Below are 72,089 nucleotides of genomic sequence, written 5' to 3'. Positions count from 1 at the left end.
CGAAAGGCAAGAGCGAAGAGGAAACACCTCTAAGTCCCAAACACCACAAGGGAGGGAAAATGTCTGCAAATGGTGCGGCGGCCCATGGCACAGGGGAGAGTCCTGCCCCACGTGGGGAACAACATGCCGGAAATGTAACCGCCTCAACCACTACGCAGCAGTCTGTCTAAACCCGCCAAGCAGAAACGACAGGGAGCAAACACTGTGACAGACACAAGAGCGCCGGAAGAAGTTCGCCCCCAGAGAAACACCTCCTAAGTCAAACAGGAAAGGAAAAGCGAGAGCCGTAGACCATACCCAAAGATCCCCGGACACAAGCGAAAGCGACGACAGTGACGACAGCGAATCCCCCGACAGAAGGGACAAAGACAAACAGAAAAGAGTGAGCAAACGAATACATTGTGTACACCTCATCTCAGCCATTGAACCACGTTGTTCCCGACAATGAAAGAGACCATCATGCACAATCATCTCTGATGGAGAACCCCTGCGGGTAGTCAGTGACACCAGTGCAACTATAAATGTAATGCCAACAACAGTATTCAGTAAACTTCGCCCAAAACCTAAACTCCATGAGAGAAAAGTTCGACTGTACGCCTACGGATGCAAGAAACCTTTGCCTGTGCAAGGGTCTTTCAAATCAGACTTCTCACACAATGACACCAGATGCCGGAAACGTGTGTACGTCGTTGACGCTGGCTGCGAGACACTACTAAGCTGCAAAACAGCAGAAAAACTGAATCTAATATAGTTCGCCTTCAGCGTCCAACACAATGAGCTCGACGACCTCCTAGAACAACATCAGAAGATATTCCAAGGCATCGGATGCCTGAAAGGCCGAACAATCAAGTTCCACATAGACCCCACCATCGAGCCGAAAGCTGTACGTCACCGACGGATACCGTTCCACATGAGAGAAGCAGTGGAAAAGGAGCTAGCCAAGCTGGAAGAAGCGGGAATAATTGAGAAAACATCAGGCCCAACCCCGTGGGTGTCCCCCATGGTAGTCGCTCAAAAACCTAAACAACCCAACGTGGTACGGATTTGTATTGACATGAGGCTCCCCAATGCAGCCATCGGGAGAGAACGCCACATAACCCCAACAATTGATGAACTCATTGTCGACTTAATAGGGGCAGCAATATTTATCAAACTCAACCTTATATCTGGCTATCACCAACTCAGACTAGCCAAGGAGTCGAGATACATCACTACATTCTCCTCCCATCTCGGTCTGAGGCGATACAAACGGCTAAACTTTGGGATTTCGTCAGCCGCGGAAGTATTCCAACATGAAATCCGCAAAGTCCTCACGGGTCTAGAGGGAACAACGAACATCAGTGATGACATTCTCGTATATGCATCCAATGAAAAGGAACACCACAAACGCCTAGCAGCAGTTCTATGCAGACTAGAGGAGGCCGGTTTGACACTAAACGCAGAAAAGTGCGAATTCGCAAAGGAAGAACTATGCTTCTTCGGATACATATTCAACGCAAAAGAAGTATCGCCAGACCCCTCCAAAGTAAACAATATCAAGAACACTAAAGCCCCACAATCTGCCACCGAGGTGAGTAGCTTCATGGGGATGGCGACGTACTGTGCGAGATTCATACCAGACCTCGCTAGCATTGCGAGCCCCCTCCAGGAACTAACAAGGAAAGATCAGAAGTGGGAGTGGACACCCATCCACCAACAAACCTTCCAACAAATCAAAAACACCCTATCAACCTCCACAACCATGGCATTCTTCGACATAGAAAGACACACCAAACTCTTAGTTGATGCCAGTCCGGTCGGCCTAGGGGCAGTACTAACCCAAACGGACAGCGAAGGAAACGTGTACCCCATCGCGTTTGCCAGTCGGGCGCTCACCAAACCCGAGCAGAACTATGCCCACATAGAGAAAGAGGCCCTCGCCATCCTGTGGGGATGCAGACACTTCAAGGTGTATCTATTGGGCAAGCAAGCCAAAGTATTCTCGGACCACAAGCCTCTGATCCCAATATTCCGAGGCTCAGCACCTCATCCCCCAGCACGCATCGGAAAATGGATGCTACAGCTACAACCCTACAATATAGAGGTGGACTACCGACCAGGAACAGACAATCCAGCCGACTACCTGTCCCGTCACCCACGGTCCGCCACAGATCAGGGACAACGCCACCCGACAGAGACAGATGAACACGTATGACAGGTAATCGCCTGCGCCCGACCACGGGCCCTGACCTTGCAAGAAGTAGCAAGCGAGACGGAGGCCGACACCATCCTAACACACACCACCACTGCTATCCAGTCAGGTAACTGGAAAAACCTCCTCACCTCCATAGCCCAACGCACCACATCCGCTCAAACTAAACTTCGAGCACTATTCGGGGTCCCCCACGAGCTCTCAATCGTCCCAGAAGGAGTGCTCCTCAAAGGCCACAGAATTGTGCTACCCACATCACTAGAGGAGAGAGCCCTCAAGCTAGCCCACAGCGGACATCAGGGCATCGAGAAGACAACGGCATACCTAAAATCCAGGATGTGGATGCCCAACATACAATAACGGGTAGTGGAGCTGGTGGAGTCCTGTGCAGCCTGCCAAGCCTCCCGGAGGGCTGAGCACCCAGAACCCATCATCAGCGCCCCAAGAAGCAAACAGCGATGGGAAGCCATCAGCATGAACCACTGCACAATGAAGATTCCCCCTGCTAATAGCGCAGGGAGCTCTTGATTCTATTAAAGACAAGGAGGCGAGCATTATGCTTCATCTTCTTATTTATTTGCTCTCCAGCAGTTTCAACACAACAAATAAAATGTCCATCTATACGATGGCACAAACACATTTATTTTTTTTTTTTTTCTTTTTCAAAAACTTAATTTCCCATCAGCCTAGGCCCTGAACCCAGTGTCCTGGTCATGTGACCTAGTCCTTCCTCTTCCTGTAAACCTCCTCTTCTTTGACTGTATTCCAACCAACATTGTAAACATCTCCTGAACTGGCAACTTGATCCGGGAGGTCTTTGAACTGTAGAACTGTGAAACGAAATCTCGCCTCCAACTTGCGATCACGATCGATGCTTCCCGATCAGCTCACGTGCTTACTCAGCCGTTCTTCTGATCTTCTCCTAAGACGGGAAAACAACAGTACGAATTAGGGCGGCGGATACACACCCTATTTCTGAGGAAAAAATGCACTTGTTATTTACTCCGTACATATCTTTTATTCTTCCCTCGTGTATCTCGGGTGGGAAATTAATGCTCGCCTCCTTGTCTTTAATAGAATCAAGAGCTCCCTGCGCTATTAGCAGGGGGAATCTTCATTCTATGTCAAGACGGAGGCGAGCATTATGCTTGTTCAAAGCTTCTTACCATAGCTTCTGCCAGTGCATTAATTGGCTTAAAATAAAACGTTCTGAACGTGCTATCACTCGCCCAATCGGCTGCTTTCAAAATATCCTGCAATGTCGCTCCCTGACGGAGTGCTTTGGATGCCCCCGCTCCTCTTACAGAGTGTGCTCCAAACTTTGCCATGTCTATCCCTGCTAGACTCATGACTTCTCTAACCCACCTTGCTATGGTGGCTGTCGCTACGCCTTTATGCGGTTTCCTGCGCGCTATCAACAATTGCGTTGTCCCTGCTGATCTCCGCTCAGCTGTTCTATTTACATATTCTCTTATGCATGCGGCTACGCACCATTTAGGATGATCTTGCATATATGGATACGTTATTGACGAGGAGTCTGTCTTTGTCCTCCTGGCCAGATGAAAAGTCACTCCGTCTGGCCCGTATATCAATCTGTCTACCTCTAAAGCTCTGACGTCTGCCACTCTCCTGCAGGAGATCATGCATAGAAGCATCGCTAATTTCTCCGACAGTCTTCCCAGTGTTAGGTACCTATTACTGGGCCAGTCGGCTAATAGTCTAAGCACTACTGTAACGTCCCATAGCGATTTATACCTCGGTTGCGGAGGCTTTCTATATTTTATCCCCTTCAGGAGTCTAATTACTGCCACGTTCTCACCCACTGGTACTCCTTCAATAGGCATATGGCCTGTCGATATTGCGGATCGATATACCCCTATCGTACGGTAGGCTTTACCGTCCTGCAGGAGTTCTGCCAGGAAATTCACGATCTCTACTAGAGGGGCCGAAATGGGATGAAAACCTCTCGCCTTGCACCATCTTGACCACTTGTACCAAGCTGCATCGTAGCTCCTTCTAGTTGATGGAGCCCATGACTCTGCGATGAGGCTCGCCGCCTGAGACGAAATTCCCGGGAGATTCCAACGTCTCCTGCTATCTTGCACGCCATTAGCGGCATCGTCCCCTTCACTCTCAGAGGGTGATACGACCCAGCTGGGTCCGTGAGGAGATCTTCCTCTTGCGGCAACACTCGGGGATAGTCCGACAACAGTTCCATTAACGCCGGAAACCAGACTTGGGACTTCCATATCGGTACTACTATGATCAGGTTGGCTTCCTCCTTGCGTACTTTTGTTAGAACTCTGCTTATCATTATAAATGGGGGGAAAGCATATAGCGTTTGCCCTCTCCAATCTTGCAGAAAAGCATCTGTCCCTGCTGCTACCGGGTCCGGCCTCCAGCTGAAAAACCTGCCCATTTGAGCGTTCAGTCTGGACGCGAATAGATCTACGTGAAACGGTCCCCAGAGCTTCTCTATTCGCTGGAATGTCGCTCTGTGCAGCATCCAGTCGCTGGTGTCTGTGAGATGTCTGGAGTTCCAGTCTGCCACCACGTTCTGGGCCCCTGGTAGATATTCTGCCGTCACTGTTGTTCCCGACTCCAGACAAGAGTGCCAGAAGTCCTTGGCTATCTCTGCTAGCAATCTGGACTTCGTCCCACCTAAGTGATTTATGTATTTGACTGCTGAGATGTTGTCCATCTTCAGAAGTATACAAGAGTTCACTCTGTCCCTGGTGAAGGCTCTGATAGCAAAAGAGCCGGCCAGGAGCTCCAGGCAGTTTATGTGAAGCTTGAGCTCCTCCGAGCTCCATCTGCCTCCCGTTTGCAGTTCTCCGCATCGGGCACCCCAGCCTGCTCTGCTGGCGTCCGATTCTATTACCATGTCCGGGCGGTCGCCAAAAATGGCTCTGCCGTTCCATGCCTCCATGTTCTGGAGCCACCACGCCGTTCGGGCTTCTTGGTCTAGCTGGACTAGCTGGTGATAGCCGAGCCCTTGCTGTAGGTGTCTTATTTTCAACCTCTGGAGCGCTCGGTAATGAAGAGGCCCTGGGAATATCGCTTGGATTGACGCCGCCAGCAGGCCCACAATTCTTGCGATTGTTCGCAGCGATGTGGTCGGTCTGGCGAGGCAGGTCCTTATCTCCCTTCGAATATCTCTGATCTTCCTGTTCGGCAGCTCCAGGGTCGCCGACCTGGTATCTATAATGAAACCTAGGAATTCTATCCTCCTGGCTGGCACGGTTTCTGATTTCTCTTGGTTCACTAAGAATCCCAAAGAGGTTAATAGATTCGCTACCCATCTGGTCTGATATCGCAGCGCTTCTTCGTTGCTTGCCATTATTAGGATATCGTCTAGGTAGATGATGATCCGAATGCCCTTCTCTCTGATTGCTGCTGCTACTGGTCTCATCATTTTCGTAAAAGCCCAGGGAGCGGACGCTAGTCCGAACGGCATCGTGGCGAACTGCCATAATCGCCCGTCCCAGTTGAAGGCCAGGAAGGGTCGGTATTCTTGATCTACTGGGATCGTGAGATACGCGTCCTTCAGGTCTATCCTCGTGAGCCAGTCGCCCTGTCTGAGCGTGTCTCGCAGTTGGTGGGTCCCTTCCATCTTGAAGTGGTTGTAAATTACCCACTCGTTCAAGTCCTTCAGATTTATTACTGGCCTCACTTTCTCTTTCCTGTGGACCAGGAACATATTGCTTATAAATTTCAGAGCTACGCAAGGCTCGATGGCCCGTTTCTCCGCTAAACTCTGAAGTTCTGTTCGCAACAGGGCTGCTTCTGTTCGCGCTGTCACTATCAACCTGAGGGTTCTGTATTGGACTGGGGTCTGGGTGAATTGTATGTGTAGGCCTCTGACTGACTGAAGCACCCAAGCGTCGCAGGAAAGCGCGCGCCAGTTCTCCCAGTACATCGCTGTCCTCCCCCCTACTGCAGGGTAAGCGGATACTCTCACCTGTGGGAACGTATTGACCTCTTCCCTGTCCTCTGCCTCGTCTTCCTCTGGGGAAACGGCCTCTGGGTTGGAAGAAGGTGTCTGGCTTCTTATCTTCCCAATATTGCGCTCTGTTCGATTGAGGCCTTCTGGCTGACTGATAACGACCGGACGCTCGGCCTCTGTAGCGACCGGTCCCTCCAAAAAACCCTTCCGGGGAAGATCTTTCGAATGGAGGCTTGCGCCTTCTCCAATGAGGTGTAGGTCCCTACGAACCTCCCCATCTCCTTTCCGAAGGTTTCGCCGAACAGCAGTCCTTGCGCGGCCTCTCCTGCTTCGTAGGAGGACAGGTCTCCTAGCTTTTGATCTATCTTCAGAAGCAGTCCCCTCCTACGCTCTGAGGATATGGCGCAGTTCGCGTTACCCAATAGGCATACGGCTCTTTGGGCCCAGTTCGCTAATACATCCGGGTCAATTTCTTCGCCTGTGTCTTTCGCTCTCTCTGCCAGGTCCATGATCTTGGCTAATGGGCCTGCTAGATCCAGGACTTTCTCCTGGCAACTCCTCCAGGAGCGGTCGATCCCTTTCCTAGGGTCTCTATTCGATTTTGCCACAAACGCTAGCATTTTAGGGTCTAATTCTGGCGCTTCTGCTACCTTCCCTGGGAGTTCCGGTCTGGGGCATTCCGCCCTCATTCTTTGCCTCACTTCCTTGTCTAAGGCATTGCGCAGCCTCTGCGTCATGTATCGTGCCACTCTCGGGGAGGGCACCCATTCCGAAGATCTCGGGTTCCTAATCTCCTCGGGTTGGAACATGTCTGAGGTTTCCACTTCTAGGTGATTCAGTTTTCTCAGTCTCTTTTTCGGAGGCGGCAGGCTCCCTTCGTCTCCGTCTTTATCTTCCTCCTCCTGCGAGGATGTCGGAGATTCTGCGAATTCCTCTTCTCGAGGGGCCTCCTCTCCTGTGTCTCCCATATTCTCTTCCCCTGGGTAGGGGGTCATGAGGCTCGGCACCTCCGACTTGGCCATAAAGGCTTCTCTGAGCCTATTGAAAGCGTCGGATGCCTCCGGGGCCTTTGGATTCGCCCCTTCAGGTTGGCCCGGGGGGTCAGAAGAGTTCGCGCTCTTCCGGGCCTTCGTACACCCCTGAGGGCTCTCTGGCGTGGCCCTGGTGGACGTGCTTGTCGATGGTACGGTGCTTCTGTCCTTTTGGCTTAGGACAGTCTCGATAGTTAGCAGGCGGTCCTGCAGGGGTCTGACTCCTAGAGCCACTGCCTCTATGAGTGAATTACCCAGCACGTCCTTGAAGCTCTGAGCCAGGTCTTCCGAGTACGTGGCTTCTTGCTCCTCCTCACTCCACTCAAAATCAGCCATGATACGTGCTGGTAGGTGCCTGATAGTACCTGAAAAGGTGTAGGGGCACGTCCACTTCTCACTCTTTATCTAGAGGCTGCACCTGACTGCAAAGCAGCTTCTTTACTTTTTTCAGTGTAGGCACTGAGTTCACCAATTCGCTCGAATGAGCGCTCTCCGGTAAAGATCACCGGTCTGTTCCTCGGCGAAGCCCCGCCTCCGCGGGGGAGCTGGGGAAAAGACGTATCTCCTCCGGCGTCGCCCGCGATGGGCGTTAACTCTGTTTCTCGCGCCTCCCTCACGAAGGTGGGGGTCTCGCTCCCTCACTGTCGGCGCGAGTGTGGTGTCCTAGGCCGGCCCCTGAGGTGCTGATACTGCAGCACGGGGCCAGGCTAAAAACTAATTAAAGTAAAGGATTGTCGAATCCTCCCTACGCTGCGCGACTCCTGCGCGCTGCCCTAATGATAGGTCATGACAAAAACGCTATATATCATCGCTACAACTGATAACCCAAGACAAAAAGCTGACAGAAATGCGCAGCTAAGTGAAAGGGTACTTATCTCTTTGGAGAGCAGGAAAAGAAGAGGAGGTTTACAGGAAGAGGAAGGACTAGGTCACATGACCAGGACACTGGGTTCAGGGCCTAGGCTGATGGGAAATGAAGTTTTTGAAAAAGAAAAAAAAAAAAAAAAATGTGTTTGTGCCATCGTATAGATGGACATTTTATTTGTTGTGTTGAAACTGCTGGAGAGCAAATAAATAACAAGATGAAGCATAATGCTCGCCTCCGTCTTGACAGAATTGCCGGCGAAGGATACCTACTCGTTGTGATCGACAAATTCAGTAGATATGCTGAAGTAGAACACGTAGCGTCCACAACGCAGAGACAATGATCCTCACATTGGAAAAGATTTTCGCAACACATGGAATACCATCAAAAGTCAAGAGTGACAATGGACCACCGTTCACCAGCCAAGAGCTGCGCACGTTCTTCAAAGACCTAAACATAAGACGCAAACGGATCACCCCAGGATGGCCACAAGCAAACGGCGACGCCGAAAGGTTCATGGGGTCACTCAATAAAGTTATCTGCATCGCCAAGGAACGGGGACATCCCTGGCTGAAGGCAGTCTATCGTTTCCTGAGGACCCATAGGCAGACCCCACACTCATCTACAGGAATCAGCCCAGCTGCCCTCATGTTTGGGGTACCCATATTGGCAGAACTCCCCATACACCCACAGTGGGTAGCCCCTGAACCAGACATCCCAGCTATAGACGCCATGAGATCGAGGCGAAATGAACAAGATAGCATCACTCGACGGGCCAGCCACCGAGATCTAACACCAGGAGACACTGTCATCGTCAGAAACCGGGCCACGCCCAAGAAGATGTCCCTCAACTTTGAATTCCAACCTTGGACAGTCAGTGCCGCAAACCACAGCATGATTACCCCCACCAGAGGAAGCGAAACAGTGACGAGGAACGCATCACATTTCCGGAAAGTACCACCCGAGCTGTGGGAAGAAAGCCCGACAGCCGCAAGGGAAGAGTCTGCAACACCTTGCACACCACGAGACCAGATGACACCCCGAACCTATGATACACCACGAGAAACAGAAACACCCCACCGGCAAGGAGATAGAACCAGACACGGGTCCCCTGTAGCAGACTATCCCAAGAGGGGAAATCCCCGGTACCACCTGAGAGAGCGGCCAAGACCATCATCCCGTCTCCAAGGATATGTGGTGGACGGAATCTACCTGCAGGCGAGTCTGCCCAGATGAGGTCCAGAAGGTTTGGAATGCACCACACCTGTTATATACGTTTTGTTAATTGTTGTACAAACATCTCCAAGTTGGGGAGGAATGTGGTGTCATGTGCCAGGATACTTCCGGGTCACGTGACATCCGGAAAATAAAGGAATCACCAGAACTGCCGTTAGAATGGCAGTCCGGGTTTATGCACTGCAACGAGTGGCCGAGTGTTTATTTGTGCACAGCGACGCACAGCACACACGGCCTTTGACAGGCTTACACTTGAGTTCGGGCCCTCAGCCGTCAATATGCCCGACATCACAGAAAGGTCGATCACACAACGATCTGTAGTGAGTAAATGAACAGCTATTGCAGTCGAAGGGGATGCTGCAATGGAGTTTTTAGTAGTGCCAGGAAGTGCTATGCTATTAGGTTCAAAGGAGCAGAAGCTTCGAATATCAGCAGTGAGTGATTGAGTACGTGAGCACCCGATGACGGCACTGCTCATGGCGATGTTCAAAGCGTGTGAAGATCTTACAGGCGTTTTCTGGATTGGATTACCAATTTAGACATTTATTTTACCGGAGGCAATGCAGACTTCAGGGTGTATAAACCCGTTGTCATTATGGGGCAAACGGAGTTCTGTTTTTCAAACGCAATTTCTATTGGTCAATAAAAGGAGAGGGATGTAATGACTCTTTCTGTTCACAATAACAGATGCTTAGAATTCTATACAGCGTTGACAGCTTAGCAGCACTTCGGATAGCACTTCTCGAATGTGTGCGCACTTTGCTTAAGTGGATTGTGGGTAAGGTGGGCGTGGCTAAATGCGCCTTTGTTGAAAAAATCCACAATATTAATGATTTCAAGCCAAGTTGCTTTCCTGGACACCGTTGACAGCGTAACAGTACTTCTCGAATGCAAGTTTATTCTAGAAAAATAACTGCAACTGGATAACGTCATTTAGATAGCCTGGGCAGTAGAAGAAACCCCATGCAGGCACAAGGAGTTGGCGGGAACCCTGCAGGTGCAGGAAGTGGAGGCCGTGCAGGTCAGGGAGAGGCGAGACAGGTGGCAGCAGGATCCCAAAGAAGACAGAGCAGGAAGACAGGAACCGCTCAAGTATCACAGACGTGCCAGCACCAGTCACCTGGCAAATAAAGAATGTACAGCAAGGAACAAGGAGTGTTCAAAGTGGAGAAGAATCTGACATATTGCAATAGCTTGAACGTGGAGAGGAAAGAAAGTGGCGGCATCGATTCAGAGTGACAAAATCAGGAATGAGGCATTGTCAGAAGAAGAGGGGTTTCCAACCATCATCATGGTTAACAGTGTCGCAGCTCGTAGAGAAAGAACGCACTGTGTAATCAAGGTTGACAGTAACAAAACAAGAGTGATGGCAGACTCTGGCTCAGACCTTACCATCTTACCCTTCGACACATACAAAAATATGGTCGGAAAGGACCGCATGGAAGTTCGCATTACAAAACAGAAGCATACCGTGTTTGGAGGTGCCACTGTAAATCTTTTAGGATTATGGGAACAGTCAAATTCAAGGGAAGAGTAACAAAGGCTAAAGTCTACTTCTCAGAAAAAGGCTCAGCTCTGTTAGACTGGGACGACTAAGCCAAGTTACAGATCAGCCTGGATCCCAGTGTAGAGGGACAAGTGTTGTCCGTCACCACAAGAGGAGCGTTGGTGTCCAGAGATGAATTTCTAAACCTATTCTCCAATAAACCAGGAAAAATTAAGAATGATGTGCACAAAATAAAGTTGAAACAAGGAGCAGTTCCAGTAAAACACAAGGTGAGACTTGTGTCGGTGACGGCAAGCAGCGCACTGCAAGGGCAACTGGATAAAATGCTAAAGGGTGGAACGAGATAGAAACAGTCGAGTCATCCGAGTGGCTGAGCCCGGTAGTCCTAAACACTCAAATGATCTACGAATATGCGTTGACATCCGCAGTTTAAACCTTGAAGTAGTGGCAGACAGCTACCCACTACCCAGCATAAATGAGTTGATCCTATTAATGAAAGAGGCCCAAGTCTTTTCCAAGCTCGACATGAGAGACGCCTATCATCAAATTAATTTGCATAAAGAATTGAGACCTCTGACAGCATTCATAACCCCTTTTGGCAGCTAACAGTTCACCCGCTTGCCATGTGGCCTGTCCTCGGCCACGTCGACTTTCCAGCGCATGATGGATTGTTATGAAACATAGGAAATGTATCGTACTTCCAAGACGATATCCTGATTTTTGCTGAAGACCTGGAGACTCATGGCAGGGTGCCCGGCAAAGTTTCTACTAAACTACAGGATGCAGGTGTCCGTCGAGGTGATGTTAGTCCAGAAACGACTTTATAGATTGAATAGCATATATATATATATATATATATATATGGGATACATTACTCACCGTAATCGTATTTCTGATGCTTGTATCTGCTTAGATTCACATGCTGTGCATAGGCCGACATCTAGTGGAAGCTGCGGAGTATTACAGTTTGTTTTTCGAAAATCGAAAAAGGGCGTCGACACAGGGCGTGCCAGTAATACTATCCCTAGTGTGACGTCCACTGTACCCATGATCCCTCACGCGTCTAGGATCCCCAGATTGTGTTTTTCCTGACATGAGGTAGCATGAGGAGTAGCGTGAGTACAGAAGTCCAAGCAGATAGACAGACAGGTAAGACTACAAGCAACCATGCGCCTTCTCTCGGAGGGGAGGAAGGGTGGGTCGCATGTGAATCTAAGCAGATACAAGCATCAGAAATACGATTACGGTGAGTAATGTATCCCTTCTGAGGCTTGTGGAATCTGCTTAGATCACATGCTGTGCATAGATTAGCGAGCAGTACCAGAAGAAGGAGGTGGGATGTGAGAAGGGTCATGAGCAAACAGGTGTCTTAGAACCGCTTGTCCCACTTGTGTATCTGTCTTGGAATGAGTGTCAATGCAGTAATGCTGAGTAAAAGTGTGAATAGAGCTCCAAGTAGCTGCTTTGCAAATGGTGTCGAGGGGAACATTTGCAATGAAAGCCAGAGTGGCCCCAATGCCTCTAGTAGAGTGGGCCCTTGGCGTAAAAGGCAGAGTCTTTTCAGAAAGAGAGTAACACAGCTGTATACAGTTGATAATCCACTTAGAGATAGCGCCCTTAGAGACGCGATCCCCCTCTCTGCCTGTAGCTACGGAGACAAACAGTTGATCTGTTTTCCTTAGCGGTCTGGTTTTATTTACATAGTATAAGACCGCCCTACGCACATCTAGGGTGTGTAGTTTCACCTCAGCCGAGCTTTGTGGGTTTTGGAAGAAAGCCGGAAGCTCGATGGACTGGTTTACATGGAACTTGGATATGAATTTTGGTGAGAACCTAGGGTGTGTGCGTAAAACCAGTTTGTCCTTGTGGATAGTAAAGAAAGGATCTTGCACTGACAGAGCCTGAATTTCACTGACCCTTCTTATGGAGGTAATGGCTACTAAGAAGGCCGTTTTATAAGTCAGGTGTTTGAGACTACTTTTATGCATGGGTTCGAAGGGGGGGCCCATGAGCTTAGCTAGCACCACGTTGAGGTCCCATCCTGGCGGTGGGTTCGAAATAGGAGGGTGAAGTCTCTTTACTCCTTCCATGAAGGCTTTAACCACTGGTACTTTCCACCACGAGACCCTGTTATGGGATGTGGTGTAAGCCGAGAGGGCTGCCAGGTGTACTTTCAGAGAGTTAAAAACCAACCCTGCATCCAGCAGGTGGAGCATGTATGTTACAACGTTGGAAGGAGTGCAATCAACCGGGTTGATTTGTTTATTCTGGCACCAGATAACGAATCTTTTCCACTTGTCAAAGTAACAGTGTCTTGTATTTGGTTTCCTGGACTCTTTTAGAATGTCCATACACCTCTGTGGTAATTTGAGATGTCCAAACTCTATGACTTCAGGAGCCATGCTGCTAGGTTCATAGAGTTGGGTTCCTGATGCACTGTTTGACCTTGTTGCTGGGACAGAAGGTTGTACCAGGCTGGGAGTCTGATGGGCTCGCACACCGCCATCCTGCGTAGGTGTGGAAACCATGGTTGTCTCGCCCACATGGGAGCAACTAGGATGAGCGTCATTGATTCCTTGTTCATCTTGTACACCACCTTCCTGATGAGAGGAGTTGGTGGAAAAGCGTACGCAAACATCCCTGACCAGTTCATCCACAGGGCATTCCCCTGGGAGTCCGTTTGGGGGAACCTGGATGCAAATACTGGGCATTGTTTGTTTTCGCTTGTGGCGAATAGGTCTATAGTGGGGAAACCCCACTGAGAGAAGAGATCTTCTACTACGTCTCTGTGAAGGACCCATTCGTGTTCTTTTGGGAGGGAGTCTCTGCTTAGAGCATCCGCTAGGGAATTGAGCTCCCCTGGAACATGTTGCGATGACAGGAAGATGTTCCGTCTGAGTTCCCATATCCATATTTTCTGGGCAAGCTTGGACAGATTTGGCGAACGAGTCCCTCCTTGCTTGTTCAGATAGAACATGGCTGTCGTGCTGTCCGTCCTGATCTGCACCGACAAGTTCAGTAGATGGGGCTCGAACGCCTGCAGCGCTCGGAATACTGCCAGAAGCTCTAGCAGATTTATGTGGTTCTTGGCTACTGAGTGAGACCAGAGACCCTGAGCTGTGTGGTGGAGAAGGTGAGCTCCCCACCCAGTCAGGCATGCATCTGTAGTCACCACTGCCTGTACTTCGGGTTCGTAAAAGGGTTTCCCCTTTGCGAGATTCTCTCTTGTCCACCAGTGTAGGCTCTGTACGAGTGTTGGCGAAACGACCACTAGATCGTCCCACTGACCACTTGCCTGAGACCACTGTTTCGCCAACCATTCCTGCATGGGACGCATGCGCAGACGCGCGTGGGGGACCAGGTAAATGCATGACGCCATCATGCCCAGTAACCGCATAGCTTTGCGTACTGTTATCTGTTGACCTGACTGATAATGCGGAATTTGCAGAAGTATATTCCGAATTCTTTCTTCCGAAGGGAAGGTCAATTCTTTCTGAGTATCTAGGATAGCTCCTAGAAACTGTTTTGAGGTGCTTGGCACCAGACTTGACTTTTTCTCGTTGATAGAGAAGCCTAATTCGTGGAGGAGGTCGATAGTCCTCTGAATGTTTGATCTGCAGATTCCTGGGGTTTCCCCCGTTATGAGCCAGTCGTCCAGATAAGGGTACACTGGGATTGCCTCCCTGCGTAGGTGTGCAGCTGCCACCGCCAGTACCTTGGTGAATACCCTTGGTGCTGAAGCTATCCCGAAGGGCAGTACCTTGAATTGGTAGTGGCGACTGTCCACCTTGAAGCGCAAGTATTTTCTGTGCGCCGGGAGCATGGAAATATGAAAATAGGCATCTTTCATATCCAAGGTTGCCATGTAATCCCCCTTTTTTAGGAGTGGGATTACCTCTTGTAGCGTGGTCATACGGAATTTTTGGGGCTTGACATACTTGTTGGCAGGCCGTAAGTCCAATACTGGGCGCATTGTTAAATCTTTCTTTGGCACAAGGAAGTAAGTTGAATAGATACCCTTGTTTACCTGGTGTCCTGGGACGAGTTCTATCGCGTCCTTTAGGAGCAGATTGTAGATTTCCTCGAGGAGGATCTTTTGATGTTCTAAAGAGTGGACTTTTTGTCTTGGAGGGTGGTTTTGGGGACGTTGCAGTAGTTCTATACAGTACCCCTTGGATACCGTCGACAGCACCCATCTGTCGGATGTTATCCCTTCCCATGCCTGGGTGAAGCTGGATATTCGTCCCCCTACTGGGGTTGCATGGGAAGGGACCCTGAAATGAGCGTCACTGCTTTGGTGGAGGCGTGCCGCCTCCTTTACTGGGGCTGCCTCTGCCTCTACCACGTCCTCTTCTACTAGCCCTACCATACCCTTGGGTAGACTGTTGTGAGTTGGTGTTCCACTGTGTACCCTGGGTGTGGGAATAGTTATTTCCTCTATTGGAATTTTGGCCGCGGGGGCGACGAAAATTGCCGTTCCCTCTTTGGTTAGGTGGTTTTGTAGTTAACTGGCCAAGGGATTTGAGGGTGTCGAATTCCTCCTTAGCGTTTTTTAGTGCGTCCTCGACTGCCTTTCCAAACAGGAGATCACTTTCCACTGGTTTGTCTAAGAGTGCAGCTTGTGTTTCTGCTCTGAATCCCGACTGCCTCAACCAAGCATGTCTTTTGATGACAGTCCCCTCTGCAATAATTCTCCCCGCATTGTCTGCGGCGTCTAAAGTTGCTTTTAAAATGCAGCCTGAGACGTTTCTTCCCTCTGCACAAATGCGAGATAGCTGGCTCTTAAGGGGTTCGGGAGCGGAATCTATTAGTGCTGCCACTTCTTCCCACTGATGGCAGTTGTAGCTGGCCAACAGTGTGGTGGAATTCGCGATTCTGGTTTGGTAGGCTGCCGTGGAAGCTACTTTTCTACCAAAACCATAGAGTTTCTTACTTTCCTTGTCGGGGGGAGCCTCCGAGGAAGATAATGGGGTTCCAGCTCTCTTGCGGGTGTTAGTTACGACTAGAGAGTCTGGCTTAAGTTGGCCTCTAATATATAGAGGGTCCGACTGGGCTGCTTTAAACAGCTTCTCTACTCTAGGGTTTACAGGTCTTGTCAGGTTTGGGTTGACAAGGGATGGTGCTATTCTGCGTTGAATAGATTTCAGGATGGGAATGGTCTGGGCTACTGTCTTCCTTTCCCCTATTAGTTCTTCCGCGAAGTCCCTCTCTTCTTGGACACCTTGTGTGTCTATGTGGAAGTGGTTAGCTGCCCGAGAGAGCAGTTCATTCAGTAGGGGCTGATTATCTATTGGGGAATCAGACACTGGGGCTTCCCTTTCGACTGGTGAGTCCATTCTGAAAATATCTGGGCTATTTTCTGGCTCATCCTCGTCTTCGTCCTCCCCGTAATAATCTGACACTGCGAGATCTTCTGGTGTGTCAAAATCCTGGCCCTCTATAAGGGAAGAGTCTCCTTGGCCTGTAGGGAAAAGGCAAGAATAGGGTTGGACCTCGAAGGGGTCTGAAGCCTCTAAAGGTGTCTCGACCCGGGGCCTTTTATTTGAAGGGATAGGGTCCCTTGAACCTGAGGGAGAAGATTCCTGAGGGTTTAAAGCTAGTAGTTGGTCAGGGTGTCTTTCGAAGAAATTTGCTAAGGAGGACATCCTTGACATTACTCTGTCAATGTCCTCGCATGACCAGAGTTTTGAGCTTGGGGTGACCTTGCTGGAACTCTCTATGGACTGTGCCTGAGAAGACTTGGACGGGGAAGTCAGTTCTATTGTTGTGGAGGATTGTAAGGTTTGTTTCCTTTGTTGCTTACCCCCTTCCCCGTGGGTGGAAGTGTGTTTACCATTTCCCTTATTTTTCGACGCCTGGCGTCGAGGATCGGAGGTGGAATCCCTGTGTTTCGAACTAGGCTTCGAAACTGGGCCCTCCTTACTCCCAAGTGATGTGCCCTTTCCCTGGGGTGCAGGCTGGGGATGGAAGTCGTGTTCGTCTCCGGACGAGTGATCTTCCGTGATGTTAATGGGCGAGGCACTATGTGCAAGTGTGGAGGCTTGCCTGACGTCGTGCGGCGACCTCGACCGGGACCGCCCAGAGGACGTCCTTTCGGACCGCTCCTTCTGTGCCTCTTTCCGAGGTTTCGACGACGTCGAATCTCGGGTGGCTTTTTTGTGTTTAGCGTGTGTATGTGTAACGCTCTTGTCGCCGGGGGACTTCCCCATAGTCGCTGGGACGGACGACCTTCCGAGGCCGGGGACGTGCGTTAGGCTGTCTTTCGACGCCTTGTTGCCCTCGCCGTCCGAAAGTCCGGCGTCGCTGCCGTCGCTGAAGGTACCCTCCGCCTCCATAGCTGCTAGCTTGGCGTGGTGGGCCCAACGCTTGGTGGAGCGGTCCTTAAGAGTTTTGGTCTTAAACCTGCTACAGGCCCTGCAACCCGCCTCGGGGTGGTCTCTGGGCAGGCAAAGGTTGCACGTAGCGTGCTTATCTACCCAAGGGTATTTCTTATTACACTTGGGGCAAAACTGAAAGGGCGTACCCTCCATACGCGCCTGTGGGCAGCGGGCAAGTGTGTGTAGGTAAGAAGGTGTCTATAACCGAGTGTGGAAGTGTACCACCCCCCACTCTCCCTACTTGTAGGGCCGAGGCCAGCGGCCCAGGCCCGAGCCGAGGCGGAAGCCTCAAGGCCCAATCCGTCGGGTTTCGACGTTGCTCTCCTCCCCGGTTCGGCGTCGAGATGCTGATCGACGTAAGGGTGACAAAACGGGGCAAATTAGATTTAGTTTTAATGCAAATATGGCAAAGCCAGGGAACTCCGATGAAGTGCTTCCGACCAGAATGGCGGAAAAAAACAATCTGGGGATCCTAGACGCGTGAGGGATCATGGGTACAGTGGACGTCACACTAGGGATAGTATTACTGGCACGCCCTGTGTCGACGCCCTTTTTCGATTTTCGAAAAACAAACTGTAATACTCCGCAGCTTCCACTAGATGTCGGCCTATGCACAGCATGTGATCTAAGCAGATTCCACAAGCCTCAGAAATATATATATATATAATATTGGCTGGAAACCAATCGCATCATGTGAAATACGTATAACAAACATCGCAAACACAGAACCATCAATGAAACCAGAGCGCGTCCATTTTGTGAAAGTATTCGCCATTTGCTTTTTTGTTTTCTGTCTAAACCGCTTTGCAAATGTATTCTATGATTCAAGCTCATACACGGTGCGAGGCCACAGCCTGCATGTTGAAAGATCAACCCAGACAGGAATGCCAAACAGTACAGAAATACATTGTTTTCCTCCCTCACAAAGTCCTTGGAGGCAAGCAGAAACTGCATTTAATCAGCGGCCCAGGTGTCGGCCTGTCTTACCAAAGCTGTAGCAATAGGCAGTTAAAGCATGAATAATATTCTTTTAGCGGTCCTCCTTTGCGGATCTGCCTCAGAAAAGTCTGACCCATGGTTCACGAATAGAAACGGGTAGATAACGTACTAAGGAATGTGTCTCCCTTACGAACATGATATCTTTGCTGAACAAGAGCTTTATGTTCTCCATAACAAAGAACTGTCTCTGCAACTGTTGCTAGAATAAGTATAATTAGATTTAATAAGAAACTTGTCATAATGTATCATAATTGTCATGATTGTCAATCACTGAACCCTAGCTCTAAAGATACAATATGGGCGGTTTGATTTGCCTTCAAAAGATTGCATGTTTGTATATATGTTTCTGTTTGAGCGATGCTCGCTCTCTTGCATCTCAGGAGGTCTGGGTGACATACTTTGCGAGACGTTAGACCCCAGTTGACTGACTGAGCATACTTTGAAATAAACCTTGGAAAATCGAACCTCGTGTCTGTCGGGTCACTAGTATATGGTGTTTGTGCCTTTGTTTCCATATGCGGGGGTCTTCACGGCCTAGCAGTGATACAAGGACCAGTTTCCCCAAAGACGAGTGTATAGTGGCGTCGTTGGAAGATCTAAGAAGCAAGGAATTCCTCAAAATAAGTGAAAACCATTGGAAAGAATAGTCTGCAAAGGATGTGACAAGGAAAAATCTGACCAAATGGGTCAGTATCGGTTGGCCGGCCCAAAGGGTGATCCCTGAAGGCCTGCGCCCTTAATGGAAAGTAGCTGAGGAGATTTTTGAATACAAGGGCATGTTGATGAGAAGCGATCAGGCCATCCCACTGGTTTCATTGAGGAAGAGCATCATGTGCAGGGCTCTTGCAGGACACTTGGGGAGCAAGATGACAAGGAGACGAGTGTGAGAGTCCTATTGGTGACCGGGCATGGACCAGGATCTAAGGATAATGGTGGAAAGGTGTCATCATTGCCTCAACTGTGGAAAAAGGCTGAAGCTGAGACAGGCCCCATTGCACCCCACAGAGATACCAGAAAATATGTGGCAAAAACTGGGATTGGATTTTATAGGTCCATTGAAATTGATGCAGCCAGAGCACAGGCACGGAATTGAAGTAGTAGATTATCTAAGTGGGAGGAAGTAGAGTTAATGTCCGACATCACAACGTCCACGACCATTGGTATTCTTAAAGAAATCTTCCAAAGAAAAGGATTGCCCAAGGAACTAGTCACGAGCAATGGAGTTCAACTCGTCTCCAGAGAGATGGAGAGGTTCTTGAAAGACAATAACATACATCAGATAAAGGCAGCATTGTATCATCCCCAGGCCAATGGGATGATAGAACGGACTAATAGATTTATTAAGGGGGCAATGCAACTGGCCACGGCATCTGGGATGATCCGTTCGGCGCGGTGAAGGAAGCAGTTGCTGCCCATCGCCTGACCCTCAATGGTACTACCAATGATATGATATGTTATTTATAACGAGCTAATACCCAGAGGTTTCTAAGCGCTGACCCGGGGCTCGAACCTGTGTTCCTCTGTGTCGTCTTGCTTCCAAGGCGAGCACATTGCCCCTGAGCTATCCTCCCCGATGTTTCCTGTTTCACCTGCTGAGAGGCCGCAGAGCAGCATCCAGCCTGGTTCTGCCCTGGTTGTCAACAGTAAGGGTGGATGACACCATAGTCATGAACAAACTAGTCAGGAGACTGAGGAGAGGCAAGACCTGCGTGAAACTCTGGAGCGACAAAAAGAGCCCCTCAGAACAATGAAGTACAGGTGAGTGATCTTGTTAAAATAAAGCTGTCCCATAAATTCAGAAGACCCCTCAGAGTGAGTCAAAGAGGGACCAACCATGTTTGCACGCGCGATGGGAGAAGATGGAACGAGTAGCACCATTTGAAAGGGGGGCCAACGAATCGCACAACGCAGTAAGTCATGAGCATGGGCACAAAGAGAAGTAGACAGCGGTTGATGAGTCAATCAGTGAGGAGCAGCAACTTCCATGAAGCGAGATGTCAAGGAACTCAAACGAGCAAGACTCGGAATACAAATCACTGCAAACTGAATCGACCATGGACACAGAGTACCAGCAGAGCAGCGAGGAGTCCAGAAGAATCCGACCCCAGAGAGAAAGGAAAAGACCAGTACAATTTGCAGACTTACTTTTGGAGTTCCACCACGCTGCTCAACAAAAGGAGGTATGTAGAGATTGGAGTTTTGTGAGAAGTCAGCAGCCCGACCTCTTGCGAGACTACAGAGCATGAAGTGACGGGGCTCATGGAGCCGGCATTCTGAGCGCAGGCTGTGCGCTAGAGACACTGTTGCCTCAGCACTCCTCCCAAGAGTCCACCCCCCCGGCTCCCAAACATAACCCACATGCTCCAAAACAATATCCCTAGTTTACATATGCATATGCTTAATGATAACACAGTGTTGTAACTGTGTGGCTCAATGTGTTGGTTGGCCAATAAAGATGTAATACCAAATCCCCTTTGCTCTGAGTAATTATTGGGGGGCACAATATCTGGGTGGTACTTCACCCCACTCCTGAATAGCTTACACATGGACGTCATTTGGGGGTCGAAAGAGGTCGCAACTCGACCTCTGAAGTCTCCCTTGCGTCCTCTAAAAAAAAAACTAAAAAAACATCTTTTTTCATTTTTTTGTTTTTTTTGTTGTTAATGCAAGCTCCTGGGCTGTGGCCAGCACCGTGTGGCTCTTTACTTCTTGAGTGGCTGGCTTTCTTGTTCAGGCCCCTTAAAAAAAACAAGAAAAATAAGAACAGGAATGCCATAACACTTTCAGCACTGACCCTAAATAAGAAAGAATTGGAATACCAAATAATGTGTGTCTTTCTGGAATTCTATACAATAATTGCCAGCCTCATTAAAGGTTTATTTCAGGCACACTTCAGAGGGTGAGTTACTGATTTAGTCCGTTCTAAAATGCCTCAACTCAGCCTTTCATCCTTCTGAGGTCGATAAATGAGTACCAACACAGGTTGGGTGATATTGGGTGTATATTTTTTCTATATAAAGCGCTTAAGCGGAAGTGCTATATAATAACACATCATTATCATTTGGCCAAGGACGTCTGCTTGCATTCACAGTAATTTGGTAATATGGGCCTATACACACTGATCTTAACGATACATATGGCGATCCATTCTTGTATGAAATGTACATCACATTATAGTGATATCGTAATCATATTTTTCGTAGTGCAAAATGCTATGTGATTTCACTTCCTGTTTTGTCAACCGGTGAAAGGTCGTGTTGCATCGCTTCCCGCGATATCACTTCGGGGTGGGGTCAAATGTGATGTCACTTCCGCTACCCCTGGCATTTTGGTGAAATGACGTCCCTGGGCTTACATGCCAAGTTTCTCTTTTTTTAAATGTATTTGTTTTATACACAATGGACACTAACAAAAACCGAACACTCACCACGTAGATAAACTTGCTATTGATGAAAAATATTCCAATACTTTACCCGGGAGCCTTCCCTGGATCCTAACACGGGGCCTAAAGTACACCTATCTATCGACCACGTGCCCCGCCATAAAGTAAAGCACAACATCAGGCATGAAACGCACCTCCCTGCTATTAGATATAATTACTATACACAGAAGGCACATCTGAAATATTACACGGGGAGCTCATAGAGGCTTCTGTTGCTGTGGTAAAACAAACAAAACACTTGCTTGCTGGTACAATCACGCTGCACAACCCACGCCCTGTAGGGCAAATTAAAGTTCCCTTCCTTCACTCCTCGGAGGCAGCACAGTACTAGCCCATACCTCCTTGTTATATCCTTATATCGATAGAGAGAAGGGACATCATTTGGGAGTTATTAGGGGTCGCAAATGCGACCCCCGAGGTCTCCCTTGCTTCCCTGATAAAATCCCAAATTATTATTTGCCTTTTATTAAATGGAAGCTCCTGAGGTGTCGCCAGCGCCATGTGGCTCTTTGTTTCTGGATTGGCTGGCTTTCTAGTTCAGGCCTCTTAAAAAAAAAACATTCTAAAACATGGCATTCCACAAGTGTAACACTTTGAGCAGAGACCCTAAATAGGAAACAATATGAATAACAAATAGTCTTTCTGGAATTCTATACAATAATTGCTAGGCTCATTAAAGGTTTATTTTAGGCACACTTCAGGTGGTGAGTCACTGATTTAGTCTGATTTAATCTGTTCTTAAACACCTCAAATTCACAATGCAGTCAAAAACTATATGTATGTTCTCAAGTTACAGTAATAGCATGTTTTATTCTGCCGTTGTCTTTGTTACGATCATCACAAGACATTCCGGTGTCCTTGGTCACTTGACAAAATCCTTGTGCCTAAAAGCCTGTGTACAATGCAGAAATGTTTGACCATGGCACTTGATTTCATTGTGCCACAATTAATGCTTTGTTGTAATTTGTCTATCTTTCCTATTTCCATGTCATGCTGTTCAGGATGTTTGTTTGCATGTATGAGGTACCGAGTGCCCAGAGTACGGGATGTTGTGTGAGTGCGCTGCTTTCCCTATGCTACTCTAAATTCTTTAATGCACAGTTATGAACCCTCCCAATGGTATATATTTGCCAACCTCTGTAGCCTGCAAAGTAGATCCACGCAGGCTTGACATGTGCCCAACTTTGCACCAGACCTGAAGATGAGCTGACTTGCTGTTCAATCTCAGTTACCAGTTTACCGCTACCCCTGGCATTTTGGTGAAATGACGTCCCTGGTAGAGGGACCTTTTCAAAACTCATTGGATCCCACTCTGCACAAAAGACCAGAATACAAAATCACACGTGGCTGCTCACTCTGACCGCTAGCGTTCTCGCACAGTGCCTAGCTCGGGCACCGGCAATCCACTTACTGCTCGGCTTATATTGTCTGCAACCAACGCCATCTGCCCCCACGCAATAACAAAGCTCCTGTGGCCTCCGTTCTGGCCATCCTTCCCCAGAAGCTCTGCATACAAGGACCTGCTGCAGCATTCTCAACGCTGAAACTACAACTAAACAAACAAAACTAGTGAACTGAGCTGTCTCTGCCAAACGGATAAATGCTGCCTTTGCATCTCACTGGACCCGGAGGAGGCAAAAGAGAGAGAGAGCACCTTGCACCCCCTGTGGCGCTCACCGGTTAAGGGTGCATGCACACTACGGGGTGACGTGTCACTCCGTCGCGTGTCATATAAATAAATGGGCGTTCCTGCCGGCTGCAGAGCGACCAGGGAGCCCGCACCAGCAACACTGTGTCCGTGTGTGTGTACAGAGGTGGGGGGCTCACGGGCCACATGGAGACTGGCAACAGTGGCGACGAGTTGGGATTATGACCCGGGCACGGCAGTGACCTTCAGCAGTGATTTCTTTGATCTATTTGACATAAATCTCACAGTTCGAAACATGCAGCGCAGAAAGACATAAACCACGCGGTTGGTGGCCATTTTAGAATCCGGGCCTTGGAAGGTCACAGCTTCGTTATGAAGTGACGGTGAGCCATCCAGCCCTAATTTTTGGAAATTTGTGTGGCAGACAGCCATATATTGCATAGGATGTGCTTTTTGAGGTGAATTTTAAGCATTTTCACTGATTTACGTTGAGTGTTGGGTGTGGAGCCTGGGGAGGCCTGCTATTGTGTGTGTGCCCTGGGCCCACCCTGCTCAATTTTTGGAACCTTCAACCTGAACTGCATCTGCTTCACGTTGGCTTGGGGCATTGTGACTGTTGGGGCTTCTACATCCACGGATGCCCTCTTGAAGTGCTGGTGAAACATCTTTGGCCTGCCTGTGTCCTTTTGAAGGGGAAAGAAAGGCGGCCTATGCTGCAAGATGAGGTGGTGTGAGTTGCGGGCCCATCCATTCCATCAGGGGTACCTGTGCGCTCGCCACCATGAATGCCGGCCAAGCTGTGGACCAACAACAAGCCCCTGCAGCGCAGCGGTAGTCCAACAGCTACCACCAGCACTACCACCGAGACCACTACTGAGACCACCAGGGGCCCTGCAGCCAATGCCTGAGTTTGATATCTCAGGTGCACCTTCCAGTCTGGGGCCCAGGTGGAAAATGTGGATGGACAGATTAGAAATGTATTTCAGGGCCACAATGGAGACCAATGATGACAGCAAGGTGGCTACCCTTTTGTACTGCGCTGGGCCTGCGGTACATAAAGTGTTTCTGTCCCTCCAACCTTAGGATGGCTCGTATGATGCGGCAAAGGACGCTCTCCACAACTATTTTCTCCCCATGGCAAATGCTGATTACGAATGTTTTCTCATGGGCGGGGCGTGCCAAAAAGACAATGAGACTCTGGACACATTTTATGGGAGGCTGCGCAGGCTCGCAGTACCCTGTACCTGGAATGACCCCGAAACTATGATAAGGAACCAGCTCATTCAGGGGTGCGTCTCTGGTAAGCGGCGCCGTCAGACCTTGAGGGAACCCGGCATTACCCTCCCTCGCATCCTAGAGCTGGGAAGGTGTCATGAAGTGTTTGAGCTACGGGCGTCCCGCATGGAGGCTGGAGTGCGCCCCAACAAGGTGGAGGACATCTGTGCTGTCGGCAGAGGTAGAGGAACCAGACGCCCGGCAGGCTATCAACGGGATAGGGGACAGGGGCCAGTCAACTCTTGCATGAAGTGCGGGTTTTACCTCCCTCATCCTGCGGAATGCCCAGCCATCTGAAAGTCATGTGGCCGATGTGGTGTCGCTGATCATTATGCCCACATGTGCAAGGCCCCAACACTGACGATCATTCCAAGAGGCCCAGTCCGGGCTGGTTTCTCCGGCCAGCAGCGCTCATCAAATGTGGCCCAGGTGGACCAAGGAGAAGACAGAAATGGCCCGGAAGGTGAGGAAGAGGAGGAGGAAGAAGAAAATGTGTTCTTTGTGTCGAAAGTGTGGGTGTCTTGCGCTCAAAGTCCAGGTGGCAGCCCTGATGCAACGTACTGGTCAATGAGGACTCTGTGCCGATGCTTGTGGACAATGGCGCCTCTGTAAACGTAATGGCCAGGGAACATTATGATGCCAGGCAATCCTCACCTGGCCTCTCCACGCCCAAGCCTTGCATCTTCACCTTCGGGTCGGGCACACCTGAGCCCGCTGGATGGTGCGTTCATCGCAGATGTGAGGAATGGTGGGGAAAAGATTTGTGCAAGGTTTTATGTGATGCCGGTGAGCAGCAACACCCTTCTGGGCTGTGCAGCGGCAGAGGCCCTAGGTATCGTGACTTTTGCATTCTCGGTGTACGTAGAGCACATCGAGATGCTACTGGACAAACATTAATCGCTGTTCAAGGGCATCTGGCAAATGGCGTGAGACCCTGTCTACACATCTAGGACTCCATCCAACCTGTGGCATTGAAACATCGGCAGGTGCCGTTCCACCTAAGAGATCTGGTGGACCAGGATTTGGACAACCTGGTCCGGCTTGACATAATCGAGAAGGTGGAGGGCTCCACTCCTTGGGTCTCCCCGATTGTGATCACCCGGAAGCAGAAGCAGCCTGACTCGGTCAGGATATGCGTGGACATGTGCCTGCCCAACAAGGCGATAACGCAGGAAAGGCACCTGATGCCCACCATCGATGACATTATAACCGAGTTGCAGGGTGCAAGGTTCTTCTCCAAGTTAGACCTGCGTGCCGGGTACCATCAAGTGGTACTCCATCCAGATACATCACCACCTTTACCACCAATCGGGGGTTATACAGGTACTAGAGACTCAGTTTTGGGGTGTCGTCAGCTGCTGAGGTCTTCCAAAACATCATCAGAGGGGCCCTCACAGACTTGGAAGGGGTGCTCAATATCAGTGACGATATTCTGGTGTTTGCCAGGTCCGAGGCGGAGCACCTGGCCCGGCTAGCGAAGACATTTGAACGCCTACGGTCCCTGGTTCTCACTCTGCATCGTGACAAGTGCGAATTTCTCAACACCACCATTGAGTTTTTCGGCTTTCGCCCGACCCACATAAAGTGAGGGACATCCAGGAGGCCAGAACGCTGGAGAACATGGCTGAAGTAAGGAGCTTCCTAGGCATGGTCACATACTGTGGCCGTTTCATCATAAAGCTGGTGTCAGGGTCTGAGCCGCTGCAGACACTCACAAGAAAAGACGTCACCTGGCAGTGGGGGCCACTGGAACAAGCAGCCTTTGACGACATCAAGAGCGCTCTCACTGCTGAGGACACCATGGCTTTGTTTGACCCGTCCCTACAGACAGAGATTCTTGTTGATGCAAGCCCCTATGGTCTCGGAGCGGTACTCACCCAGGTGGGACCAATTAGGAAGTCTGGCCGATAGTGTATGCCAGCAAGGCGCTGTCAGACACTGAACAGCGGTACTCTCAAATCGAGCGAGAGGCGCTGGTGGTATTGTGGGGCTGCAGGCACTTCAGACTGTATGTGCTGGGAAGGCCGGTGACGGTGGTCATGGACCACAAGCCTCTGCTCCCCATCCTAGCGGGCTCTTCCTCTAAACCACCGGTGAGGATGGAACGCTGGATGCTGGCGCTGCTGGAATACGGCGTGTCGCTGGTTTACCGACCAGGCAGCAACAATGCTGTAGACTACCTGTCCTGGCACCTGAGGGGGGAATGACCCCCAGTCCAGGTGCGTGGAAGAAGCAGAGGAACATATCCGGCTGGTAGTCGAAGCAGCCACGCCCAACTCTGTGCCAGTGGAAGAACTGGAGCAGGCTTCGAAGACTGATGAGTGCTTCGGAATTCTGAAGGCGGCCATGGAGCACGGAGCATGGAGGGCTGTGATGGAGTCCCTGGCCCGAAGAAAGCAGGAGGCCAAAGTGAACCTGGAGCAGCTGTGGAGGGTGCCCAAGGAGCTGGCGTTTTCGGATACTGGCCTGCTTCTGCGAGGGGACCGGATAGTGGTTCCACAAGCCAAGGTGCAGCAAATCATCGCGCTGGCATACCAGGGGCGCCAAAGACAATGGCCCACCGACAGAAAGTTTGGTTCCCGGAGCTAGAAAGGAAAGTGGAGGAGTTTGTGGCCTCATGTGTTTGGTGCCAGGCGGCGGCACCAGCGTTACGGGAGCCGACCATCGAAACCATGCCCAGAGGGGCAAGGCCGTGGGAGGTGGTGCACACAGGTCCACTACCAGGGGCAGACACTTCCTGGTGGTAGTTTATGAGTGGTCCCTGTATCCGGAAGTGGAGTTTGTAGAGCCCGTTGCATTTGAGAAGGTGGTGGTAGCGCTGGAGAAAATCTTTCCCATCCACGCACTGCCCAAAGTGTTGTGCTCGGACAACGGAACACCCTTTCAGGGCGAGAGCTTTGCGGGCCTCATGAAAGGGTATGGCATACACCACAGGAAGGTCACCCCACTGTGGCCCTGAGCAAACGGAGAAGCAGAGCGTATGATGCGCACGCTGAACAAGGTGTTCTGCATTGCTCAGGGCAAAGGCGAGTGTCTGCAGAGGGTGCTGTATGTGTTCCTGCGAGGATTGAGGGCCACCCCGCACACATCCACGGGGGTGGTGCCGGTGGAGGGATGTTCCACCGGAGGTGGGGGAGAGGGAGCCTGCAGTCATTGATAATGAGCAGGTGGAAGAGGAGAGAAGGGCACGGATAGATCTGGAGAATGCCCGGAGGGGTCTAAGGCCCCCAAGACTCGTGCCGGGGGATGAAGTCCTGGTGAGGAATCGACACCCTCAAGGAAAGCTCTCCCTCACATATGAACCAGCACCGCTAGACGTGGTGGCAGTAAAGGGGTCAATGGTCACCGCATCCGATGGAACAGCGTCTGTCACCCGGAATGCCAGCTTCTTTAAAAAGCTGGGTGAGTCCAGGGCAAAGACAATGGCAGACATGGACATGGAGGAGGTGCCTGATGAGGGCGGCGGGACCTCGTGTCTATCGGGGACTCCGACCCGCGAGGAGCATGGTGAAGGAACACCGACCAGAGAGACTGCCAGGAGGTACCCCCAAGGGAAACCTGCCCGTCTTACGGACTATGTCATGGACTAATAAACTGTTGTTATATCCCGGATGCCCTGGGGGCCGACGCCAATCTGGGAACCAGGGTGGGTGTCATTAAAGGGGTCTCCGGGATATGTTGGTATAGTGTGCTGTGATGTGTTGTAACTAGTGCTTCCTTTTCATATGTTTGTTGTTATGGAAAAGGAGGAGTGTGGCGCTGCCCCGTTAAGGACGAGATCACAATCGCGATCGCCGTACCGAAGGAAGGACGGCATATTAAGGACGCTGTAAGGATAGACAGTTAATTAGTCATTGCAGTTGGGACAGCAATAATCGGGAGACTTGTGCCCTCTGACTTAGAGGAGGAGCTACAGTCTACAGCCCAGCTAGATGCAGGGAACTATACCCGGCCTTTGAATTGTCCAAAGATGTTGATCAGCCATTGCAGTGGGGTTAGCGACAACTTTGAGACATGCGCCCTCTAACCTAGAGGAGGAACTACAGTCCATAGCCCAGCGAGATGCAGGGAACAACACCCGGTCTTGGAATTGTCCAAAGACGCACTAAACAGATTGGGAAAAGTGTAATAACCTGAAAAAGAGGACAGTTCTCAAGGATTAAGAATCTGAGAAAGTAGCAAAGCTGATACCAAGCAATTGAATTTTTGGACATCTGAATATCCATTCTGTGTTTTAGCTTGAAGATAGGAACAAAGGAAGGGGCCAGGTGTGGATCACCCAATGGTTCCAAGAAGACAACAGATTATTGTATATTACAATTGAATGTGGTTTTTACCCATGATGAATTTCCGAGAAATAATAACTACAGTTTAAGGAAAGAAACATGTTGGGAGCATGGTTGAATGCAGTGTGAATGATTGGAATGAGTGGAGTAAGCACTGAGAAGTTTAAGTGGTATGGACTAAGGTGGGCCGTCTCATTTGAAGAAGGTTTTTTCATCAATGATCCATGTTATGAATTTATTTAACAAAAGAATCAAAGAAGTGAGGAATTAAGAGACCACAGAAAATTGTTATAATACAGTGTTAATATTCAGAAAGGGTGATGTTTGTTTTAGATGTTTGTATACACATTTGAGATAAACTAGGAGTGTATACACTATTTTATGAATCTATGTTTTAGAGCAAAACCAATAAAAATATATTTTTTGATACATAATAAATAGTATGTGATGATTTAATGTATAATAAAACATAAAAGCGAAGAGACAGGATTGGTACATGGGAAACAAGTGACCCTGTGAATATAATGTATTGTACCAAAGTGTAGAGGGCTGTTCACACGTGGTCTAGAGAAACATTTCCTCTAGTCTTTCGGATGCTGTAAGGAGCTGCCCCGTTAAGGGCACGCACATGCGATGAGGTGACGTGTTACTCCGTCGCGTGCCATATAAATAAACGGGGCGTTCCTGACAGCCGCAGAGCGACTGGGGAGCCCACATCAGCAACACTGTGTCTGTGTGTGTGTGTACGGAGGTGGGGGGCTCACGGACCACATGGAGAGTGATATGATATGATATGGCATTTATAACGCGCCTATACACAAGTGTTTCTAGGTGCGACGAGGCAAGGGGGGGACAATGGGAGGACAAACAACGATCCTACTAGGCCAGGTGTCATTCAGATCGCGCAAGTGCAAGGGAAGGGGGGAAAAGGAAAAGTGCGAAGGGGAAAGGGAGAGGGGAAGTGCAGTACATGGGAAGTGGAATAAATATGACACATAAATAGCCAGCTAGTGGCAAGTGCAAGGAAGTGCAGACGTAAGTGCTAGAAGGGGGGGACTGAAGGGATACAGAAAAAGGTCCCCAAGTGCAGGGGTTGCCAGGGAGGCAGTGCAGGTGGGTAATTGACGGGGCCTGGGCCAGAGATCAAAAGGGTGGCCAGGTAGCCAGTGCAATTTCGGTCAGGAATTCAGCAAGGGAGAGGAGGAGAGGAGGAGAGAAAGCAGAAGCAAAGAGGAAGGTTTTGAGGTGTTTCCGGAACCAGAGATGGTTCTCCTCAAGTTTCAGGGATGCAGGAAGGCTGTTCCAGAAAGAGGCCCCTGCTGAAGAGAGTAATCTGCCACCAAATCGTTGCTTGGAGAAGCGACTGACCCTAAGGGAGTTGGAGGCAGATGAGCGAAGAGCTCGAGAAGGGAGATATTTAGGTAGAGAGAGTTGAAGGTATTTCGGTCCCAGACCCCAGAAGGCCTTGTGTACAATGCAGAGGGTTTTGAACTTAATCCTCGCAGCCACTGGGAGCCAGTGCAGAGATTTCAATCCTGGAGAGATACGGTCCCTGGGCTTGAGGCCAAGGACAAGTCTCGCAGTCCTGTTCTGGATAAGTTGCAGAGGGTGGAGAGTAGAGGCAGGCAGATTTAGATAGAGGCTGTTACAGTAGTCCAGCTTGGAGAGGACCAGGGCTCTGGAGATAGTGAGCTTCTGGGGGAAGGAGAGGAAAGGAAGAATACCTCTAGGGAGGTGAAGCTGGTAGTGTGACTTCTTGGAGACGTCGGAGAAGTGAGGGGAGAAGGAGAGTGCAGAGTCGAATATGACCCCGACGTTTTTAGCCTTGCAGGTGGGAGTGGGAGGAGGGCCAAGAGAGGCTGGCCGGAGAGCTGCAGGGAAGGAGGGAGTGGGTGAGCCGATAAGTAGAATCTCAGTCTTACTGGCATTAAGACAGAGGTCGTTGGCGGCACACCATTCCTGAATGGCAGACAGACAGTCATAGATGAGGGAAGGAGAGGAGGAGGCTGAGGGTAGCCTGAAAATGATCTGGGTATCATCCGCATAGCACTGAAAGTTGGGAGAGAGGGTGGCGATGCGGTGGGCAAGGAGTGCCAGGTATTGGTTGAACAGCCAGGCAGAGAGGTTAGATCCCTGGGGGACACCACAGGTAGAGAAAAAGATGTTGGAGAGAAAGGACCCCAGTTGGACCTGGGAGGGTCGGTCAGAGAGGAAAGAAGTCAGCCACACCAGAGCCTGACCAGTGATACCCAGGTCATCACGGAGACGGTTGAGCATGATGGCATGGTTGACCGTGTCAAAGGCAGAAGAGAGATCAAGCAAGATAAGAACGCAAGGGGTGTTAGAGTTGAGGTTGGTGAGCAGGTCTTCACGGCTGTTCAAGAGAGCAGTTTCCGTGTTTCTGGCAGCTCTGAAGCCAGACTGATGGTCATGAAGACAACCAACAGATTCAGCGTGGAGATTGAGCTGTGAGATGGCCAGTTTCTCCAGGCGCTTGCCCAGGAAGGGAGTGATGGAGATTGGGTGATAGTTAGCCGGGCAGGAGGGGTCGGCAGAGGGTTTCTTAAGAAGAGGGTGCACAAGGGAGTGCTTCAGGGGGGAAGGGAAGATTCCAGTGCGAAGGAGTGATTGCAGAAATCTGCCAGGGCAGGCGCCAGGGAGTCGATGTGATCCTTGAAAGTTTTGGAGGAACAGGGGTGAACCTGTTTCGACGAGACTTTCATAGATCGGACTTGTCTACAAACCTCGTCTGGAGAGAAAAGGGGAAAGGCAGAGAAGGAGGGAGGAGGGGTGGCTGCAGAAGGGCCGGAGGAAGAGCAGGGAATAGAGGGAGGGGGGGTGAGAGAGGGAGAGTGAGGACAGAATGTCCTGAGTTTTTGAAATGAAGTGAGAAGCCATTGCCGTGCAGAGGGCCTGGGAAGTGACAGGAGAGGTAGAGACTGCGGCAGGATTGGCCAGTTCCTTGCAGATTTTAAAGAGTTCAGCCGAGTTGTTAGATGCCGCAGAGACGCAGGCTTGGATATGGGCTCTCTTATTGGTGAGGACGGAGAGCCGGTATTGCCTTTGCAGCAGGCGGCATGCCAGTTTGTCGGAGGATGATCCTGAAGCACGCCATTTCCTCTTGGCAACCCTACACTTGCGTTTAAGGGTGACAAGGTCTGAGTCATACCAGGAGTTACACTTGGCTTTGGGCTTCAGGCTGATTCTCATGACAGGGGCAAGGATATCGAGAGTATCAGATATAGAAGAGTGGAGCGTGGATAGGGCTGTGTCAGGGTGGGAGTCAGCCAGGGGAGAAGGAGGGGGTGAGAAGGTGGCGCGAAAGCCTCAACTGACACACGCTTCATGGGTTGGGTGACCGAGAAGGTGGGTGGCAGTCAAGGAGGTGGCTTGGCCTGCGGGGTAGGGAGGGTGAGGTGAGAGGATAGGAGAAAGTGATCACTCCAAGAGAGAGGAGTGGAGAGAGGGACAGAGAGGGGAAGGTCTGAAGAGATCAGAACATCAAGAGTGTGCCCTGCAGAATGAGTCGGGCCAGAGGACAGAATGGTGAGTGAGGGAGAGTCGCAGAGGTCACGAAAGAGTTCAGAGGGGGGACAGGAGGCATCCAGGTGGATGTTGAGGTCTCCAAGAAGGAGGAGTTGAGTGGTTGAGGCCAGGAGTGAGGAGGAGAGGTCAGCCCACTCAGAGAGGAAGGAAGAAACCTGACCAGGTGGCCGATAGATGGTAGCCACAGTGAGGGAGTGGCTAGGCGAAAGAGAGAGCCTGCAGACGAGGCATTCAAAAGAGGAGTAGGCCTGCGTAGGGATGACAGAGGCAGGAATCCACTCAGGGGAGATAAGGGCTACGCCACCCCCAGATCGATTGGGCCTGGGCGCAGAGAGGATCTTGTAGCCATCAGGTAGGAGCGTGTCAAAGCTGGTGACAGAGCTGGCCGTAAACCATGTCTCAGTGAGACCGAAGACATTGAGGTCAAGTTCTTCAAGAAGGCGGCAGATATCAGAGGAGTGTTTGACAGCGGAGCGGGAGTTAAGAGTGGCAATGTAGAGAAGGTTGCCCACCTTGAAGGACTTCCGAGGAGGGGTACAGATCAGAGGTACGTCCTGTGGAAGTGTAGAGAGCGCCCGCGAGGGGGCGGAGAGAGAGGGGGAAGACAAGGTACCCATGGAAAGGGAGTGGGGGACAGCAGGAGAGGAAAGGAAGTTGATGAGGCACGGAAAGCTTCTATCAAAGAGATGAAGGTTGGCCTGAGGGCCTTGGACCAAGACGGTCCCATTAGAGTAGACCTTAATGATGACCTTAGAGGATAGGAAGGAGGCCAGGAGGGCGTCCCAAAGGGTACCACCATTAATGGTAGAGGAGGAGAAAGGAGAGAGAACAGAGACCATATGGGGGGTCCATAGATCTGGTGAAGGAACAACAAAGAGGATGTCGGTGAGAGTTTCCTTGGAGGAGGCACTGATGTAGGTGTCGGCGATAGGGAGGCCTGGGTTGGAGACCAGGATGTCCTTTTTAAACTTTTTCCTACCAGACTTAGTGAGGAGAGCAGGATAGTCAATAGAGAAGCAGTTTGAAAAAAATAGGGGAGACAGAGAGCACCATAGAGTAGGTTGGGATGGGGGGGGTCTAGGGGGTAGACAGACAAGGCAGCTAGAGTCAAGTGCGCAGGAGAGTGGGACAAGACGATGGCACTAAGGAGGTGAGCGTAGAAAGGGACAGGACATTCAAGACAGGAAAGGAGACATACCTAAATTTGAGAATCCTAGAGAGGGAGAAAAGGCCTAGGTTTCAACAATGCAGTTTCAGTGGTAGTAGCAATACAGATGGTTAAGCGCCACCTAAATTTGAGAATCCTAGAGAGGGAGAAAAGGCCTAGGTTTCAACAATGCAGTACTAAGTCAAGCGGATTTGTCCATGGAGAACAGCAGAGGTTAACAGCAGGAGGTAGAAGGGAGAGGGCTGGCGCCTGGCGTCCCCTGCGGACACCTGCAGACACAACAGGAGCCGCAGCATTGGGAGCCGCTCTTTGCCTAAGGGGGCCCTTAGCCGAGTGGGCTGCCGGGCAGGGGGGCAACACCCCCTATCTTTATACCTGTCTGGGACCCATTGGCTCCAACTTCCGGCATCGAGTGGCGGCGCCCACCAGTGATATCACATGCCACCTGGCGCCGGCGTGGTTCACCCCCTTTCGGGTTCCCCTCCCTTCCTGGCCCACCACCACACCTCCCAATCCGCTGCACGGGCTAAATGCTGAGGCTGCTCTTGCAAGCACCGTTGAGACTCCTGAAAGTGTAGTTTGCCAGTAGGAAGAAAGACCACCAAGGGTGGGGGAAATTGTCCCCTTTTGCCACCTCATGGGGACGCCTATGGTCTGATGCTGTACTGAACATTTCAGAGGGGCCACTGAAAGGTGAGTGGGAGGCATAGAAGTTTGGCGGGTCAAGAGGGCACTGTATTGTAGACCATCGAGACACTTCGTAAAAGTTGTCATCTTTGAATGCAAACTAATCTTGATGCAGAGTTTTCCGATCAACCTTTATATCTCTGCTAGCCTTCCAGTAGTGTGTTTTAACTGCTAATTACATGCTTGAATCCTAGTATTTGGGAAGGGTCTGTCTGTACCTCAAACCTGTCTTTGTGTGGTGAGAGATTGATTGATATTTTTTTTCTATCCCGCTCGTACACAAGTGTTTCAGAGCGCGACAAGGCAAGGGAGGGGAACAGGGGAGAACAAAACAGCGATCTTACTAGGCCCAGTGACATTAAGAATGGGCAAGTGCATGGGAGAGGGGGGAGGGGAAAAGTGCATGGAAAGGGTAGAGAGGTGAAGAACAGGAGATCTGAACGTTATTAGAGACACACGAGCAAACGTACCTCGGGGATCATCATTAGAAGGAGGACAGATGCAGATTTCCAAATATGGGATTATTTTGATTCCAAGGTTTACCAATCATTTTCTGTTCCAAGTCACACAGCACAACGCAAGGCGAGGCTCAACATATGATCAAGAATATCACAGTCTTACTCATAGCACCGTGTCAGGATGGCCGAGCGGTCTAAGGCGCTGCGTTCAGGTCGCAGTCTCCTCTGGAGGCGTGGGTTCGAATCCCACTTCTGACATTCATTTTGTTCTACAATTATTTTGAATGGTAACTTTTTGTCCACCACTTACTTGGGTAAGTATTGAAAACTGTCGGCTCTGCCTGTAGTCTATTTGCATCCACCAACCACATGAGATAAGGCATGAAAGTAAATTTCCCGGTATACACATGCAAGACATTTTCACTTATCAGTGCGACGTATTTTGGCGTTAGTGGAGGAAGGAAGCACTTTCTAATTCTCACGCCCCTTAGATGTGTGCAGCTTCCGGCTGTTAGGCACAGAGCTAAATGATTGGCAAACTTGCTGATTTGCTTTCCCGTGTGGGGGATGTTGCAGTGTATGCACTGAGCTGCAGTTACTGCTTCTGCCGGAAGACGAGGAGAGCTTTACGAGTACATACAGTTTTTGTGTTATATGAACACATCACTGACGAATCAAATCCTCTTCACAACTGCAGGACACATACGTTTATTTATCAGTACCTTGTCTACAAAAAAGATATTCACAGTGCATTGCCGCTTTCTCGCACACCTAGAAGATTTCTGAACATTTCACAGCTAGTCTCACTAATAAATATTTAATAAGCTGCATATGGGGTGGCCCTTGTGGTGTTGCCTAAATAGATTGGAACTTTTCTGCGCTGGACCCGATTACCTTCGTCGTTCAAGTCAAAACGAAACATGTACCATTCCTTGGTTCTTTCTCGACCTCTAAACCCTCAGCAGTGGCGTAGCACAAAACTTGGGGGACCTGCTGCGAGTCATGCTGAGTCCCCCCCCCCCTGGCCACTTGCCCCCACGGCGGTGATGACGTCACAACGTCATTCACGTTTGACCCACCCCTTTTAAAATGTACATTTTTTTAATGGCTCTTAACACCTGGCTTAATTGAAAAGCAAATGGTTTGTCCTTGGGAGGTGATGGTCACGTTTTTTTAACTGCAAACATGACCATCATGACCCCAGGAACAAAGCATTAGCATGTCAATTAAACCAGGTGTCAGAGCGTTACAGCTCGACGTGGAGGCTCAAAAGAGCCAGGGCTGCAAAGCAGCCCAGGGAAAGAAAGCAGCAGGCGGCATCGCCGTGCTGTGTAAATGCCCACTTCACTTCGCAGAGGGGCTGTGCTGGAGGCAGGTTGTCCTGACGAAAGTCGGGACAACCTGTGTCCCGCACAGCCACTCTGCAAATGGCGGGACAGAGTCCCTAATTGCGGGACAATCCCGCGAATTCCGAGACAGCTGGACACCCTACCCGCCCGCCCCCCCCCCCCAGCTCGGGTGGCGTGGCACCACACTCTGGGAGAGCCTAGACTACACGCTTGCGCAATACACACGAGCATGCTGCTGCAGTGGCATGCCGCACAATGCACTGGGAGAAAGATATGAATATGTGTTTTATTGCATTATACAGCAGACTTTCTGAGAAACATTGGCTAAAAAGCCAGAGCGCATGGAATTGTTTTGTAGGGTAACACCAATATAAAAATCCAATACATGCAAGTAACCAAGAGTGCGCAGGAACATTAATGGTTTAATGTGTTAATGCTTTGCTATTAAAAATGCCATGACACGATGACATAGCTCTCAACCATTTATGTCACAAAGGCAGGTGAAAACACCCAATTTTATTTTTGGCGGGTGAGAGGCCCATTGAAACCAATGGGCGTGCAGGGGGCTTGGCGGGTGAGTCAGCTTTTTACAAGGCGGGTGACACCCGCCAAAAGCGTGTGAGTTGAGAGCTATGCACGATGAAAACATGTCCAATTGGCTGCACATTATAGACCAGTCTAGACAGGTAGTAAACATATTACAGTAAAGCATGCCACACCACATTAAGAATACATAGACTGGCAGCACCAAAATGCCAGTCTATCCAAGTAATTACACTTAGCAACACTGCTTTATCAGGAATGCCCAGTTCAATAAAACACAAGCCAAAATAAGAAATAAATAGACTGGCTGCACCAAACTGCCTGTCAAGCCACTAATAACACATATCATGCCTGCTTAACCTGGACATGGATGAACATTAGAATTTAGCGCCCAATGCCCGCCACACCCCTGCCCGCCCACACATCCCCTCTCCCTCCCTTCCCCAACTTCCAAAATCAGCTCCTCGGCTCAAAATTACCTCCATGTACCTCTTCCGCATCCCAGTGCTTGCATATGAGGCACCTTGCCTCATAGGTAAGTACTGGGACAAGGAAGAGTGGGTCTAGGAGTAATGAAGAGTACAGGTAACTAAGCCAGACATCACCTCCAAGTCCAACTACCTCATCCCAGTACTTGTTAATGAGGCAACGTGCCTCATACACAAGTACTGGGACGAGGAAGGGTGGGATAGGTGCAATGAAGATTATCAATGCGTAATCAACCTGGAAAAATAATCCAGAGAGAAGAGTTTGCAATAAATATGCTGGCAAAGTATAAAAGGTGCCCACCTTTTAAACCCAGCAAATAATTATGAAATATTCCATGGAAAACTAACTTCAAACAGGAAACGTGGCTTTAATGACACTTTCATGTGGTGTTGTGGGTAAGCGTCAGCATTGGAAACAGGGCAACCTTGGGAGAAATCTTAGTAGCTGAACACTTGAGTAAGCAAAGTTTTTTTTTAATGCTAGCCTCAAAAATACCAACAGGGGTTGCGTCTGCCCTCTGAAAAAGGGTGGCCGAAGGCTGGCCACACACATATATCCTCAAACTGTGCCCTGAAAATCAGCACAGGGTCAGAATCATATAAAATAACTGCTGAAGTCTCCAAGACTGTAATCTCTCCTGCCATATCCTGGGCAAATATTCATTACTCACTTGCCCCCTCATCCTTTCCACTTTCACCCCCACATTTGTCTTTCAACAATACTCGGTTTTATAAAGATGCCTTGAAAAGTACACAAACCATAGTAAAGTACTCACACCAATATATAAATCCTTACAGAAATATTCCAGGCAAAAGGTTTACAATTTTGGCATTATTCCCCCCACCTTCAATGCAAGACTACAAATACCAGAAAGCAATTCAGCAGAAGGCAAAACATGGCATGTGGATTTTGAAAGTGTGCTTTCGAAACATAAAGACTCATAACGAAAGGTAATATGTAAAAAGGGACTGTTTTGGTGTGTTTAATATAGTCATGCGTGCTGCTAGACGTGGGTGGAAAAGTACTGACGAAGGTTAGAGTGCCAACCAATTGTAATGCACCGAGTAATTAAGGGTCCTATAGTGTGTGTAACAAATGGGACGTCGAATATTTAGTAACGTTCATAAGTGGTCATTTTAGAGGGAGGGTGAGTTGCCTCCTCTGATGATAAGTAACCAATCACATGTTCATACCTTTTAGAGTAATATAGATCATATACTTATATGTTCACTTAGAGCCTATCACGGTTACTCGTAGGTTTTTGTAGTTTGCCTCGTAGGATGACGTTAGTAGTAACATAGGTCAAGGATGACGAGTTTTTGATATATAAGCTCAGTTTTTTATGAAACTAGTTGAGTAAGAGGATCGAGCAAATTCGTTGATGTTTGGGGAACTCCCTGTTTTAGATAATTGATAATAAAACAGTTATCTTTTTTGCCAACTACCCGAGTCTTTTTGATATTGATGTATGAATAAAATCTGCATCCCCATCCATCTCCAGGGTAATTGCTACTCATCTTAAAGGGCTGAGGTTATTCAGTTCAGTGTCATGAGTGCCTCAACTGTGAAAAAAGGCTGAAGGTGAGACAGGCTCCATTGCACCCCACAGAGATACCAGAAAATGTGTGGCAAAAACTGGGATTGGATTTTATAGGTCCATTGAAATTGAGTACAAGCAAGGAATTGAAGTAGTATATTATCTAAGCGGGTGGAAGTAGAGTTTGTGCACGATATCACAATGTCCACGATCGTTGGTATTCTTAAAGAAATCTTCCAAAGAAAAGGATTGCCCAAGGAACTAGTCACGATCAATGGGGTTCAACTCGTCTCCAGAGAGATGGAGAAGTTCTTGAAAGACAATAACATACTTCAGATAAAGGCAGCATTGTATCATCCCCAGGCCAATGGGCTGGTAGAACAGGCTAATAGATTTATAAAAGGGGCAATGCAACTGGCCACGTCATCTTGGAGGGATCCGTTCAGCGCGGCAAAGGAAGCAGTTGCTGCCCATTGCCTGACCCCCTCACCCCCCAATGATAATACCAATGTTACCTGTTTAACCTGCTGAGAGGCAGAGGAGCAGCATCCTGCCTGGTTGTCAAAAGTAAGGGTGGATGACACCATAGTCATGAACGAACTAGTCTGGAGACGGAGCAGAGGCAAGACCTGCATGAAACTCTGGAACGACAAAAAGAGACCCTCAGAACAATGAAGTACAGGAGGGTGATCTTGTTAAAATAAAACAGTCCCATATACACCCAGTAACAGGATCCAAGTTCAGAAGACCCCTCCGAGTGAGTCAAAGAGGGACCAACCATGTTTGCACTCAAGATGGGAGAAGATGGAACATGGAATGAGTAGCACTGTTTGAAAGGGGGCCAGCGAATCGCACAACGGAGTAAGTCATGAGCAGGGGCACAAAGCAAAGTAGATAGCGGTTGATGAGTCAGACAGTGAGCAGCAGCTACTTCCATGAAGCGAGATGTCAAGGAACTCGAACGAGCAAGACTCGGAATACAAATCACTGCAAACTGAATCGACCATGGACACAGAGTACCAGCAGAGAAGCGAGGAGTCCAGAAGAATCCGACCCCAGAGAGAAAGGAAAAGACCAGTACAATTTGCAGACTTTCTTTTGGAGTTACACCACGCTGCTCAACAAAAGGAGGTATGTAGAGATTGGAGACTTGCGAGAAGTCTGTAGCCTGACCTCTCGTGAGACTACAGAGCATGAAGTGACAGGGGCTCACGGAGCTGGCATTCTGAGCACGGGCTTTGCGCTAGAGACGCCACTGCCTCAGCACTCCTCCCAAGAGCCCACCACCCGGCTCCCGAACATAACCCTCATGCTCCAAGACAATGGGCCTCATTACACGGACGGCGGTAACCATGGCGCTAGTAGCGCCATGGTTGCTGCCGGTATTTTACTGATTCCGCCTTGGTGAATGGGGGAATTACCGCCCCATTCCAAGGTTGGCGGGGCGGTAATTCCCCATTCACCAAGGCCCTTCCCCGTTCCCATTTGAGCCCCCATAGGCCATTAGCGGTACCGTGATTTGCCCTGATGTCCCTCAGCGGGTCCCTTCCTTAACGTGTGGTCGGGCCACACGTTAAGGACGGGACCCACTGAGGGACCTCGTAGTATGTTGCTAAGGGATTACTGGCACTGGTGCCCTTACCGGTGCCGGTAATCCCTTAGCGCCATCCGTGTAATGAGGCCCAATATCCCCAGTTTACATATGCATAATGATAACACAGTGCTGTAACTGTGTGGCTCAATGTGTTGGTTGGCCAATAAAACTGTAATACCATATCCCCTTTGCTCTGAGTAATTATTGAGGGGCGCAATATCTGGGTGGTACTTTACCCCACTCCTGAATGGCTTACATGCCAAGTTTCTCTTTTTTTTAAATTTATTTATTTTATACAAAATACACACTAACAAACAGAACACTCATTGCGTAGTTGCTATTGATGAAAAATATTCCAATACTTTTCCTGGGAGCCTTCCCTGGATCCTAACACAGGCCCTAAATGTGCACCTATCCATCGACCACGTGCCCCACCATAAAGTAAGGCACAACATCAGGCATGAAACGCACCTCCCCGATATTAGATATAATTACTACACACAGAAGGCACATCTGAAACATTACACCGGGAGCTCATAGAGGCTTCTGTCGCTGCCGGCTGGTACAATCACGCTGCACAACCCACGCCTTGCTGGGCAAATTAAAGTTCCCTTCCTTCACTCCTCAGAGGCGGCACAGTACTAGCCCATACCTCCTTGTTATATCCTGATATCGGTAGAGGGCAGGGACATCATTTTGGGGTCAGCAGGGGTTGCAAATGCGACCCCTGAGGTCTCCTTTGCTACCCCTGTGGTCTCCCTTGCTACCCCGAAAAAAGAAAATAAAATTATCATAATTTTTTTTTTTAAAATGGAAGCTCCACGTGAGTCGCCAGCGCAATGTTGCTCTTTGTTTCTGGAGTGGCTGGCTTTCGTGTTCAGGCCTCTTACATTTTTTTTTTTTAAAACAGGGCGTTCCACAAGTGTAACACTTTGAGCAGTGACCATAAATAAGAAAGAATATGAATAGAAAATAGTCTTTCTGGAATTCTGTACAATAATTGCTAGGCTCATTAAAGGTTTATTCACTTCAGGGGGGTGAGTCACTGAATTAGTCTGATTTCATCTGTTCTTAAACACCTCAAATTCACAATGCAGTCAAAAACTATATGCATTTCACTTTTCACAAGTTACAGTTATAACATGTTTTTTTTCTGCCGTTGTCTTTGTTGCGATCATCACAAGACATTCCTGTGTCCTTGGTCATTTGACAAAATCCTCGTGCCTAAAAGCCTGTGTATAATGCAGAAATGTTTGACCATGGCACATCTAGTGGCCCTTGATTATTTCATTGTGCCACAATTAATGCTTTGTTGTAATGGGTCTATCTTTCCTATCTCCCTGGCATGCTGTTCAGGATGTTTGTTTGCATGTTTGAGGTACCAAGTGCCCAGAGTACGGGATGCCGTGTGAGTGCGCTGCTTTCCCTGCGCTACTCTAAAGTAAGCGTCTGCATTGGAAACAGGGCAACCTGGGGTGAAATCTCAGTAGCCGAACACTTGAGCAAGCAAAGTTTTTATTAATGCTGGCCTCAAAAATACCAACAGGGTTTGCGTCCGCCCTCTGAAAAAGGGTGGGCGAAAGCTGTCCACACACATATATCCACAACGTGCGTGCCCTGAAATCATCAGCACAGGGCCAGAACCATAGAAACTAACTGCTGAAGTCTCCAAGACTGTAACCTCTCCACCACATCCAGGGCAAATATTTATAACTGAGAGCAAAACATGGCATGTGGATTTTGAAAATGTACTTTCAAGATATAAAGACTCATAACAAAGGTAATATGTAAAAAGGGGAATTGTTTGGTGTGTTAAATATGGTCATGTAAAATAAAAATTATAGAATGCATTATTTATCAACAAAATGTCTGAAAAGGAGAGCTTTTACATTGAGGCTCATTAGCTGTGTCCAGAAGTATGTGGCTCTTTGTTTCTGGAGTGGCTGGTTTTCTGAGCGCTATAGCTGGTAAAATAGCTCAGTGGGTTGAGTGCTGGCTGCTTCAGTGTGTGTGTGATCTGCAGGTTGCAGCTTCGACTCCCAGCAAGGTCTACTCAGCTTTTCATCCTGCTGAGGTTGATAAATGAGTACCAACACAGGTTGGGTGATATTGTATGTATATTCGTTTATATAAAGCGCTTAAGTGTAAGTGCTATATATAATAATACATCATCATTTGTCCTTGGGAATCTGCTTGCACTCACAGTGATTTGGTAATATGGGGCTATACGCACTGATATTAATGATACATATGGTGATCCATTCTTGTATGAAATGTATATCACTTTACAGTCACCCACTGAAGGAAGTGGTGTCATTGGGGGTCATTGCAAGTTTGCCAGTCTGATTATAAAGTGCCGATAATAACATTTGGTGGCACTTGTACCGGACTGGCAAACTACAAGTTTGCTGGTAGGGATGGAGGATTTGCCTCAAGCTAAGAGCCGGCAAAAAAGGGCCGGAAATACTGGAAAAATCCCCCATGGAGTCCTATGTGACTCTTTACCGTTGGCACCTGACCTCTTAATATGCCGGTATTACCGGTATGTCAGGGGCCAGTAACATTATTACCATTTGCCGGCAAACTCGTAATGACCCCATTTGTCTTGTCAAATAAACTGTGATGGTTAGTTCAGCTTCATTTAAGGTCACCTGTGGGGATCATTCCTAGGTGACTTCTATTGATAGCTTTGGTCTGCCTCATGTTGGTAAGCAATATTAAAATTGAAGAGTGACCATTGAAAGATTAGGATATTTTTCGTCTTTCCAAGAAAGCTACGTATTAAATACGCTATTTCGAGCACTGTTATGCGTGTCTTCTGCTCCTATGAGGTGTAACTGGAGTTTGTACTAACCATAGCTCTCAACTCACATGCTTTTGGCGGGTGTCACCTGCCCTGTAAAGGGCTGACTCACCTGCCAAGCCTCCTGCACGCCCATTCATTCCAATGGGCGTCTCACCCGCCAAAAACAAAATCGGGTGATTTCACCCGCCTTTGTAACAGAAATGGTTGAGAGCTATGTACTAACGTGTGGCCTGGATTTCTAGCTGTGTACATCGGATGTCCGTTGAAGGGAAGAAAGTAAAACTTTCTCTAAACAAATTTGTAGGCATTTATTTGAAGGTGTACTCTATTTATTTATTTTGCATTTTTAAAGCGCTCACACAGCCCGTGGGCATCGAGGCGCTGTTACAGGAATTGTTCGTTCTTTCTTTTTTTAATCTTAGTTGCTTATTTATAACGCGCTTAAACACCTAAGCGCGGACCCGGGGATCGAACCTGTTTTAATGTTTTGATTACGTTTAGTGTTTTTCTAACACTGCCGGCTTTTATTTGGTTAAAAGTATACATGGAGATTATCAAAAACGAGAATCCAGTTTAAGAAGAGGCGTACATGTGACCGCACACGAATGCACATATGCACAATGCACGTCCATAGCTGGCAGTTATACGGTCAGGCTTAAATAGCTGTGCTCATCGATCGTATAAATGGAGATGATCAAAAACGAAAATCCAGTTTTAGTGCCATTTAAAGGGGTACATGTGACCACACAAGAATGCACATATGTACAGTACACGTGCATAACTGGCAATTGCATTGTCACTCTTAAATAGCTATGCCCAGTGAGCTGTGCAGGAGCCTTCTTAGCGCAGTAGGCAGCGCGTCAGTCTCATAATCTGAAGGTCGTGAGTTCGAGCCTCACAAAGGGCAGATTTTTTTTGTTTACTTTTTTAAATATCCATGCTTTTGATAGACTGGCAAAAATAGATTGCAATTGTCTATTACCTTAGCAAACTGCCATTTCAACTATATGTGTTCAGCATTTGAATGTCTATGCATACTAAATTGGCAATCCTTTTAAGGATATGAACCAATTCGTCGAAATGCAGTTATCTCCGTGGAGCAGCAGGCACTGTGGGAAAAGGTGGGCAGGCAGAATAATGTTCAGGGCTCGTGGAGGCCCATTTGGGTGCTGCCCTGCGTACAGTTTGGTAAACAGACTGAGCAGCCCACCACAGGGTTCTTACATGATAATACATGGAAAAGAATTTAGCGAGCATATTAATTACCGCCGATTATCACGGGACAGAATGACAGAGGGGAGGGTCAAACACTAAATGGCCACTGAAAGGCTAGTACACAGCCGGACACTGGAAGGTACCAAAGGCAGCATGGAAGGTGAGTGCCCCAAATCACACATTTAAAGTTGTTGTGTTCTCCGGAGGCCCAGCACGAAGGGGCTGGCTCCGGTCCAGGAGGCGGCGTGGGCTGGAGCGCGGCCTGGGCAGGAGCGCTGAAAGAACACACGCACACGCTGGTTTCGCTTTGCCAGGAACTGCCTCCCACTCGAGGGGGCGGGGCTTTTATTAAACTGCCCTACGTCACCGCGCTGCGGGACGTAGGGCGGATATAACATTCCTCCTTTATTTCAAAATAACCTAACAAAACAAACATAAGCAACATGCTCAACTATAAACTCCTGCCACTGCTGTTGGCTTAGCATACATAGTCATTCAGCCTCGTAGGCGGTCTCGTGGTCTTTCTCAGACTGTACCGCTTCGCGTGGGGGCTGTCCCCGCTTGGTTCGTAAGTCTGCTCACCTTCGCTGCATGTGTCCTCACTGCTGCGCAGTCTCGGTGATTGCCAGCTGCAATCCCCTGTGTGTTCCTCCTCGGGGTCTGGCGCCGGCACGTCGCTGCTTTGTTGCTCGTTGTCGTCGTGAGGCCCCTCGCAGTCCGTCCAGAGGTGCTGGGGCACGGGCTTGAACCAGGAGGCGTTCCTTGTTTCTTTTTTTTCGATGACCCTTTTTCCTGGGATCCTTGTGGAGGCTGCAGTGGCGTGTTCACAGATCTGCACACTTTCGCGTAGTGATCCTTCCTGCCGCATGCTCCGCACGTGGTGCCTTGCGCCGGGCAGTTTCGCCTTCCGTGCCTTTGACCGCCACACCATCCACATTCGGTTGGTCCTGGTGCTCGAGGCTGCCCCCTGTTCTGGGTGTAGCCGCTGCCACTTTCGCTCCACGTTGATTGTCTGTCCGAGATTTGAGCAACCATCGCTGTGGAAAATGACGGCTGGAGTTTTTGTAGGGTCACTTCCATGTTGGCGGCCCTGGAGTGGGCAAGCTCCCTCTGTCGACCCAGTTCCAGGATGCGTTGTAGAGGGATGCCCTTTTCACTGAGCACTAGACGCCTCAGCTTCTCCGAGTGGATTCCATTTATGATTTGCCTCCTGATCTCCCTTTCAGTGTTCGTAAACTCACACGACATGGCCAGCTTCCTCAGCCTCGTGTGGTAGGCGTCGAGAGTCTCATCGGGGGCCTGGATGGTTGTGCAAAAGATAAAAGTTTCATAGTCTGGATTTAGTTGCGGGAGAAAATGTGCTGTTAGAGCGTCCTTCGCACTCCGGTAGGCATCTTGGCCGTCACCAACATCCAAAGAGTTAAAGATGCGCAGCACCTCGTCGCCCACACTGAGGAGTAGATGAGCTTTCATTTTTCTGGATGACGTGACGTCCTTACATTCCATGGCCATCTCAAACTTCTGTAGCCATAGCTGCCATCTGGGCCCACTGGACGATGGGTCTGTGAATGGGTCGAATGGTTGGATCAACGTCGACGAACTCCCCTGCGTGCGAGGCGGTGGTGACGCCATAGACAGGTTTGCCGCCATCCTGGACGGTGTGGAGGGTCCAGGGTCGATGACCCAGTCGCCATGGTGTGGCGTGCGCCTGATCACCGATTCACTGCCTTCTGGGTTCGTGCGCGCCCTGTGTTAGGGCAGTGTGCTACCGGCACTTGTACTCCGATGGATTGACGCTTCGTGGCCTGTGTGCCATGCAGGAGACGTTTTGCAGGTGATGACTGGGATGACACGAGAAGAGCAGAAAAAAATGTTTTCACCCCCTGAGGATGAGGTGTGGGAGGGGAATGAAAAAAAAAAAAAAATTATTTATTTTTTTTTTTTTTGGGGGTGGGGGTCACGTGACCGTGGGGGCCCCCACCGGGTGTCCAAAAATACACACGGAGCGTCCGTGTGGCTTCCGCGTGCAAAGTCGTGGTGGAGCGCGTGGATGCTCGCTCACCTCGTCGCCATTGTTGTGTTCTCCGGAGGCCCAGCACGAAGGGGCTGGCTCTGGTCCAGGAGGCCGCGTGGGCTGGAGCGCGGCCTGGGCAGGAGCGCTGAAAGAACACACGCACACGCTGGTTTCGCTTTGCCCGGAACTGCCTCCCACTCGAGGGGGCGGGGCTTTTATTAAACTGCCCTACGTCACCGCGCTGCGGGACGTAGGGCGGATATAACAAAAGTCTTGAATTAAGGTGGCAACAGACATCAAAGGCACCCTGTAATGTGCGCACGGTGTAACGTCACTTTTTGCTATGTGTCAGAAAGTGCACCCTGCATAGCTCTCAACTCACACGCTTTTGGCGGGTGTCACACGCCTTGTACACAGGTTACTCACCCGCCAAGCCTCCTGCACGCCCATTCATTTCAATGGGCCTCTCACCCGCCAAAAATAAAATCGGGGTTTTTCACCCGCCTTTGCGACATAAACGGTTGATAGCTATGACCCTGTCCTTTGATAGGCGCTACGGTTTATCTTCAAACACCTGGGATGAACGCATCTGCGTGTGTGTCATAATTCACCAGCATTGCCCTACCTTTTGGCTTACTGCACAAAAACCCAGACTCATTTAAAAGTGGAAAAGGTCGCTTTAATGTGACAGGCCAAAGCTTACAATCAAAACGCTTAACTGGCTCCATGGCCTAACAAACTAAAGAAAATATTTTAACAACCAATTAAATAAATTAAACATTTTCATTTTCCCCCAACAATTAAATAATTAAATAACCCATTTCCTCCCTAATTATCCCTTGGACCCTACCGTCTCGTTGCCCCTTTTCCAGGCGTCCTGCTTTCTCCCAGGGGCCATGCCCCTCCAGGCTCAATACCTGTTCCCCCGGGGTGACCTGCTTGTGCAAACAGCGCCACCCCATCCTTTCCCGTGTCATTCCCCCATTGTGCTTCCCTCCCCCCATATCAAAAGGGGCCATGCCCCGGCGCCCCGACCCACTTCAACACCATTCAAACTCCCCTCTACACCAAACTCCCCCTTCCTATGACCTGCAGCCAGCCTGACCTGCCACATCAGCAACATATATCACACACAAACTTTTACAATGCCCTGACCTGTCACACAAAACTACCAACCCCTACCATCCTAACAGACCCCAAAACTCATAAAAAACTCGCCATGTCATCTAAAACCCCCCGCATAATCCCATGAACAATGGACCCCCCCATATTCCATAACCAGACACCAGCCTAAAACCAAAATGAAGGGGTGGGAGGGCGAGACAATCACCAAGTCCTAACCGTCGCCTGCCTCCCGAACCTTCCCTGAGCCCTTAAATACCCCCGGGAGGCGCTCTGCCCCCCACAGCCACTCGCTGGCTGTGTGCAGCGCCAAAAACTCTCCGGGGGGAAACGCTTCGCGTTCCCCCCGGTTCCCCCCTTTTGGCTTACTGCACAAAAACCCAGACTCATTTAAAAGTGGAAAAGGTTGCTTTAATGTGACAGGCCAAAGCTTACAATCAAAACGCTTAACTGGCTCCATGGCCTAACAAACTAAAGAAAATATTTTAACAACCAATTAAATAAATTAAACATTTTCATTTTCATTTTCCCCCAACAATTAAATAATTAAATAACCCATTTCCTCCCTAATTATCCCTTGGAACCTACCGTCTCCTTGCCCCTTTTCCAGGCGTCCCGCTTTCTCCAAGGGGCCATGCCCCTCCAGGCTCAATACCTGTTCCCCCGGGGTGACCTGCTTGTGCAAACAGCACCACCCCATCCTTTCTGGTGTCATTCCCCCATTGTGCTTCCCTCCCCCCACATCAAAAGGGGCCATGCCCCCGGCACCAGAAAAACCCTCCCCCGAGGAGTTATTTCTGCCCCCGCCCCAATTTTTTCTACCTCCAACTTTTTACCCAGTCTCCCAGCCAAGAATCCAAGTCCGCCAGGTAGTGATTATTCCCATACACGGACAAGTGTACCCCATCCTCTCTAAAGATAAGGAGACCCTCATATGTTATTTCCTTATGGTCCATGACCTGCACCGCCACCGAGGCACAAAATTTGACAATTTCTCTGTTTATTCCCTTCCTGGCCCGCTCTATTGCTCCCTCACTTTTCACTCCCCTCCAAACTCTTCTCAGCAACAACTTAGTCCACACCACCACTACTTGAGGCCACATTTCCCGCACCCACACTAAGTCCCTCTTCATTTTCTTTAGCAGCGCCACTCCCGTATCTCTCACCAGGTCATTCTCCCCTGCATACATAATGACCACCTCTGGAACCCCATAGCGTTCCCTCATACCTGCCAATATAGGAAGCAGCTGATCCCACCGCAGGCCCCCCAACCCGTGCCATCTCACCACCACTTCCTTGTAACTGCACCTCAGTTGCCTTCCAAACACCCTTTTCTCCGCCTCTTTCCCAGCCCACTTAACAATTGAATGGCCAACAATCCAAACTTGCGCCAACTCCCCCTTCTTTCGCGCAGCATCTGAAAAAGAAATTACAAAATCACTCACAAGTCAAAAATATTTCAACAACAGTTGGCCCACAAAGTCCTACTCCACCTTTCTTCAATATTCCCCTTTATCAAACTCCCTGACATACACCTTGTATTTCCCAGACCTCCAACGCCCCAATCTTTTCCCTTGTCTTCTGAAAAACCCAGCCTGGTACCCTCAGATGCTGCGCCCATCCTAAAGGAATGAGTCCCAAAATCCTCTGCCTTTTCTCCCACTGCCACCAGCGCCTTCCGCAATACCCCTAACACCTGGGCCGCTGAAACCGGCGATCCATCCGCATGCTGAAAAACCAAGCCTGTCTTACCCCCACAGCGCTCCTTCCACACCTTGCCTGCCTGAACTGGGCATAAAACCTTGCTCCCTCGAACCAGCAGAACCCAAGAGCCCCTACCCTTCTGATCCGTCTTAGACCTTTTAATCTTGATGTCTAAACCTTCTTCTGTAATTTGAACATCTTCCCATTGCAGTCCCCCTACCCGCCCTTTTCCCCCGACCAACTCGGAAACCCTGAAAGCCCCAAAGAATAACCACGTAAAACAAGTCGCAAACAGTTCCCCTACAAGCAATAAACCATTTGTTCAACTTGTTGTGTCCAGTTTATTGCTTTACAGTCCTGCGTTGCCCACCCTGCACCGGGGGCCCATGTGCACCCCCGTCCATGCAGGCCCTTTAGTTTAGTTTATTACTCCTCTCGCCACTGCACCAGGGGCCAAACCTGCACCCCCGTCCATGCAGTCCCTTCCATATAACTAATCTTCAAGCTCCTTGCATCCATTACCACCTGTTTCCCACCTGCACCAGGGGCCCTAGTGCACCCCAGTCCATGCAGGCCCCTTTTCTGCCTTACTCCTCTCCACCGCTGCATCAGGGGCCAAACCTGCGCCCCCGTCCATGCAGTCCATTCCACATAAATTCCTCTTCCAGCACCTTGCTTCGTTGCTCCACTTTTTTCCCCCAGCTGCACCAGGGGCCCTAGTGCACCCCCCGTCCATGCAGACCCATCTCATCACTTCCCCTTGCTGCACCAGAGGCGCTCCCGTACCTCCGTCCATGCAGCCTGAAGCCTACTCACCTTGTCGTGCGGCAAGCGTGAGGGCTTCACCACCGTCGTCCATGTCCTCCAAACGACAGCTACCACCCCTTAACAATTTCCACCGTTACATCCCCCTGCGGCCCTCCCCTACCTACGCGTCTTCCTCCTCACCCTTCTCCTACCCCCTTTAAGTTGCCCCCAAAAACCTTTCATCAAACCTTGCGCCCCCCCTCCTTTTACGATAAACTGAGCCCGACCTACCAGCACACCCCAATTTACCTGGCATGCAGTCCTTCCCCCCCACCTACTTTCCCCGCTCCTCGCCCTGACCCACTGTCCCCTGCCTGAAAACAATCTGTAACCGGATGCCGACCCGCACACCTGCTGCACTCGTGTTTAAATTTGCACATCCACCTCGTGCAGCCTTCTTTATTGAACGCCCAACATGCTGTCGAGGGCTGTCCTCTGCCTCCTCCCCCCCCTCATGGGCGGGGCGACCAAGAAAGGGCCGGAAAGGCACGGGCAGCCCACTTGCTGTGTGCAATGTCGGGGCAGGCCTAGTTGGGGCCATCCATTGCAGCCAGAGATCCATGTCTATCTCCCCCCAGACCGCCTGACTGTCCTCTGCCATTCTCGCTCTGAATTCCTCATCATACCTTACCCAGGCAAAGCACCCAAAACTCGTGAAAGCCTTCCTTATTACATCCATATATTTAAGCAGGGCCACGCAACGCTCCGGGAATTTTTCACAATACACACTGGCATAAATGATAAAAGCTGACGTCCAATTCTCAATAGTCACCGGGACCTTGGGCGTGAAGCCAGTTCCCTCTCTTCCTCCTTAGACCCCTCCTTTGCTCTCACTTCCCTATGGAGCAATTTAAAGACATCCACAAATTCCCCCGCCTGAATCTTCTCCCTGGTCGCTGCCATCAAGTGCGCCCCCAATGGTTTTGTTATCCCCATGTATGGCAATTTTTTCTCTTTTCCTTTCACTTCAACCTCCTTATCTTTTCCAGCTTGCACTTCGAGCACCAATGGCTCCACCACCTTGTCCGTTTGGACCTCCACTGAGCAAATGCTCTTCTCAGCCCCTGCGGCTCCAATGGCCTGCACACCAACTTCTTGCCTTACACCTTGCAGTCCAGACCCTTCATCCCCTGCCCCCCTTCTTGTGACGCCTCTCTGCCATGCAGATGACCATTCCCTTTCCCGCTCACCTCTTTCCACACCTGCCGCCTGTGGTCTGGCGTCAACACCGATGCTCCTCCTCTCCTTTCTTAGAGGGCTTCTACTGCGGGGACAAAACATGTCAGCACTCTCACCCAGCCAATAGTTCCCCTGACCCCTTCCCCCCGTCCACCCTGCACTTCCCTTTCCATATCCCACCTCAAACTTCTTCTCTCCTCCCCCCTTTCCCTTTCCGCCCTATAAACTTCCACTTCCCATTGCCCCACATATTCCTGACATCCAACTTCATCACCCCTTAAATACCATTGCGGATGCAAGCTCATGCCGAGTTGAGTTGATGATCTTCTTGCGAGCCCGGGGCGTCCGCCCCGCCACTCCTTTGACGTCTTCTCGGCGGGGTTGTGGAAACCCCTGCCTGGTCCTCTTCTCTCGGGCGAGGCGTTCCGTCCTCCACCCTGGAATCCTCATTGCTAGGGGCTGTGCTGCGCCCTCTAGGCTCTCCTTGCGTTGACCGAGGAGGGGCCGTACTGAAACCCTCCACCTCCACCTGACCAGCGGGGGCTGCGCAGCACCCTCTGCCCTCACTCCTCCCACCCGGGGGGGCCGTTCCGCGCCCCACTCTAACCTCCTCAAATGACGGTGACCTCTCCCTCCTTCTCCCACCTGCACTCTTCTGCAGGTATTTATCCCCTCTTCCCCTTTGCCCTGTCACCCCCCTCTGCACCCCTTCACTGGCTCCACTCTGATTCCTTTGAGCCACCTCCATCTGAGAATTCCTATGTTCCCTAGAACTATTACTCGCTCCTTCCCTCCATGGCTGCCCACCCGAAATCATTTCTCCCCCTGACGCCCTCCTGTCTATCTCCTTCCTCAACTTCCTGCCCCTAGTTTCCCAAACCTCCCCTCTCCCCGCCGATGGGGTGCAAGCCACCACTGCCGCGAGAGCCCCATCTGCCGCTGCTCTACGCTGCGGCCTACCACCACTTATCTCCCCCTCCCCCGTGACCTCTCCGCCAGTGACCTCCCCCACTGCCCCCTCCAACTGGGCCCTAGATGCCATACTAATTATTTCCAAAGCCTCCCTCAGAGCCTTCGCATCAACCAGACCCTTCTTGCTGGCTCCCTGGCCCACCATCGTGCACTACTAATCTGGTTGTGCACTACAATATATATGCCCCCTGAAAATGAACCTAGCAAACCTAAGCCCCCGAGCCAAAACTACCCGTGGACCTATCCCCCAATTCACAACTACTAACTTTGAAACTAGTTTTTTTTTTTTTTTTTTAAACCCCCCCACTTAGCCAACCACCCCCTACACCCGGATAGCCCCCCCCTTTTCCCCACTCTCTTAACGAGCTACTTCACTCAGGGCCCCCCCACCCTCCACCACTGACTGCTAATGGCCCCTTCTCAAAAAACCCCTTCCTTTCACTATACCCCCTTTTCCTACTTTCCCTATTTCTTTTTATTATATATATATATATATATATATTTTTTTTTATTTAGGCCCCACTCCGTCAAACCAGCTCCACCGCCCGCCCCCTAGTGGCACAACCGCCACACCGCCGTGCCTTCCTATTCCAAATGGAAACAGGAACAGGGGGAGCGGTCCCTTTAAGAGGGCCGCTCTGCCCCCTCCCTGCTGCACGCTGGCACCGCACGCAAGGCACCAGAAGCCCAGCACACGCGGGCTCACCACCAACGGCTCCCCCACCCGACACACTGTGTCCACACACGAACGCGCAACGGGACCGGCAACAGAAATGCAGAACCCTCCGGGCCCACACTACGGCCAGCGAGGGATGCCCACCCAGCTCCCTAACCAGAAAAAGAAACCGCGGCCGCAAATGGCCCCGACCCGCCTGCCCTGATGTACCCAACCCGCGGACGGTGGCTCCGGTAAGAGGGGGGGTACCTTATGTACGGTACCCTGGACTATGCGGGGCCCGCGACACCACCCTCTTTCTATTTATTATTTTTTTTTTATTATTATTTTTTTTAAATTTTTATTTAATCTCAGGTGCCGCCGCCGACACCCTCCCTCTGCCCTTATAACCTGGCCCCCAACTCCACAACCCTGCTAGTCCCTACCTCCACACATGCCCTAGGCCCAGCTACAGGGAAGGCTCCAGAGCTAGCGACAGGACTTCACAATCACCAAGTCCTAACCGTCGCCTGCCTCCCGAACCTTCCCTGAGCCCTTAAATACCCCCGGGAGGCGCTCTGCCCCCCACGGCCACTCGCTGGCCGTGTGCAGCGCCAAAAACTCCCCGGGGGGAAACGCTTCGCGTTCCCCCCAGACCCTCCTTCCTACCAAATTTGTGAATTCCTTGAGGACCAGAATACAACTGAATCAGTGCCCCTGGATGCAGAATATCATACAAGACCCCCACCCGCGCCCCGCCATTAACATGATGTCTGCTTGTTGACTTGCTAAAGCATTTGTTTCGAACCTCGTTTTTTTCACATCTTGACTTTGACCTTGTCAAGCAATAACTACGCTCGTGTAACCCAGTGACAACATTCCCTTTCATTATGTCTGTTAGTCTTAAAAGTACAATTAAAACAACTTGGTGGACATTTTTAAGCTAGCACCAACTTGCATTCAGTACATTTAGACGAGTTTATAGTATGGCTCAACGATACTTTTTTTTCTTAACAGGCTTCTATGTGGTATTTTCTCTAGACAATGTCCAAGTTGGGGGGTGAAGGGAGGGGTTCCTTCCCAAGCAGTTTATCACTTACATTCCACAACTCCACCCCGCCATGATAGCCCTCATCACGTCCCCTCCCCCAACAGTGATGGGTTCCCAGACTGACTTTCCAGCTCTGTTGCTTTGTTACAAACACATTACCATGGGAGTAATGAAGGTTTATTAGGATTACTGGAAACAGATGAACACACATGATGAAATAAAGTGATCCAACATACACAGCAACACTTTAATCTATGACCATTTTTTGCCGCCTTTAATGTTGCCAAGCGAGACAAAGAGAATTTTGGGAATTTCTCCCATCACATTATTGATCTTGACGTGTGTGATAAAATGTCCCCCACATATGGCGCAATACGGATCTATGTGATCACTACGCCGCACATAGTTTCGACTTTGAAAATGCTGAATTCCATTACGGTGGGGCACAGTATCACATAGATCACTAGTATCTGCATCCCCCTATCCACTCCCCCCCAACCTACTTACCTTTTTCGAAGCACACTTATGTGTGTGCCTCCGACTCCTCCGACTCCACTCTCTCCCTGCGACGTGGGTTCCCACCCACTTACGTGTGTCAGAGTTGGCGCCACAAGGTCCCTTTTTTAAAAAAAAGTTCCTGTTCCCTGCTATCCTTCTAATGGAAGCGGGGACACCCCCCCCCCCCCCCGCAACCCTGACTCCAGTTACACCTACTAAGTGGAGCAGGAGACACCACCACAATCTCTGCTCCCCTTAGTCGTTGTAATGGTAGTCCGGATTTGTGTTCTGTGCAAATACGCAGTAATGGTAAAGTCGGCTTTATACAGTCGGCATTTTAGTATGATACCGGTGTGGGCAAAGAATGGAGACAAGCAGTCCTGGAGACTGTAAATGCACATAGATTCCCAGCCCCACTTCACTACAGCGATTTCCCCATTTGAGATGTTAATGGGAAGGAAACATAACACCCCTCCCCCATTGCTTACCATTGCAGCCATGGTTAAAGTGAAACAGAAGTCAGAATTAATGTAAGACAAGCATGAAAAAATGCTATGATAAACACAACTCAGTTAAAGTCACTGAAGCGTGTGTTGAAAACTGGGTGAGGATAAAATGTCCTCCCTCTCTGTGTTAGTCAAAAATAATTGGCTCAAATGAATCAGAGTGGTATATGTTTTACACTGGGCCAGTAGGATGTGGGACAACAAAGTAACAAACCTCAATAGGGTGTCCAAGTGCAGAGGCTAGAAGACACAGTCCACAACAAAGCAGGACAGACAGATAGGTATAGCAGGCATAGAGTGTCAAACCATCAAGAGTGTGTCAGGTGCCATGTTAAGAGAGCTGAATGTAAAATGGCTGGTAACAAGGGGCAAAGGGCTAAGAACACCTTTTACCCCAACTAACCAGGACTGTGTTAGGGTACAACTGGCTTTTGAAGTGAAAGTGTCAAAAGCCTGGGCAAAAATCAAAAGTGAGCTGGTCACGAATAAGTGTAACTTGCCTCTCAGACCCAAAGTCGTGACCAGTGATGGCCCACCGAAATTATTTTTTTCACCTATCACTATTTCTGATATAATTAATACCTTGACTGCACTGCACCCTTCATCATACCCAGAAAATATCATCCCACCCAAATTGATTCTTGGTCATAAAGAAACTGTTGTCCCTTTCCTTGTTAGATTTGTAAATGTGTCCTTTTATAAGAACCAGGTTCCTGAATCCATCAAGATGGTTACAATCACGCCCTTGGCCAAGAAACCAGGATTAGACCCCCATAGACACAAATAACCTGATTTACAAATTGTAACTTTCTGCTGAACATGTTGGATAAAACTGCAACTGGCGGAAACACATCCTAGGAGAAATCAAGGTAAGACAAATCTGGGAACAATCTGCCTCAGTGGCCATTCTCTTATTTTCAGCATGTATATTTTTGGAAATAATCAGGATGGTTTACCCCAATCCTTTGATAAATAAAGTTTCTCTCTCTAAACTAAATAGGAACTGCCCTGTACTACAAAAGAAGTAGTAACTTCAGCAAAAACAAAAAACAAATCTACAAATGCTCAGGAATTTACCATTCTAGTTACAACCTACAAGTCACAAGAAAACATTAACCATTAAGACACATTTTTGTTATATATTCTCTCTTGTTCAGAATCCTTTCCTTTGGCAAATTATGTTTATGAATGAGAAATTCACTTGTAAAAATTTGGTTCAATCTTGGTTAATCAGATGCAAAATGTTTAAGGCGCCTGGTCTGTTCCTAACATTAAGGAACTTCTAGAAATGTTTGATCATATTAACTGACCAGTCTATCAATATCTCGATTCTTTTTTTTTTAAATTGTAAATAATTTTCTTTTTCTCCTTTTCTTTTTTCTTGTTCACAAAATCTATATATGTACATTTACCTCCTGAAGAACCACTGAAAGTAAAGTGGGGAAACACGTGTTGAGGGCAAAAAAAAAGCAAAAATGATTCCTTCTAATTCTGTGTAGACAGTACAGACATTTTTCTACAACAAAATACTAATAAAACATTCATGTTGGAGCGCCTGTCAAACAGTGTTTGAATTCTTTCTTTATTGTAAAACTGCAACTGCCCAATTCCAACCATTTGTAAAAGCATCTGGTATTTTACACCCTAGACAATCTGGTTTCAGGCCCCTTTATAGCACGGAAACAGCTGTCTTAGATCTACAGACCCATAAGTTGGGCACCATTGATAAGGGTAACACAGGATTGCCCGTATTATTGGACTTGTCGGCGGCATTCTATCTTTCTAATCAAGAGTGCCTCCTTCACACACTGACTATTTTGGTCAGATTGGGGACAAGCACAGGTTAGTTGTTTGTTCTCTACAAAGAAATGGTGACTATTTTGGTCAGATTGGGGACAAGCACAGGTTAGCTGTTTGTTCTCCATAAAGAAACGGTGGGCTGGACTAAGGCATAACCCTTTTTATCCCGCAGACAATATTAACTATTGTTGAACTATGTGACTTTAGTGCCTTACATAACTCCTTAAGCCTCACTAACTAACTAACTCTTATACACATATATATAGAGTTTGGTTATAATATATCCCCCTGGTTAAATACAGTCGGGGGTTCAATTGAGGATCTTTGCTGTCCACGGAAGCTATGTATGTTTGAATTAAGTTAGGCACAATGCACTTATGCTTACATCCTAGGATGTTCAGTAAAATAATATGCACTTTAACTGGATATGTTTAGCATCAATTATGTGTTTTTATGCTGGTTTTAATTGTATGGTAATTGAATATGTGTTTAATAAAGATTGATTGAATATATCTCTATGTTCCTTGACCTGATCTGTCCCCTTATTTAGCTCCCTCATAGTGGGCAGTACATTCCATCGATTGAATCTATGGTTCTATTCCCATGAACTTCCTTTTTTCCCCCTTGGTGGGTTTGTCTTACTTTGGTTCTCCCCTGGGTTCATGGCGTTGGGGACGCCTATTTTTTCTGATTACATCCTTCACACACTGAGACATGTAGGGCTTTGTAGCCTGGATACAATCAACTGGGTGCAGTCCTTTCTGTCACACCGGTTGTCCAGAATTTGCTGAGGAGATGCTACCTCCCCACCAGCACCTATCACATGCAGTGTTCCACATCGAGCCTGTATGTCCCCTCTACTCTTTAACCTTTACATCAGGCGCTTATGTGACCTTTTGGAATAGACGAAACCCTTTTTCACCAATTATGCTGAAGGTACTCAGTTGGTTCTTGAACTCTCAGGAGATTACGAGCTTGATATGACAAATTTGGAGCATATTTACACCGGATTGAAGCCTGGATGAATCTCATTTGGATGTGCATGAACAGGAACCAGACCAAGCTGTTGATTTTCGGCTCATCTCAGGCTAGGGCTAAACTTGAACCCAGATACCAGTCTTTCTCCATCCATGACAGTAGTATCCTGGTTTCCACGAATGTCAAAACATTAGGCGTTCATCTTGAGCCTTCACTTAGCTCCAAAGCTCAAGTCAACCAGACTGTTAAAACTGCTCGTATTCTCTCCATTTACTGAAGAACATCTGTCCCTTCCTATCAGAGTCCAACTGTGTATCTATAGCACGTGCAACAATACTATCTAGACTCGACTATGGTAATGCCCTATTGACAGGTGCAAACAAGAAGAGCTCGCAAAAACTGCAAGTGACACAAAATTATGCTGTTCGTATCGTTAAATGAAAAGCTATGAGAGAGCTTATCACTAGCAGTCGACAAGATCTGCACTGGCTCCCAGTGCCTGCACGTGTACAATTCAAGGCAGCTGTGCTTTTTCACAGATGCATACATGGCACTTTATCAGCTTATCTCAAAAGCTGGGGCCTCCCTTTCGAACAGCCTACCGGCCACCTTGAAACTTGAGGAGAACCATCTCCGGTTCCGGAAGCACCTCAAGACCTTCCTCTTTGCTTCCGCCTTTGCCCCTCTTCTCCCCTGCTGACCTGTTTTTCTCTCTTGGCACTGTGCACCTGGACACCCTCTGTCCTTTGGGCCCAGGAACCTGCTCACCCTACCTCCATCCTGCACTGCCTCCGGGCCTCCCATTGCACTGGGTTCTGTATCTGTACCCATACAGTCCCCCACTCTTCCTCTGCACTTATCAGATATACCCTATCTGACTAATCTTGCACTTGCCACTTGCTGGCTGCACTACCACTTTTTCATTGCCTGCATTTATTCATTTACTTAACTTATTAACTTATAGCCGGTCAAGTGACATCCGTGCAGAGCCTGCTAACGCAGGTTTGAGAACCGGCGGGGCCAAACTCAGCCTTTCATCCTTCCGAGGTCGATAAGTGAGCACCACACACCGTGGGTAATAATAAGCAGTCAGATACTTGAGGGTTCGTAGCGCTATATAAATGCTAAATTATTATTATTATTCTTTTCTCTCCTCTGTTCTGCACTTTCCACTTCTCCTCCTTCCACGCACTTTCCCCCTTTTCCCTTCTCCATGCACTTGCACTTTCTTAATGTCACTGGGCCTAATAATATCGTTGTTTTTATTTTTTGTTCTCTCTTGTTCCCCTCTCTTTGGTTGGTTGCGCTCTGAAACACTTGTGTACAAGCGCGATATAAATAAAATATCAAATCATATCATATCAAAAGCATGGTGTCTTTATATGAGCCCACAACAATGCTCTGATCATCGACACTAGCTTTGGTCAACAATCCAAGCTTCAAGCAGGCTAATGGCCTAGGAAGGTTGTTTACGGTTACCTCAGCTAAGCTATGAAACTCTCTCACCCTAGATCTGAGACAACAAAAGGACTACAAAATATTTCGGATGTGCATTGGGGTCTAGTTGAACTGTCTGTCCTGCCTCTTTGTTGTGTCCTTGTGTTTATGTCTCGGCGCATCGATGCCCACGGCTTTCGGCACCTTACAAATAAATGTATACAAATAAAAACAGACCAAGCTATCTAATCGGTATCATACTAAAATGTTGACTATGTAAAGCCGACTTTACCATCATTGCGCATTTGTGCAGAACAAAAACCCTGACTCCCATTACAACTAAGGGGAGCAGCGTGGAAACTGCTGTGTTTTCCTCCTTATGGAAGCGTTGGCGTCTGCATGGAAACGGTGCGACCCCAAGATGGTACCGTTACAGGAAATAGACGGCATGCCACAATGACATTGTGACCTGCAAGGTGGCAGCTGCCATCAGGATTGCATCGCAGAGGAGTCACAGCTCCAAAAAGACAGCAGCAGGTAGGTACTCGGCACGTCGCAACTCTGAACAGTAGGTTGCCATTCGCTCTGTTCCCTGCTACTCTGTTTTTCTCCATGCCTCCATGGCCTTGCTTCTTTTCCTGCTACTTTTTGGCCCTCTATCACTGCTCTGTGTTTCCCTGGTCTATCTTCCTTCCTCTCTGGTTCCTGCATTCTGGCATTTCTGTTGACCTGGTACTCTCTGCATTCTAACAGCTGGGACTTGTTCCATCCTGTGTTCCTGGAACACCTTCCCCTGTTGCTGCTATCTGGGGTCCTGTGTTCTTCCATCCAATTGTGATACTCCATTGCTCCTGGGAGTCCTTGGATCCTGTATCCAGTCATCCAGGCTACCATTCTCCAGGATACCAGTCAAGGAGGTTTCTCCTGATAAGGTTTTCCATCTTAATTTTGGACTGAGCTCTGGGCAAGTCCCCCACCCTTCTGTCTCTATTCAGAGATGTGCAGTGATTTCCCGGGGAGACAGGCTTTATCTCTTTCCATCTCCATCCCGAGACACTTATCCAGCAAGTAATGTCGCTGAGAGCCACACAATTATGGCTGAAGGTGTGAACATGAAGGAGAAACTCGACAACAACTTCAGGAATGCATTGGAACCAACGAATAAAAATGTTGTGCGCTTTTTTCTTGGCATGGCAGAGTACCATTTGAGATGTATTCCCAATTTTGCAGATAAGGCAGCGGACCTGAGGTTGTTACTTAAGAGTCACACTCAATTTGAACGCAACTCGAAGTGTGCTCAATAATTCAATGCTATCGAGGCCACCTTGGAATCTACCCCATCACAAAAGATTTCAAGTTGGGTAGGAAATCCATAATCTCCATGGATGCCAGCAACATGGACCTACGGGCTGTCTTCACTGATGGAGGGTGATAAAGAATGGGTTAGCCCTTTGCATCACGTCTGTTTAGGGGAGCTGAGGTGTATTATTCCACGATTGAGAAGGAGCTTCTTGCTGTCAAGCGGGCAATAGAAAAATTCAGGAAATTTCTATGGGGAAATAAATTCATTATACGTACAGATCACAAGCCCCTGAGAGAGACTTTACAGAAGAAGGGACTAGGTGATGGGTCATCGAGAATAAGGCGATGGGTTGTGAACCTACAAGAAGACCAATTTGATGTGGACTATGTGCCGTGGAAAAGAAATAGTCCGGCTGATTGTTTCTCCGTATATGTGTGGATGGGGAGAATGAAGATTGTGTGCTTTATGTTGAACAAAAGGTAATGCAAGAAGAATGGGAAACAAGTATGGAATGTCAAAGAAGTGATAGAGGAAGAAGTGTTAAGGAAGGAAGCCGTGAGTGGTACGACCTTGGAGGGGCTATGTATGGTAAGAGATGAGTTGCATGTGGAGAGAGGTTATGTGTTTAGAGGTGACAGATTGGTCCCTCCTTTTAGCGTGCAGAAAAGAATTGTTGAAAGAGCAGGTGAGGGCCCCCAGGGTATTACGAAAGCGAAACAGGCAGTGAGAGCAGAATTCTGGTGGCCCGGTTGTGATCTTGATATGGAGAGAGGTGTAAGCAACTGTGGTCCCTGTTGTTTGAGCGAGAAAAGCCTGGTGCCAAGGGAGAGCCCTATGATACTTGTGCATATGCCTAAACTGCCCTGGGACATGGTGGGCATGGATATTGTTGGGCCCATTCATGGCAGAGGGACTGATAAATGCTGCTTTTTTTTAGTGGACGTTTCATCCAAATGGGTGAAAGTGAAAATATCATTATCACAAAATATGTCAGCAGTTTTATGGAAGAAGTGTTCAGGAGGGAAGGATACCCAGTGGAGTTATTGACTGATAACGCTGTTGCATGCTGCAATATTCTGCGCGGGAGGGTCTGTCTGTCACAAGACGCCAGACCCCTGGGCCCCACTTCTGCTGCCCATGGGGAATTGTCACAGTTATCAGGGAGGCATAGCATAGCTGGAATGTGCGGAAGCTGAGATGGAGTAAGGGGTGGAGGCCTCGTTGTTCAGTCCTTGCAGGGGAAAGGAGGCATCACACTTGCTTCTCCCCAGCCAGGTCAAGGGGTCAAGGAGGGGGTTCATATACTGCGTGGAAGTTCTGGTAAATGATATACAATTCAGGGGACTGCGATGTGCGATTTTCATTTTTTCAAGCTGTGGCAAAGGCATGTTTCCCTTCTGGGAAGGAAAGAGCGGATAGACGGTGCACAGAGCAGCAAATGAACGATGAGCGGGATGGGGGAGCAGGTGGAAGGCGAAGAGAGTAAAGGATGGAAGATGAGACGGACGGAAGGGTTTAGGACTGGTAAAGGAAGATGAGAGCAGAATATTTTGGAACGCGAAGAAGAGGGGTTTATTTTGGAAGAAAAGGCGAGTGGAAGGAAATTAGTGCAATTAGTGCAATCATTTTATATCTGCAAAAACTGGGAGAGGGCGTGGCCATGCTGTTTCCAGCCATTCAGACCCCTTAACACACACCCCGGCAGTCAAAAAAGACAACTTGAAATACATGAAGGTTTTACCTCAGCATTTATTCATTCTCACGTTTGTGACAGCCATTATTTCCACCCTCCCTACACTCTGCATCAACACCCCTAACACACAGAAGCCTCTGCCAATCTTGCCTACACTGCCACTTGCCTTCAATGTGCCTGTGATGTGAAATAACTCTCAAAGGTGGCGATGCCCTCCCCAGGAAAGTGCAGTTAGCAGAGCCCTTAGTCTGCTGTCCTCCTAATGTGTTTAAAACTCTCCGGTGTTAAAGGCAAATATGTACATTGGCAAATGCTGTTACAAGCTAATATAACAACAACTAACAAATATGATGGTGTGAATATAGGTGTCCTAGGGCACTTAGCGTGACAATAACCTTGTCTCCCATCTACCAGCCTTTTCGAAATGTAGGGCTACTTGTGCGTTTGAACTTCTAATTGAAAATTTGGAAAATGATGAACATTTTGGAGTGACGGAACAGAAACCATGTGTTTTTTCCTCCAATAAATGAAGGCCACTTTATGGCTCCGTATTAGCTATTTGTATGGGTCAGGTGGGATGTGTGTGTGTGTTTGGTACTGGATGGGTTGGAACCGAGCAACCCTTTGTAGTCCACGCTAGATTGCCAGCACATAAATGACCACGAGTTAACGTGACCTGGATATAAGATAGTAAAAACATCCATCAGGTTCTTTAAAGGAATGGTGCGGTCAGAAATGTTATTGTCCCTATGGTTCGGCCATGTGCTTTTAACCATAATTCGATTGATCGTACAAACATTTCCTATGCACCTTACCCGAGTTTTCGTCTCTTGAACACAAGCAAAATCAGGAAGCAGGGCGCGTCCATCTTGTGATAATCTTATCACTTGCCGCATCGCCCTGGGTGACCTGCGTTTGCGGCACTAAATCATATCCCCCACAATTAGGAATATGAAACTGTACTTTAAAAGGAAACAGCAAGACTGTACAATTGGTAAATTACATTTATTTCACATTAAATGTTTCGATAGCATTCGGCGTCTGACATAAGCAATAAAAATTGAGCTTTTTTTCTTTGCTGTCGTTCCATAAATCCACAAATGTTTATCATGAGTCACGCGCTGTTCCTTTTGGGTACACAGGGTGTTCGTTTTGTCTAAATAAAGCACTTCGGTCGCTCGATGAATTACAAAGCTTGGTGTATGAACGTGGCACTAGACCACCGTAAAGGTTGTTATGTTGCTCCTAATCGCCGGTATCGCGTACAGGCATATTGGACTTTGTTTTGCCGTCCCAAAAGATGGTTAAGTAGATCTAGTGATTGACATGTAGCTACAGCTGGCGGTTGAAGAAGCCATCGGTCCGGGTCTGGAATAGATGACAATCGCAGAACGGCACGATGTACCTGTTTGCAAAAGATAAAAATAGAAATGTGTCTCAGTAGCCGATCTTTATTACAATTAATCATTTTCTTAATTAGCGCAGAGGTGACACAATGTGAACCGAGAGAATACAATGTGGAATATCAAAGTACTCTGCTTTTTTCTTCCGAGGATAGTGTGATCGAGAATGTTGAGCTCTAAACATAATGCGTAAACTGGGGCAAGAATTCGAGGTGCAAAAACAATGTAATGATTTATTAGCGTAGAACCAGGGAGAAACGAGTGGTGGTCTACATGCGTCTCAATGCTGGCCTGCTCATGTGCCCGGTAGATAGCCCAGCACACAAAGGTTGTACTAGCACTTCATTGCAATATGCCACACAGAACAAACAAGTACAATGTCGCCCAGCAATAACGGTCAGCTATTCGTATTTGGTCTAGTTCTGGTAAGAAATCCTCTAAAGAGAAACATACATTATATTTACCATGTCCATTCTCTTGGCGTAATGCAGACCTTAATGCAGACTCCTCCGTTCGTGTCAACGATTTTTCATAAACTGAACTTATATGTAACTAGGTCCAGTTTCAGAATGGGCAACCTTATCAAAGCATACGTTATCACACCCCCCCGCCCCCTTCAATTCAATCCCTTTCGGAATGGTCCCTGCCTCTCAAGGTCAAAAAACAATAGAACCTTCTACTGTGCGCAGGATGCGTGGGCCTCCCAGCTCCCAAGCAAAAATTCAAAGCTAGTGACCTTTACTCAAAATGAACATACATTCTTACTTTGCAACATCCCATGTCAACTCATCCATCAGAACAGGAATTTTGAAGCAAGGGCACAGGGAATTGGGGGCTGTCACTGCTCGATGTTCGTGGCGCTGCTGAGCTGTAGGGGAAAAAATTGCCAACGACAGAATGCCCCCTATTCCCAAATTATAGTCGATGTAAAACATAAAATGAGTCAAAATGTGTCTAGAGATAGGCCCACCTCTGCTTATCTCATGGCCTCCTACCCCATGGCATGTTTTCACTGTCAGTACTTCTTGCGTGCCTAGAATGGTTTGTGGCCTTGGTCTAATCCCTTTTGTAGGACAAGCAGATATTCAGCTTTTTGCGGACCATTGGTCATTAACACGAAAAATGAAGGTCCCACAGTAGCTCGACTAAACTGTGAAATGTGAAAGCAATCGTAATAATTGTAATATTTTTTTAAGAAAAGGACTGAGAGGATAGATTTCAAAAGACAAATTGCATACTTTATTTGTACAGTTTATAGAAACATTTTTTTGTAAAAATAAAAACAGACCATTTCAACCGGGATTTGAACGATTTAACAAGCTCTGCTTTGGGTGGACATGGCTCGCTGGCAATGTTTTGTGGCAACGTAGGTGTGCTCTGAACAGATTTGTGTGCAATTCCATGAGTATGCATCTCGACGACATTAACAATAAGATCTTTCACAAAATCGAATTTCATTTTCTCATATACTGGTTTGACAACCCATTGTTTGCTTCTTTTCGTAAAGGCCATAGTGTAGTGAAGTATCCCTTAGTTTCCTGCAGTCCTAGATTGTTCCCGGCCTACATTCTCGTTATGCGCTAATACCGCTAGTAAAGTCCTAGATTTCATCCCTTGGATGCCAAAATGCAATCTCTTTGGCCTGTACTTTAGGCACATATTGTGGAACACCTCCAAATCACCTGTGTGACAGAATTCTGTGAGTCCCTTCAGATCTCTTGATAGAGTTGTATCAAACACAATCTTCTCAAGGGCTTTGTGTGGAGGTGAAGATGGGATCAACCAATTCTTCTTCTGTGCCTGCTCTGGGGTCAAAGGGCCATGTTCACATTGGTGGAAATGTTGGTTTTCTGTCCATTGGTGAACGTTGGAACAGTGGTGCATTAGTGACCGCCATTTTTCCAGTAGAATTTCCACAGACCCATCACTTGTTTTGGAGCTCCACAAAAGATGGTTGCTGAAAGATTGGGACCATTGTGAAATACTTTCCAAACCTTTTTTTTTCCCTGCAGCCGAGATTTTTTTATTGATTGATTTGGCAACATGCCATACATCAAATTGATGTTTAATATTTGGATACTGCTCTCTCAATGTCTTGGCTATTGAAACGTGTCTGTCCGTGGCTATGAGGTCGATTTGCATTCCCCTCGATTGTAGATCTTCCCGTGATTTTATAAAACCAAGTTTCTACATGGCCACCAAGGATTTACATTAGGACAAGTGCACGACCACCGAACTCTCAATTTTCTTACTTTCCATGTCCTGAAAATGGTAGGTGCGGTACTTAGCAGAAAATACGGGGTTGTCACACTGTCCATCGCCAGCTAGCCTGAACCGTTTGTCAGGGAATGTACTTTAAATAGCCAATTGTTCAATTTTCCAACCATCACTAATGGCAGGGAATAGATAATCACCTTGGTATTTGTAGTATTGCGTTTTAGAAATTAAATGGAGTCCCACAAACTGAAAGAAACTGGATAACTTCGTGAAACTAGAGCCACTGAAAAGTAAAGCTGCTGCACACAGTAGATTGCCAGTTGGCAGTTTCCCCAGCATCGGTTGAGCGGACCATGAAAATCCTTTATGTGACTTTTCACAGGTGGCATGTATTTTGAGGTTACTGCCTTGTGTTAGACGAGTCACGCTCACCAATAGCTTTCCACATACTCCCCTTCCCACTGAATGCACACATTTCAGCATCTTTATAATCTTCATCAAGCTGCTGTCGAATACTATGTATTTGGCCTCTTTTATTAGACTGTCATCCGGCAACACTGTAGTTTCGGACTGAACCGTTGTGGATATATCAGCCAAACTGGACATACTATAGTCGATATCTTTGTCTGTTTCGTTGGTCAATACTGTTGATGCTTCAGTCTCTGTCATTTCAACATCTGTTACTTGACCATGGATAGGAGAAAACATCAACGTGGACTGTTTTTTGGGGGGCACTTTTTTGGCGGGTGTCGATTGTGTCAAGTGCTCATTGAGTAATGTATAACTATCTTCTATAAATTCACTTTCACCTTCATCTGACGGAGCAGGCGCATTGTAGCAATGGTCCAAAAACACTTTGCTGGATTCGCCGGTCATATTAAATTCATTTTCTGGCCATTGGACATAGGCATCTCGAGTGTGTACACGCCGCACCTCAATTAATAGTTCCTCCATGGTGAAAACAGTTCGGCAAGCAGCATCTGTCATTTGTATCGCTGTTTGTGTCTGCATAGTCCGTACTCCATCGGGCAACTACAGGACAGATAGGAAAAGGGATGTTCAGTGTAAATCCAACATACGGTGTTGTACAATTTACATTAAAAAAAGCATATAATGAAGGCCTAAGCACAAAACAATTGCCAACAATATAAAGTGTTTAGAACTAACCTTATTTTTATTTCTTTTCTTTGAAACCTTCTTTACTCTAACATCAACATCAGCAAGCTGGTGCACCGACTCACATCCATGTGCCTCCGGTTCAATATACGGATTCTGTATACATCCCTACAAAAAATAGTATCCATTTAAAATAAGTCATTTGCATTACATATATAATTAGACCGACTTTCTTTCATTAGATGGTACTGTTAGTACGCATACGACTGGCTCCGGATCGACTGCAAGGTCTGGATCTGGAACAACTACAAGGGATAATGTAATTGTAGAGGACGCTGCAGCATCTCCCTAAAAAACAGTGCTTACATTAGTAAGGATGAAAATATTGGAAACTGGACACACAATTTGCAAAGACGACAAAGGTACATATCAATAGTAATGTACGAATGAAACATTGTGGAAAACAATTACACAATATGTAAATATGATCAGATAACCTCGTCCAATTGAACTGTGAAGACACATACCTCTGGCACCTGATCTACTAAGAGGTATGTTGTAATTGTAGTGGACGCTTCAGCATCTCCCTGAAACACAGTACTTGCATTAGTAAGGACGAAAATATTGGAAACTGTACACACAATTTGGAAAGACGACAAAGGTACATATCAATAGTAAAGTACGAATAAAACATTGTGCAAAACAATTACACAATATTTAAATATGATCAGATTATCTCGTCCAATTGAACTGTGAAGACACATACCTCTAGCACCTGATCTACTAAGAGGGAAGTTGTAATTGTAGTGGACGCTTCAGCATCTCACTGAAACACAGTACTTTCATTAGTAAGGACGGAAATATTGGGAACTGGACAAACAATTTGGAAAGACGACAAAGGAACATATCAATATCAAACCACGATAAACATTGTGTAAAGCAATGATACGTTGCGAAAATATGATCACATTATCTAGAATTCCGTGCATAAAACCAGTCTGGAACAGAATAGCTAGGTAAGATTACCTGATACGCGCTCGAAGTGGTTGATGACTCCAGGCAAGACATGGATGTTGAATCTTGTTGCTTCATATTCGGTTGATAGTCATGGCGTTGTAAAGGGAAAGTATTATTAGATTTAGAAATTCAAACATTTAAAAGTGGCATATAAGGAGACTGAATACGAGAAAACTATGCTTATGTAAATGTATAATATAGCATAGTTATCTGTCCCCATAAATCAATTTTCTATGTGGGTTCTAAAAAACAAGGACTGATGTTTAGCAAACTAGTCATTATTTAAACAGCTATTCAATCACATAAATATCAAAAGTATTATAAGTGACATTTACACCGAAAATACAGGCGTAAAGCTACAACCGGAAGCGTGTCCCACCTGTGGCAGCATTTTCACGAATAAAGTCGGAATAGCGTTTGGGAGCAATTTTCGAGTTGTTCTCAGTTGATTCCTCTTTGTGTACAAGGATGTGTCGTACATATCGGGGTTGAAGTGCAGGCTGCAGATGAGGTATCGATGACCCCTCTTGTCCTCCAAGACTTGTTTGACTCTACTTTCAAGCTCTTCCAGTGGATATCTGCAATGTCTGACCCATTCTCTTATTCGATCAACAGTCTTAGGGAATACATGTATTGTAATGCCTTCGGATTTGTCATGGGTCTTGGAAGGGCAACCTAAAATAGAACATGCAGGCATTGTTGTAAATTCTGCAAAATAAAGGTCAACATTATTAGAAAATTATTTTGCATGAACATGCGAGAAAGAATGAATTGGACCATACATTGTTCATTGCACGCTTTCTTTTGGGCACCACAGCAAAACCAGTGCAGCGTGTGCAGCTGTATTATGGGATAAATTTCACAAACGATTCATTGATGTGTTGAAAAACAGAACATGTTACTTGTCCCTTGAATGTTCTATCATGCACGAAAAGGAAACATGCTTATACTACAGACACGGTTCCGCGAAGGATGCAATAGGATGCGAATTGACACTGATAAAAATTGATATGTCGATAACATAACAAAAGAAACTCAAGTCAATAGCAATGATACAAATTAACATAGCACGACTGAGTACGTTACTTCGAAATAGATATAAATTTACAAATGAAGGAGATATGATTAGGATACATGCCCTTACCTTGACCAAATAACAGTTGGATTCAGCAAGCAGAGTAATTATTTGCAGGAGAACAGGGAGATGTTCACAGGTAGCACACTGACGAGTTCACTCGAAGTGGTCACAGAGTAGTACGTTCACGAGTTGACTTGTAGTGCTCAAAGATGTTCTCATGGTAAATATCAAGTGGTTTATAAAGAATAACAAAAAGGGGTGTGTTTGTGAATGAATGACGTGTATATGTCGTGGTATTATGTCTATTGCAGGGGCACGGTCTGCTTCAGGGGAGCCTGCCTGAGACACGAGGTCTGAGGAGACCATGTGAACAATGGCCCCTGGGCATAGGATACCTTTTGAAGTGTACATGGTGTTTGGCACCTCGGCCCTTCCCATCCTGCCAGCCCCCTCGGGAGGGCACGGCCATAGGTGCGAACTGCCTTTGATAGTGGGGGGTGGGATGGATGGGCCGCGAGGAGTGCAGACAAGGCACCGGAACACTGCTGAATGGAGACACACTTATGTGGATTGCAGGGGAGCGGCCTGCTTCAGGGGAGGCCTGCCTGGAGACACAGGGTCTGAGGAGGCCATGTGAACAATGGCCCCTGGGTGTAGGATACCTTTTGAAGTGTACATGGTGTTTGGCACCTTGGCCGTCCGTGCCCCTGACAGCACCCCATGGCAGTGCACATCCACTGGTGTGAACTGCCTTTGATAGTGGGGGGTGGGATGGATAGGCCGGGAGGCGTGCAGACAAGGCACCGGAACACTGCTGAATGGAGACACACTTATGTGGATTGCAGGGGCACGGTCTGCTTCAGGGGAGCCTGCCTGGAGACATGGGGTCTGAGGAGGCCATGTGAACAATGGCCCCTTGGCGTAGGATACCTTTTGAAGTGTACATGGTGCTTGGCACCTCTGCCGTTCGCGCCCCTGACAGCACCCCATGGCAGCGCACATCCACTGGTGCGAACTGAATGGAGACACACTTGATTCACTTAAAAACGGAAGCAACCATTGATAAAAAATATGTTGTGTTTTATTTGGTTTCTTATTTTGATGGCACAAAAATACTAGACATTGTAAAGGTCTGGTTGCTGCTCAGCGAGGGAAAATCCCCTGTACTGACCGCTGTCACTGGGAAAAGTTTGTCTAATGGCGCCAACGACACAGGCGGGTATTACTCATCAAACGCGCTGTCCAAGCCTCCCATGAAGCCACCATGTGTACGAACGATAGGCCACCAGCCGGTACCACCTATGAAAGAGAAAGCTACAATCTGTTTTTAAATGACCAAGATAAGTGTATTAAACCTTAGTTGTCAATGACAATTTTTGTATGCAATGGCATTTTTGCCAGGACAAATGCTAACTAGACACCGCACAATATTGAATGATTTTTATGCGACTGTTACCAGAGAATTGCAAGACTAAACGGATATGACAATGATATATTGAAGTTACGAGAATATAGGGGACAACCATGAAATAGTAGTGGCCTAACTGACATCACAACCAGACTATACTTACTTGTTACTTGGATTACGAGGGCGAACTGTTGCGTGAAGTTCGTGCATAGGCACGATCAAAATCCTCAACACGGACATGTGAGGCAGACTGCCGTGAAGTCTGGCAGCTCGGTAACGCATTGCGGCTGTGGATCGCCTTGCGATATGTAGGACAAGCATCCAGAATTTTCTCGGCAGCAGCAGTTCTCCTCCTCGGTTGGCATTAGCACGCACCGATTGCAGGTACACCAGGTGGAAACACCGTCCATGCGACTAGGCCCAGGCTCTTCATCTGTTGAAACGTCTGCCCAACTGTCGTTCAAAGCCCCATCGTTTACAGAGCTTGCTCTTTCCAGTAATTCCTCCTCGGAATACTCGGGCTCGTACAGGTAGGGCATTATTGTTGCCATTGTGTGGTAAAGAATTGAAAATAATTTATAGCTTTCATACTGGTATCTGTTCACACGGGCTACAAGCAACGAAGGTAGCTGACCTGAGCACAGAAACGAGTCACAGAATACTCAAAGAAATACAGTGAGAGGAATGTAAATGAAAATCTGCTGTTGTGTGTTGTGAAACGCTCTGTTTATACTTATCGAGGAAAGAGGCTTCCTGCCGTTTCCATGGCGACACGTCATTAGCTGAGGCGCAGAGAATGTTGACACGGGACGTGCTTTGGCGTTGTGAAATGGGCGGTACGCGTCTAGTGATGTCAGGCTCAGGGGCGGGGGATATGATTTAGTGCCGCAAACGCAGGTCACCCAGGGCGATGCGGCAAGTGATAAGATTATCACAAGATGGACGCGCCCTGCTTCCTGATTTTGCTTGTGTTCGAGAGACGAAAACTCGGGTAAGGTGCATAGGAAATGTTTGTACGATCGATCGAATTATGGTTAGAAGCACATGGCCGAACCATAGGGACAATAATATGTCAAAAGTGCACAACGTGTAGCGCACACACCAAAAAGGGGGCTGAACATGCGGAATGGGGAACAACGCGTGAAAATGAGGGCGTAACTGGGGGAAGTACTGCTGGGAAATACATGGAACGCCCACACACTCGCGAAGAACACGAATTCATGGAATCGAATATGGAAAACCCGCGCACACCAAAACACACGCACAGGCGAATCATGTCCGCCACACGAAAGCAGGCGGAAGCGCCCCCGCACAGTTTAAAAGTGCGCGCAAACAACAAACACGCATATACAGCTACGATGAATGTCCCATTTCTCGCAGGAGGAGGAGAATAGCCAGGCCCTGCATTTTTTGCCCAGGACCAGCCTTTTTGGGATGCCTGATGACCAGGTCTATGGCAGGTATAGGTTTCCACCTCATATCATCCTAGAACTGGTCACTGAGTGGGAGGATGACCTCAATCACCCACCTTGTGCTCCCAAGCACTGAGCCCCTTGGAAAAGGTGCTCAATGTCCTGCCTTGTTTGGCCACTAGGTCATTTCAGCGGACAACAGCCATAGATGGGGGCGTCTCACAGGCCACGCATTCACGCTGCCTACACCAGGTGTTGGCAATCATGACTGCGTGCCCCTCGGTCTGCAGGCACATATACATGCTCTGAACACCCGCAGAAAGGCAGGCCATGGTCCAGGACTTTTACAGGGTGGCACATTTCCCCAAAGTGCTTTGTGCCATAGATTGCACACATGTGGCCCTACGTCCACCTAGGGCCACTGAGTACATCTACTGCAACCGCAAGCACTGGCATTCCATCAACGTACAGCATGCATGCGATGCCCAGGGAATCATCACCTCTGTCTATGCAAACTATCCTAG

The 72,089-nt window shown here is 48.3% G+C and overlaps 2 non-coding genes across 2 annotated transcripts; both read left to right on the top strand.

Moving 5' to 3' along the window:
- Positions 1–34,837: 34,837 nt before the first annotated feature.
- On the top strand, positions 34,838–34,920 carry TRNAL-CAG (transfer RNA leucine (anticodon CAG)). The gene has a single exon. It is a non-coding gene; the product is annotated as a tRNA-Leu (tRNA).
- An 8,894-nt stretch (positions 34,921–43,814) lies between these two features.
- TRNAM-CAU (transfer RNA methionine (anticodon CAU)) lies at positions 43,815–43,887 on the top strand. Its single transcript has one exon. It is a non-coding gene; the product is annotated as a tRNA-Met (tRNA).
- The last annotated feature ends 28,202 nt before the right edge of the window (positions 43,888–72,089 follow it).

This window comes from Ambystoma mexicanum, assembly GCF_040938575.1.
Source record: "Ambystoma mexicanum isolate Mex_15411 chromosome 12 unlocalized genomic scaffold, UKY_AmexF1_1 Mex_chr12_unloc.1, whole genome shotgun sequence".
NCBI classification, from domain to species: Eukaryota; Metazoa; Chordata; class Amphibia; order Caudata; family Ambystomatidae; genus Ambystoma; species Ambystoma mexicanum.
The sequence above is the reverse complement of the archived record's forward strand: the minus strand, read 5'-3'. Positions and strand labels throughout refer to the sequence as shown.